At 38.1% G+C, this 72,089-nt stretch overlaps 2 protein-coding genes and 2 long non-coding RNA genes across 8 annotated transcripts; 2 read left to right on the top strand and 2 right to left on the bottom strand.

The window, feature by feature from the left end:
- Nucleotides 1-35,906: 35,906 nt before the first annotated feature.
- On the bottom strand, nt 35,907-37,480 carry LOC133716807 (ubiquitin-ribosomal protein eL40 fusion protein-like). The gene is made up of 2 exons (XM_062143463.1): nt 37,379-37,480; nt 35,907-36,446 (listed from the first exon to the last, which is right to left on the bottom strand). Exons 1-2 carry the CDS (start codon nt 37,478-37,480, stop codon nt 35,907-35,909), a joined length of 642 nt encoding a protein of 213 aa, XP_061999447.1.
- Nucleotides 37,481-52,229: 14,749 nt separating this feature from the next.
- On the top strand, nt 52,230-55,381 carry LOC133717050 (ras-related protein RABF1). Its single transcript, XM_062143683.1, has 8 exons — nt 52,230-52,507; nt 52,728-52,804; nt 53,367-53,450; nt 53,602-53,696; nt 53,837-53,942; nt 54,619-54,708; nt 54,812-54,898; nt 55,050-55,381. Exons 1-8 carry the CDS (start codon nt 52,483-52,485, stop codon nt 55,110-55,112), a joined length of 627 nt encoding a protein of 208 aa, XP_061999667.1. The 5' UTR covers nt 52,230-52,482; the 3' UTR covers nt 55,113-55,381.
- A 2,712-nt stretch (nt 55,382-58,093) lies between these two features.
- Nucleotides 58,094-62,202, bottom strand: LOC133717051 (uncharacterized). 2 transcript variants are annotated; one of them, XR_009849377.1, is made up of 5 exons: nt 62,111-62,202; nt 60,891-60,976; nt 58,730-58,762; nt 58,578-58,622; nt 58,094-58,350 (listed from the first exon to the last, which is right to left on the bottom strand). It is a non-coding gene; the product is annotated as an uncharacterized LOC133717051 (long non-coding RNA). The 2 variants fall into 2 exon arrangements; XR_009849378.1 differs by having other exon boundaries at nt 60,891-60,973; nt 62,111-62,200.
- Nucleotides 62,203-67,429: 5,227 nt separating this feature from the next.
- LOC133713520 (uncharacterized) lies at nt 67,430-69,931 on the top strand. Of its 4 annotated transcripts, XR_009848056.1 has the most exons (7): nt 67,431-67,694; nt 67,907-68,154; nt 68,355-68,517; nt 68,635-68,790; nt 68,941-69,083; nt 69,375-69,445; nt 69,669-69,931. It is a non-coding gene; the product is annotated as an uncharacterized LOC133713520 (long non-coding RNA). The 4 variants fall into 4 exon arrangements; XR_009848057.1 differs by having other exon boundaries at nt 67,430-67,694; nt 67,776-68,154; nt 68,635-69,083; XR_009848054.1 differs by having other exon boundaries at nt 68,635-69,083.
- The last annotated feature ends 2,158 nt before the right edge of the window (nt 69,932-72,089 follow it).

The raw sequence follows: 72,089 nt of genomic DNA, 5'->3' as shown, positions 1-72,089 counted from the left end.
AAATTTCAACCAAATTGATGGTCGTTAAGGCATTGATAACTGCCTTAAAGCTAGTACGGTTTAGGTTGAACATATTCAATTCGTCCACTGGTTTAAGTGAGTTATATACCTTAAAGATCATCAATTTAGCTGAAATTTTGCATAGATGATCTATACATTAGTACCTAAAGACTGAACGGTCGAGATGTGGATATGTGACAAAAAAGTGTCCCTAAACCCTAACCTCACTCTGAAATTTCAAAGCGATGCCTCGCTCTGGATAAAATCTATATATATATATATATATATATATATATATACACAGATCGCCTCGCTCTGGATAAAATCTGATACACAGATCTTATCCAGAGCGATGCCTCGCTCTGAAATTTCAGGGCGAGGTTAGGGTTTAGGGTCACTTTTCGGTCGCATTTCCACATCTCGACCGTTCAGGTTTTAGGTACTAATGTATAGATCATCTCTGCAAAATTTCAACCAAATTGATGGTCGTTAAGGCATTGATAACTACCTTAAAGCTAGTACGGTTTAGGTTGGACAGATTCAGTTCGTCTACTGGTTTAAGTGAGTTAGATACCCTAAAGATTATCAATTTGACTGAAATTTTGCATACATGATCTATACATTAGTACCTAAAAACTGAACGGTCGAGATGTGGATATGAGACCAAAAAGTGTCCCTAAACCCTAACCTCGCTCTGAAATTTCAAAGCGATGCCTCGCTCTGGATAAAATCTGTATATATATATATATATATAGGATTTTTCTCAGGTAAGGATGTCCTTAGTTTTTCTTATGGAACGGATTTACTGTTTTCACCCACTTTCCGATCACATTTTCACATCTTAACCGTTCAGTTTTTAGGTCCTAATGTATGGATCACCTCTGCAAAATTTCAGCCAATTTGGTGATCGTTAAGGCGTCCAAAACTGCAATTTACACGAACGAACCGAATCTGTCGAACCGGAACCGTTCGTTTACATTGTTGTAATTTGCAGTTTTGGATGCCTTAATGATCACCAATTTGGCTGAAATTTTTCAGAGGTGATCTATACATTAGGACCTCAAAACTGAACGGTTAAGATGTGAAAATTTGATCGGAAAGTGGGTGAAAACCGGAAATTCGTACCTAAGAAAAACTAAGGACATCCTTAGTGTAGCCGGACTATATATATATATATACATATATATATATATATATATATATATATATATATATATCCGTCACTAAATTACACTCACATGGCTCATGAATTTTTTTTTTTTTAATTTGTAACCTCAACATTAATACTCGAAACTCATCAACAATAATACATTTCACCAGAAAACCACAATTTTTGCGAATCAATAAGAGATAGGGATGTCCAGCAATCAAACTCAACGGTTAACGAGTGAAAATAGGCAGAAAGCTCCCATCAATAGCAATTAGACTTCTAACCTACTTTAATAGCAAGAAGCTCAACAGTTAAAAGTTAAAACAATGATATAATCACTAGCTTCTTTCTTCTTCTTTTTTATATCTGGGCTGAAGTAGCGAATCATCTCGGTTACATTAGCGAGTTAGTATTACAATCAAGGTCCACAAAGGTATCCCCGCAAAACCAGACTAATTAATAGCCCGCCCCATGCGCAGTGAGAGTTGAAACTCGAACGCTATACATGAGGGTTCCATATTAGACTATTTGACTAACCTTACCACACTAGGTGGTTTCGATCACTAGAGTCTTGTTTCACCAAAGCACCCAAAATCTACCCTCATGATTACAAACAATAAAACCAAACAACTGTAAAAGTCATCCAGTACCAATTCTGTATAGCACGAGGTGAGGGAGTCATATGAGAGTGAACACTTCGATTGGCAATTAAATCGTCCGTATATGGCAAAACTTGTTGTATAATTAAAGCACACGGCTTAGGGCATCTCCAACAATGTAGGTACCTTCATAGCTAAAAATAACTAAAAATAAAATATAAGTAGTTTATTCATTAAGTTCTGCTCCAGCAGACTATGTAAATCTAAAGTTAAATTTAAGTTTTAATTAAATTATCTCTCATCTCTAGCTAAATATAACTAGGTTTTTTAGTTAAAGTTAAATTTAGGTTTTGTTTAACTAATATGTTGGAGATCAAATTTAACCTAAAATTACTTATATTTAAAAAAAATTAAAATAAGTATCATGTTGGAGATGCTCTAATTAGGACCGCAGCCTGATAAATCAGAAGCACAGTGCTATAATAATGGAAGATTAGTTTTAATAAAGTGAAGGTCGTATTAACTGGGCAGACTTAGCAGCTAGCTAACTTTGGCTATATTATTCTCTTCTGGGCTGACATAATTAAATTTCTTAACTGAAGGTCATGCTAGGCCAAGGGCCTAGCAGCTAGCTTTGTGGAAATGAAGTGCACTTAACAAAAATGACATACTCGCGTACAACACTACAACCTAATTCTCTGAATGGCTTATCTACCAAGTAAATTTTATCCTTGAAGAGGGTTTCAAATTTAAATAAAAGTTCAAATAATTTTGTTTCGATCATATGCACTTTATCTGACTTCTAAATAGTCTAATCCGAATCCGAATAGGTGGAAAGTGGCTCGTAGTAGCCTCCAAGTATGAATTATAAATCATATTAAGCTTACCACTTTTTTTTTCGTGGGAAGTGAATTAAGCTTATGACTTAAACTAATGGAATTTTACTAGTCTTTGTATAATGAGCATGATTGGTCGGGTAAAGCTATGGTATGTTAACATTTCTCATACATCAACTATTTTTGAGGACTCAAATTACCACTTTTAAGGCAATTGTATGCATGTCATACGTTAACATTTTGTAGAATTTTCCATGATTGGTCACTGCCTCACTGGTCAATTAATTAGTCCTTTTACCAAAAGCTCGTCCTGTAACATTTAGATATATATAATTTTTTTAATTTAGATATATATAATTATATATAGGTCCTTAATTTAACTTCAATTATGAAACTCTGAGAATAAGTTAAGCACTAAGATTAGGATAATGACATATAACATTTGTGTGTGGGAATTACTTATATTGATAAGCGACCCATCAATCATCAGATGCAACATCTTATCTCCGCTGCCGCCACCACTAGTGCTTGTCAATATCATTGTTTATCATCATGGTACATATACCTTCTAATTCATTACTGTCTTGCTAGGGTTACCCAATTCTAATTAATTATTGTCGATATCATCATCTAGTACTCATTACGTGCATATATTGTATAGTTAAGTCCTAAGCATAGCCCATCAAATATGATTACTTTAGGAATATGGTTAGGAGATTAGGAAGTGCTAGCTTTTTCTCTTAAAAAATGTTCACTTGTCCGAAATAAGGCCGAAGTACAGAAATTTACTTCTACGCCAGCTGTTAGCGTCAAAAGTCCAAGCAAATAAAATTGCCAAATACAGCTAACCCAAAAACGGTCTTAGCTCATTTGAAACTAAATAAACAAGCTTATAAAGTTAGATCAAAGAACCAAACTAATAGATAAAAAAATAAAAATAAAAATTCACCTATTAGACTCGACCAAAAATTAAGTTTTTATCAAGACTTATTCAAACTCTATACCTCTCTTGAGAGAGTTTTCTCGTTGGCCTCCTCATTCGGTCTGTGGCTGCGATGTACATTAGATCAGAAAGGAGGGGCTTGCCCTTCTCTATGATCCAAATCTTGGTGATGACGACGGGCTCCTCCTCCGACGCTCCATGCTTTCAGGTGTTTGCCTACCTTTTCCCCTTGCGGAGATGGTCGATATTGGCGGTAGGGCTGCACACGGATTAGGTTGGATCGATTTTGACTCCAAACCGTCTCTATGCCAAAGTGAGCGGTTTAGGCCCTTTGGAAAACCGGTCATAAAAAAAAAAAAAAACTCAATCCGACCCAATCCAATCCAATTAAAGATGGTTTGGTTTGGTCGGTTAGGCGGTTTTCACCTATATAATATTAACATGCTATTTATGAAAAAATTCATAGTAAAAATTCAATCTCAAGAATTGAAATTATGTTAAATTATCTAAATTTAAAATTCAATAATGAAAATCCAAAACATATAGTCCAAAACTAAAACCTAAATTAGATTCAAAGTGATTCACTTATTTAACGACTTAGCCATCAATACTAGCTTAATATGATAATATTAAAGGTCAAATAATGAGAGATTGAGAGATCAGAGATGTGATATGAAATTATCAAAAAAATTGTAGCTATTATATACTAAGGTTTTAGTCATTTGAGTCTTGAATTCAATATGATAGTATATCATTAAAGAATAAAGTTATAACTGGAGATTTAGAACTTACTTAGAACAAACCGGACAAATGAATATATATTTATTATATGTATATGTATAAAAAAAAAAATTTTCTCTTATGTTTCAAACATACCGGTCGGTTCGGGTTATGCGGTTTAAGTACAAGAGAAACCAAACCAACCCAGTTCATAAATGGTTTGGTTCGGTATTAAACCAATTTTCAATTTTTAAAGTTAAAAAACTTTAACCAAACCATATTTATCGGTCGGTTTTAGCCGGTTTGTACCATGTTTCGCACACCCCTAATTGGCGGCGGTGTAAGTGATCTGGGATGTGACCGGATCTGGTTTGGTGGAGACATAAAGGATCCTGCTTTTGGTGGCAGCGCTGGGGTCGCGACTTTGAGATGGGCGGCGATGGTAGCTAGGGCTTGGGAAGAGCAATGTTTCGTCTTCCCTGCATATACGATGGTGGCTTGTCTTACTGGATGGCCGCTGGCAGAGTCCGTTTAACTTAGTGGTTTGGCGGGTAAGCTTCTTTGTTCGAAATCAAGCTGGATGGCGAACGTCAGCGTCCAACATGGCAGGGAAGGCAACGTTGACACGTCTGTGTTGGACAGTAGGGATGTCCGCGGAGGCTGAGAGGTGTTTCCGTCGACTGCTAGGGTTTCAAGAAGGTTGAAATGTTGGGCTCCACTTCGGGCTTTGGGCTTAGGCTGGACCGGGCTGATATAGGTTTTGTTTATTTTATTTTGTATTTTAATTTTAATCTCTCTTCTTTATATTTTGAAAGAAGTTATGACTACTTTTTTAATCCTTTAAGTGGAGAGAGATCGCAAAGACCAGATACTCAATTGGTCTCTTTATATCATTGCCTCTGAGTATCTAGGTTTTAGACATGGTGCGTGAACTTTCTAAAATGTGGGTGCACTCTGGATTGCGAGTTCTATTTGTCTAGAATATGATCTTTGTAAGTCCTAAAGGACTGCTCTTTACTGTCAACCCATAGGGGTGTGTCGTTTGGTACTGCTTGCTGAATTATAAAATTGAGCTGACCTCTTTCGATTAAAAAAAAAAAAAAAAAAGTAGACTCGACCAAAAGCAAAGTAATTCAAAGAAATAAAGAGATTCATTCAGTAGGTTTCTGACATTACCGCTCTGCTAGAGTTACTTGTTGGCCTCCCGTCTATGACAAAATTATCAAACTATATGATTGTCACCATACCTGGCCTTGGCCCGATCTTTCTAGTTGTAGGCATCGCGCTCAGTGATGATGGCGATGTGGTTCTCTAAGGGTCAGGTTTGACCAGATTTACTAGGGGCGTGTCCCCTCTAGTCGCTGCTTGTGTAGAGAGTAGTGAGTTGGCTCCATGTGCGCGTTCTAGTGTTGGATGGTGGAACTCGGGCCTGAATCGGCCCTTGCCGGATCGGAGTTTTGCTGAACTGGCTTGGTGGATTCACTAGTCTGACAGAGATCGTTAGCTTTTGACTGATTTTTTTATTGGACCCGAAATCTGGTGTTGAGGTCGGGCTCGAGGCAAAGCTCTATTGCAGTTACGGACGTGGATCAAGTTTTGGCTATTGCTAGTAGTGATAGTTGAGTTTGATAGTCTGGAGAACAAGGATGGCGGTGGTCGGGGCAGGTTTTCCTCTACTATCGGTGGGTGTGGTGGTCTTTTTTGGGCTGCGATTGTTGGTGATGATGGCTACTGTGGTGACATTGATGTTGCTGCTCGTGGTGGTGCTATGCTGGGCAGCTGAGACTTGTAATGGAGGAGGACAAAAATGGAGACTAGTTGGTTTGGGCTGCCTTGACTTCTAATTGGGTCAAGATTAGCTGGAATGGTCACCCTTCTCTTTGGGCCCCTTACTTTGGGCTCAAAGGGCTAGGGTCTTACATGGGTTGGGCTGCCCCTTTGTTGTTGGTTTGGTTGGTTTAGGTTTATAAGGCCTAAAGTACTATTTAAATTTTAAAGGTCGTACTAATGAACCATTTAATCTGCTTTGGAGAACTAGGTTTTTTTTTTGTCTTAATACAAGTGCGTATATCTAAAAGGTGGGTGTACTGGACTACTGGGAGTATGTTGGGTGCTTATTCTATTCTAAAATAGGTTTTTTTTAGTGTGCTATGTAAAACGGCTCTTTTGACGACCCTTAAGAGTAACATATTTGTACTGCTTGCTCAAATTTCAATACAGGTTGACAATTTCGATAAAAACTAAAAAGTAATCCAAAGAAGTTAAGACCCTTGATCTTTGAATTAGGCTTGAGCACATATATATGATATATGATGTAGGTGAGATATTTTTGAGATATTTTCCTTATATTCTCTACTAAGTTATTGTTCTTGCTTTCTATACGTTGGGTTTTCATTTACAGAAAAAGACACCTCCTCATAAATATAAGAGTATCTCCAACAGTTTTCTTAATAAATCCGTATTGTATAGATTAAAAAGTTAAAATTCCTATAATTTCTCTTCTATAATTTCACCAGCTTCTCTATCATATTCTATAATAATTGTCATGTATTGTCAAAGGAAAAAAAAACCCTAAACCGCGAGACTTGCTGCACCCAAATTCTAAGCCTTTTGGCCTCTTCCCATTTTTTCACGGCAACCTCATCAGCATGTCGATCATCGACGCTGTCACTGCCTCATTTTGCGAATTTCCTGGCCCTCGTTGGCGGCGAGGTGATCGACATCTCAACGATAGTCAGCGGCTCTCATCGCCGTGCGTCGCAGTCGTACCTCCTGGCTCATCCCTTGGCAGCGAAACCTGCTGCTCTGAACGATATGAAACCTTCTTTAAGCGTGTTTGGGTGCTTGATAGGGATTTCAGGATCCAGGAGAGGGTACCAAATACATTTGTGCTAAGTTTTGATCTACTTCGGGACAGGAACAAGGTGTTGAAAGGGGGACCTTGGAGATTCAATCATGCTCCCGTGGTTCTACGTGAATATGATGGCATTACACCAGTGCAAACAGTAGATCTCGTATCGAAGACATTCCACCGTTGTATGAGGTACGTCATACCATCAGAAACATCGCCTCTGTAGCCAGTAAATTTATTAAATTGGATGATAAGCTTTTTGAAAATTTTGGGAAGGTAAGGGTTAGGGTTTACATGGGATTGACAAACCTTTCTTCCTTAAAAAGACTCTAAAACTAGATACTAATGTTGAGGCTGAAATTTCATTTTTCTTTGAGAATCTTGTTGGCAAATGCAAGGCTTGTGACCTCATTTTTCATGAGAAGGGACGTTGCCCTGCGGCTCATGGCAGGGCGGCACCAAGGCTGGAACAAGCGGCCTGGAAAAGAGACCTGAAATCCCGAGTTCTTCTTTGGGTTTTGCTAACATCAGGTTTGTCAATGCAGAGTTCAAATTCCAATGCCTTCAAACACCCATCTTGCCTCATGTCAGTAGGTCTCTCTTTAGCTCTAAAGAATTTGCTATTGGCCACAAACCGGTTCTGCTGCATGACCAGGATGCCCGGTCCTCCTCCAATGTAGATGATTCTCTTGCACTTGTTCTAGTTGATGATATGGTGCTCACCAAAGGGACAAACCTGCTTCCCTGTATTCATCACCAAAGAAATTGAAGGTATTGTTGCCAGACTTATTTAGCACACCAACATGCATGGATATGCCTACAAAGAAGTTGAAGATGTCAGAATTCACTACCAAGTTCACTGCTAAATCACTTGGGATGGTTGAAGCTCCTGGGAGTATTTTAGTGCCTAAAGAGTATGTGCATGAGGTGATGACTGAACCAAATAAGAAAAGAGGAAGGCCTCTTGGGTCCAAGAATAAGAATCCTTCCAAAAGCAAAGAAAGTAGCGGAAGACAGGAACTCTGCCTGGCCTATCTTACCAAGCTTCCAATCCCTAGTTTGAAGGGCAAGGAGAAAATTGAAGTCTTTTATTTTTGAACTTTGCCTATTTACTATGCTTTGTTTTTATAGTTTATAGGCTCGCCTTAGTAAGTGAGCATGGGATGTCTTAATGAGTGGTGCGATCTTGTATACCACTTTTCTTATCTGCCCTCTGTATTCAAGGCAGTGGAAAGATATATAATCTAGCTTGTGCTAATGGAAATCATTTTGATTTGATTAAAAAAAATCTATAATAATTTATTATCTATGATTATATGTGTGTGTGTGGTGATAAACTTGTTTCCGCGGGTCACACTGTTGGTGGTAGTTGGTACCGCTGGTGGTAATATGAGCGTGGCTCATTATAGCTAATTATGCTTGCAAATGCTTATGTAAGTACAAGGAGTTATTGTTCGGGATGAACATGGAGATTGCGTAGCTGCGTTGGCTAGACCTCTCCCTTATGTACAGTCTGCGTTGCATGCTGAGGTGGAGTCACTCCGCGCCGGCTTACTGGTAGCTATACATCAAGGTTGGGATGAGATTGAGGTAGAGTCAGATTGTGCTATGCTTGTAAATGCCCTTGATGGGGAGGAGGAGGACTTGTCAGAGATAGGCCGGATTGTAGAGGATTGTAAAAGATACGCTAGTTCTTTTAAGTCCTTTCAATTTCGGCATGTCTTTCGTGAAGCAAACGGGGTGGCCAATAGGTCAGCACACCTTGCTAGTTGGAATAGTATTGATGAATTTTGGGTAGAAGAGACGCCTGTTATTCGGGACGTTCTCTATGAGGATATGTGTAATGGTTCTAGGGGTTTAGGCAATATGTCCCCCTTATTGTACTCTTTCCCTATTAATAATATGAACGAGGCACCTAGCTAGATTGGTGCCTCTGCTATTTAAAAAAAAAAAAAAAAAACTTTGGTCGAAGGGGAAAAAGAGCACAACACACCATTCACATTTCGAGACCATACATGTAGACATCTCCCCCTGATGTCTGCACCTCCCCCTGATGACTACGGTCATGGGAGTTCGGATAACTTCCGCAAACGATGCTACCAACATGTTTCTCGAAAGTGGAAATTAGACAATGACTTAGTAAGCAAGTCTGCCACACTGTCCTCAGGTTGAATCTAGTTCACTTTGATCTTGAGGAGAGTCTGTTGTTGCTGATTATCCTTGGTGTTGTCGCTTTTGATGTAGCCTTGCTTCCTTCGTTCAAAACAAGCAGCATCATCCTAAATGTTCGTAGGCTCATCTGTGGTAGACTTAAAACCACAATTGTTCGAACATGCGTAATTATGGATCCAATCCATAAACATTCACGAACTACTTCGTGAAGAGCAATAATTTCTGCTTGGTTCAAAGATATAGCGACTAGGGTCTGTTCTGTAGACCTCCAAGGTATCATGGTCTTTACCCAAGGTGAACACTTAACTAGTTTGGGAATGACATTTGTGTGGGTCAGAGAGATACCCAATATCAGCAAAACCTTCCAAAACACATGTCGTTCTGGGATGGGGATAGAGGACACAGGCCAGTGTTGGCGGCGTTCCTGGTGTGTGATGGGTCTGAATCCATCATCTCTCTGTAGGGATAAAACAAGCCCATATCAATCCTACATCTCAAGTACCGAAAGATATCTTTTACACCAATCCAATGGCGTCGCGTTGGCGCAGAGCTATACCTTAGCTAACAAGTTCACAACATATGAGATGTCCAGTCTTGTGCATTGAGCTAAGTACAATAATGCGCCTATTGTACTTAAGTAAGACACTTCTGCCTCTAGCACATCTTTGTCATCATCCTTTGGATGAAGAGGATCCTTTTCAGGATCAAGACTACAGACGATCATGGGGGTGCTTAAAGGTTTGACCTTGTCAAAATTCCTAAGCATCTATCAACACGATGCTCAAGTTCCAAACCGAGACATAATCGTGTTCTCCCAAAATCCTTAATCTCAAACTCGGATTTCAAGTGTTTAGCGGTTTCCCTTAAATCTTTAAGGGCCATATACAACATGAAGCGCGATAGAATCCGAAACTTGTTACGGAAACGCGCGGGCATATCCCTTCCCAATCAAGTAGTCACTTTAGTGAGCGTTTCAATCTTATTGCAAACGCGCTCCGTGGTCCAGAGCAACTTGACTTAGGTAAATGAAGTTCACCATGAAGCTTCATGTATATTCCATATCTAGATCCCCATAGAGATACGTAGTGACCACATTCGTAAGCTGCATGATTAGTTATTTGGAAACTACCAAACTGACAGGGTAGTGGAGTGCAATGACATCCATTACGAGAGAATATATGTCAACGTAGTCAATTCCAGGGCATTTTATGAGAAGCCTTGCGCTATAAGGCGAGATTGCCATCTCTTTTTCTCATCATGCTTTCTAACGAAGACCCATTAGTCAATATGTTTTATGTTAGAAGGTGTTGGCATCACTGGCTCGAAAACATTCCTCTTCGTTAGAGAATTCAACTTAACTTGGATCGCATCTTTCCATTTAGGTCAATTATCTCTACGTTGACATTCATTCATCAACGGAGCGTGGTTCGACATCATCGGACTCAACAAACTCATGCGCAACTACATCATCAATTATGATGGAGTTTCTATCCCATGTCTCATGTACACTAGTGTAATTTTCATAGAGCTCTATATTCTCAGGAATAGGTTCTGACGTTGAGGCGTCCCCTAACGATAACCATAATCTGAAAGATTATCATGAGACGGATTTTAAGTCTTGATGATCAAAGTGTTTGGCTCGAATTTTGCTGCAGCTGGTCAACAATCTCTTTTCTGCGCGGGCGTGCCAGCACCGTTTGGGTGCGGTCGTCGGGGGTGTCCCTTGACCTGACTTCTATCAAGCGATTGTAGACGAGGAGAGCACCAACCTCGTCGTGGGATTCTTTATGCCTCGTGGCGAGGACTTTTGTTGAGCTTCTTGAAAATCACAATCGATACTCGATGTTGTAGATCGAGCAGAGCGAGAACCACTGGGAAGTAGAGAGAACTTGCTAAAGCGTGACTTTAGCTTGGCTGGGTTGCTAGGGCGTTACCCTTGCTTGGCTGGTTCTATAACCGTTGTGGTCGCGGCACTACCGTCGGCTCCCGAGGAGACTAGGACCGAAGCACATTGACAGAGGGTTTGGTGGCACTGAAAGTCGGCTTCTGAGAAGACTAAGACTAGGAGTGTGATCACCTATAAGAGAAAAAGAAGGAAAGGAGTTGCTCTTAGAGAGGTTTGCTCTAGAGAGAACTTAGATCATCTTAGAGATGTTTTGATGTATGAATGAGTGAATTGTTCTATGTTGTAGCCTCTATTGATAGGCTACCAAGCAACACTATTTGGCCTTAAACAACTCATAATGGGTTAGGTTTTAGCACTTAAACATTAATGGAATGTTAGGTTTGAATACTTAAACACTTAATGGAATTTGTTAGGTTTAAGTCATTTTCTGCTCCCTTATCCCTCAATTTTTATCTCCACTAAGAACTCAGATTCAACCTTTGATTTCTTCATATGAAATGATCCACCATGAATTTAGATTATTGTGGTAAAATTTCAGAATTTATTTCCATGTGGTTGGGCCGGAAATGCTGCTGGACCTCTTACAGGTCCAGTTTCCAAGTTTTGCTTTTGCAGAAAATTGGACTGTTTGTTTGAAGGTATTCCACTCCGAACGAGCTTTGGCACTCTTCATAAGAAATGATAAATGGGATGTCTAGAATGGATATGCAGAGTTTCAGCTTATTTCGAGTTCATTTGGTCAGTCTGCCAACCCTCCTTCCTTGTTTAGCTCGGTTTCTCCTAACCGAAGTAGGAAAATGTGCTATAGTTGAATTTTCATTTCCATGTTTGGTAGGCTTTATTTAGCCTCTTAGTAATATATTTTTGAACTTATCGAAAATATATATGTGAGCCACTGATATTGGCTCAATTTCTCCAAGACACGCTTTGTCAAACCAAAATGCTCATTTTGGGTCCAAACATTGCCCCCCAGACCTCGAAGTCAAAGGTCTCCGTCTTGACTGAAGAGGTCTTGAATCAGCACTGCTCTTATAATGTTGTTGCTCCAAAAGCCACTTTTATTGGCTTGTATATGTGCCCACTCCAAAACCAATGGCCTCTTAAGTATATTAGCAAGTTCAAGCCACTGTTAGGCAAGAACACAATTTTTTGCATCCTCCGCGCGACGCACAAATTTGAAACTCTTTTTGTATTTTTTTTTTTTTTTTGATAAGTAACTGAATTCAATAAGACAATGTGAATCAAGGTTTAGACATGCGGCCCAAGTATAGTCGCCTAGACACAAATTTTCTTTCAAATCCTTTGGGCAACCTTACTGAAATGGCCAGGTGGGGGAGGGCGAACAAGAGAGGCAGAATCCATTTTGGCATGAGCTACTCCCACATAGTGGTTTAGGCCCATTTGCACGCACTTCTGGATTCAAGAACCTGTCATGAACGTTGTCCCCTTTCTAGACACCATTTCACATAGGCTATACTTACTAAGATGAGAAAGGTCATAAGTGTGAAGACAGTTCAACAAGTGTTAATAAAAGCCTCCCTTAACCTTAAGGAACCTGAACTAGGCACCAATAAGGAGTTTAGGCCAATATTAACAAAAGAGACTTCACATATTCCGTTATGATTCACAAATGACGAAAATAAAAGTGAAAACTGAAAATTGACAGGAAATTTAAAACAAAGAAAGAAGTTAGCAGCACTATGTTTAGCTAAACTCCAGAAGACCATGGGGGAGGCCATCTATGCTTCATTCCACGCTCCGATGTATCAAAATTTGTAGGGTAAAAATCCCTCCTGTGAGAGCTTATAGGAAAAGAACAAAGATACTTCTCGTTGAAGAATTTGAAGGAATTTTTTGGCTCGTGAGAGGGGTAATCTTGCCCCCCAAGTATCTTTGTTGGTTGACGAGGCATGATCTTCATTTGCAATTCGAGAGATGACGGTGTCCCAAGATCGGCTTTGTCGCCAACTACCATGTCATAGAACATGGTGTCTTCAGGATTAGCCACAGATTGGCCATTATAGACGACCACTTGCTGGCCACATAACATGGTGTGACGTGTAGCAGAGTCACAATTAAAATGATCATGAACTTGCTTCTTTTGATCAAAGGGATGATCATGGGCCATATCTTGCCCCCCATGCATCTGATCAGTAGCCACGTATTTGGCTTGATCAGTGGAGAAATCAGTTATCTGTTCAGAGACAATTTCATTGTCAGAAAAACATTCTTGTGGACCGTCTTCTCCATGCACAACCTCTGTGTAAGGCTGTGACTCACCAGTGAGACCCTTAGGTTGATTGCCACCTATAGGCAAGTTAGTCTCAGAAACGACCTCTTCGCGAGCAGCTTCTTGATGTTCCAATTTGTCTTGATGCGAACTGACTTGAGTAGCCAAGCTGGAACCTTCTTTGCGTAAGGTCGCGAACTCCGATGAGGTCTGTTTGTGCTGGGTCGCAACGACATTCATCGACTGCTGGTGGTTTTCTTGGGCTGGTTGGGTCACGTCGGCCAGCTGCTCCCAAGTCTGCCACGACTCTTGTTGGGCTGATTGGAAAAGTTCATCCATCCTCTTCTGCTGCGCCGCCAGGACCTTTTTCAAATTCGCATAATACGAAGCAGTGTTCTGTTGAAAGATAGCAAGTCGCTCCTCTATGCTCGCATTCTCCGGGACAGGTATGCGCACGAAGACAGGCATGATTTCAGGAATTTCTTTTGGTAAAGATTTTCCTCTGGCATCCCAATGATGGTGAATACAAAAAGAATCTAGTTTTGTCCCACTGGGAGTGCCAAAATGTTTGTTTTGAAGCCCGGTGGTTGAATGTGCTTCAAGAGAAAAGCTTCTGATGCAGTCCCACTGGGCGTGCCAAAATGTTTGTTTTGAAGCCCGGTGGTTGAATGTGCTTCAAGAGAAAAGACTCTTCTGCTGTTGTCCCACCGGGTGTGCCAAAATGTTTGTTTTGAAGCCCGGTGGTTGAATGTGCTTCAAGAGAAAAGACTCTTCTGATGTTGTCCCACTGGGCGTGCCAAAATGTTTGGCTCCAATTTTGCTGCAACTGGTCAACAGTCTCTTTTCTGCGCGGGCGTGCCAGCACCGTTTGGGTGCGGTCGTCGGGGGTGTCCCTTGACTTGACTTCTATCAAGCGATTGTAGACGAGGAGAGCACCAACCTCGTCGTGGGATTCTTTATGCCTCGTGGCGAGGACTTTTGTTGAGCTTCTTGAAAATCACAATCGATACTCGATGTTGTAGATCGAGCAGAGCGAGAACCACTGGGAAGTAGAGAGAACTTGCTAAAGCGTGACTTTAGCTTGGCTGGGTTGCTAGGGCGTTACCCTTGCTTGGCTGGTTCTGTAACCGTTGTGGTCGCGGCACTACCGTTGGCTCCCGAGGAGACTAGGACCGAAGCACGTTGACAGAGGGTTTGGTGGCACTGAAAGTCGGCTTCTGAGAAGACTAGGACTAGGAGTGTGATCACCTATAAGAGAAAAAGAAGGAAAGGAGTTGCTCTTAGAGAGGTTTGCTCTAGAGAGAACTTAGATCATCTTAGAGATGTTTTGATGTATGAATGAGTGAATTGTTCTATGTTGTAGCCTCTATTTATAGGCTACCAAGCAACACTATTTGGCCTTAAACAACTCATAATGGGTTAGGTTTTAGCACTTAAACATTAATGGAATGTTAGGTTTGAATACTTAAACACTTAATGGAATTTGTTAGGTTTAAGTCATTTTCTGCTCCCTTATCCCTCAATTTTTATCTCCACTAAGAACTCAGATTCAACCTTCGATTTCTTCATATGAAATGATCCACCATGAATGTAGATTATTGTGGTAAAATTTCAGAATTTATTTCCATGTGGTTGGGCCGGAAATGCTGCTGGACCTCTTACAGGTCCAGTTTCCAAGTTTTGCTTCTGCAGAAAATTGGACTGTTTGTTTGAAGGTTTTCCACTCCGAACGAGCTTTAGAACTCTTCATAGGAAATTATCAATGGGATGTCTAGAATGGATCTGCAGAGTTTCAGCTTATTTAGAGTTCATTTGGTCAGTCTTCCAACCCTCCTTCCTTGTTTAGCTCGGTTTCTCCTAACCGAAGTAGGAAAATGTGCTATAGTTGACTTTTCATTTCCATGTTTGGTAGGCCTTATTTAGCCTCTTAATAATATATTTTTGAACTTATCAAAAATATATATGTGAGCCACTGATATTGGCTCAATTTCTCCAAGACACGCTTTGTCAAACCAAAATGCTCATTTTGGGTCCAAACACAAAGGATTGGAATGTGCCAAAGTATCATTCGAACCCACGGGCCTCCCACGCATCCTAGCTGGGGCCATGGCCTATAACGCCAGAGTGCCACTCTCTTTGGCGTTGGCGCCATGCCTACCTCCGTGCAGGGTGGCGCTACGTCTTCTTGTAGGGACGTCCTTCCTTACAGGCATATTTGCAGCATATGTGTGATCTCGTCACTTTAACAGGGATCGAGATGAGACATAGTGGGGACAGACCACGACAATTCCTGTCGTTCATGCTGAACATCTGTGTTCTTATCTCCCCCTAACGACGGGAAGACTGTCTCATCAAAGTGACATCCGCAAATCTAGCAGTAAAGAGATCGCCTAGCAAGGGCAATAAGTGGCGGACGATTGTTGGAGTCTCAAATCCAACGTAATTGCCCATTCGTCTGTAAGGACCTGTCATAGTGCGCTGTGGCGGCCAAATTGGCACATAAATGGCTCACTTTCACTCAAATATGCGTAAGTAAGAAATCCTTGTACCCAGTCACTAGCTGTAACGCAGAGATACATTGAGTGACGGTAGGTCGTAGACGAATTAGCATAGCTGCATGTGAGATTGCATCACCCCTAGTAGATATAAGGAGGTTGGTGCGCATTACCAAATCCTGACGACCATCGTAGTCGTTTCCGCGAGACCATTTGGGTGTGTACATGGGAATATGATGTCCAACATCAGTCCCATTGCAATAACCATCGAAAGTCTTCGATGTAAACTTTTTAGCATAGTCAAATCCAATTGACTGAATAGGATGATTCGGGGAGTGAGCTCATTGTCGTATGATATGTGCTAGGAGTGTAGCATAAGCAGCATTACACGTGGACAATGGCACAACACGTGACCAGCGTGTTTGCGTGTCAACCAACATCATAAGATATTTAAACGTTCGCAAGTTGGTTGAATCAGTCCATAGAATCCCCAAGGGTTCTATGTAAGAACAAAATGAGTATTTTCATATCCTTTGCATAGGACTGTCTCAGTCCTAATTTCCTTAAGGAACGGGCTTTGTAAAACGAGCGAGAGGCTTTAGAAGCAACCAATGAGGATTTTGGTTAGACCTGAGCGTCTGAAACGCTATTTGAAGGAAAGTTGGTGATTGCAGCATCACCTAGGGCGCCATCACCATGATGGGCACCATCCATGGCGACATGGATAGGGACTGTGCCAACCCTAGGCTGGTGGTGGACTGCGGCGGCGCCAGAGGCAGTGGCGGCGGTCACACTTAGTCCAAGAATCAACTTTTGATTCATGCTTCGTTTCGCTCGAGAGAAGGATGTCCATGTGAAGTATTTAGTAGACGGATCATCATATTATGACTAGGATGACCTATCCTGTCGTGACAAAGCCAATATGTTTCTAAATCCAAGAGATCTTCTCTCATAACTTTATTGGATTTAATAGCTCGAATAGTGACATAGAGTCCACTAAAGAGACACATTAACTTCTCTAAGATGTGCCTTTGTTCGCAATCGTTAGAGGTATTGCAAAGGAACTTATTTCAGTTCTCTACATGCATTTTCGCATGGAATCCGTTGGTTATTCATAGGTGCGATTTGCCCTATGAGCGTAGAGAGCTTTTGTGATAGTAATCAAGGTGCCATTTGGCAAGGGGATCTTGGGCTATTCCATGTCCTTGAACTAACACTGATGGCCCAGCCATCGTAGTCACAGAGTAATATGCTCAGAACCAAAATGTAGTCATGAAAAGAACTCGAAATTTTATTCATAAGCCAACAGAGTACATCATTGTCTCTTAACCATTAAGAGAATCTAATCCAAATGCTAGCTAATGCAAAACAAAGGTAGTCGTTTGACTTCTTTCGGTAACTCCAAAATAAATATGACCAGGTGAGTAGAGAGATGTCGGTGGAGCAAAGCTCGCTTAAGTACCACTTATCTCAAAACCTTCCTAGACATCATACTCATTTTGGATGAGCCTATGTGAAGAAAAACTAAACCAATGACATTTACTACAAAGTATATGGCAATTGCGGATTGCCTATTACATCTCTTGGAAAAATAAAGACTTAAACAGAATTGGCGATCTATTGATCCCAACCAGATTTGTAGTCTTCAACCCTTCACTCTAGATCATCTTCTTGATCTTCTTGTTCCACATAGTGAGCTTCTCTTGTTTCACAATATGTTTTGTAGGCGGTGACAATTTCTTCACGAGCTCTACAATTGTGTGCCCAATGACCGGATACTCCACATCGAGAACATACATCTCTTTGCTCAGACTCCATTGATTGAGGCGCTTTGAAAGCGTCATTTAGATGACTCTTAGTGTTGGTGGCGCCACCAACATGGCCAGAGGCGTTGTCTCCTTCTCTCTTTCCACGTTGACCTCTTCGGTTCTGTGTTCACCTATTTTGGCGGTTACCTTCCCAAGTAGAGCGATTATATGGACTAGAACGTCCAGAAGTATCCCTAAGATTAGGGTTTCGCTCTTGGCGCCCTCTCTTAGGGGCGCAACTATAATTGGATTCCGGAATATGCTATGTTTCCATGGATCTTGAATTATAGTTCTTCACAAGGATGTTGTCATGCTTTTCAGCGACATTCATAGCTCCAATGAGCTCATGAAACCTTGTGATCCGTCCTGCAGTAACATTGATTCGATAGTTCTTAGCAACCATCAATGCAGATACGGGGAAGGTAGAGAGAGTCCTCTCAATCAACATCGCATCTGTGATCTTTTTACCACAGAATTCCATTAAGGATTTAATGCGAAGTGTTTCCGAGTTGTAGTCAAGAATTGACTTGAAATCACAGAAGCGGAAGCTATGCCATCTCACTTCTAGGTCAGGAAGCAAGGAGTCATGGACGTTGCCAAATCTTTCTTCAGGTGAGACCCACAGCGTTCTGGGGTCTTCTTCATTCATACACGCATACTAGAGCGAATCATCCATATGACGAGTCATTAGGATGATGGCTTTCGCCTTATTTGCCTCTAAGACTGCTTTATTTGCTTCCAAAGCTTGAGCTTGCTCAACAGTTAGCACGTCCTGGCTAGGCACGAGAATCGTATCCAGGATTCCATCGGCCTTGAGATGCTGACGGACATCACGAACCCACATGTAATATCCAGAGCCAGTTGTTCCCAATGGAGCAAAGTCCAGTTTGTTCAGGTTACTCATCCTGAAAGAGAACAAGAAATTAGGGTTAGTTTCGGAGCGTAAAAAGGTTACCACGAAAACATATAAAATTTCTGAACGTAGTTGCTCCCAAGAAATTATGAATTTCTTAGCGTAATCGCTTCCAAGAAATTCAATTCCAAGAGGTATTGGATTAGATGGAAACAATGATGTAAGTGGTCGATCATAAATTCTCTACAAACTCTAAGTTTGGAGATCTAAATAAGCTCCAAGCTTGGAGTGAGCACGGACCCCTACAGTTCGGCTTAATTAGGTCTCCCCTATGATGAAGAAAATGGGGTAGAAGAAGGGATGTTGCAAGTTCCCGAGAAAAAGAATTAAAACTTCAAAAACGGGAACTTTTAGTAAAAAATCCCTCAAAATAAGTCGCCAGAAAAGTTGACCGAAAATGGTCAACGGCGTTGACCAGCGTTGACCGGTGCTGACGTGGCAGTGGGCCCCTGTGCTGATGTGGCTGTAGGGTCCGGCTGCTGACGTGGCGGACTGTGATGATGGGCTTGCTTCTTGAATCACGGTTTGGCTATTTGTTTCAGGGTTAGGACGTCGTGCTGATAACGTATTTAAGGAAAACTGAATTAGGAGAGAATTGAGTCGTGTCTTCATTGATAATAGGAGCCTCTTTATATAGAGGATTACAAGACATAGAATCAGAATTGTACAAGGAAAGATAATCGTACAATTAATCGGATATCTATGAATATCTCCGAGAATATCTCTAATTCTAAACTCTATTACAACTAGGTCAAGTAACCTGGAGTTTGGGCCAGACACACACATATTCTGGATTTACTTAAACATTATGAAAGTAAATATAATTTAAATCGAGAAGATAATAAATCATATCAAAAATATAATAAAACCGAGAAGAGACTAAAAATTTTCTAAAAGATGATTTCTCATATAGGGATTTTATTTTCTCTCTCTTCACAAAATAGAGTATATTATGGGAAAGTTGTTGGAGCAAAAAAAATATCATTTCCCCCTTAGAGAAAAAACAAGATATAATGAAGTTGTTGGTGATGCTTTAGTATGCATACAGTACTCACCAAGATGATTGTCACTTCATCTACCCGTACGTATTTTCATATCATCCAATGAAAACTTGGCTTTCATAGGACTTGGGAGACACTTCTACCTCTTCCCTAGCTACACAGCTATATATATATATATATATATATAAAAATACTCGTTACTCCTCATACTTTTACATGAAAAACAGTTTAGTCCAAAATTTTAAAATTAAACAGTTTAGTCCTTATTCTTTCTAATTCTCACACAACATGTCCTAAAATGACTATTATACCCCTCACTTTTTATTTTTTCTGCCTCTCTCTCTCTCTCTCTCTCTCTCTCTCTCTCTCTCTCTCTCTCTCTCTCTCTCTCTCTCTCTCTCTCTCTATACACACACACACACACACACATATATATGTGTATATATGTGTGTGTGTGTGTGTGTGTGTGTGTGTGTGTGTGTGTGTGTGTGTGTGTGTATATATGTATATGTGTGTGTGTGTGTGTGTGTGTGTGTGTGTGTGTGTGTATATATATATGTATATGTGTGTGTGTGTGTGTGTGTGTGTGTGTGTGTGTGTGTATATATATATATATACAGTCCGGCTACACTAAGGATGTCCTTAGTTTTTTTTAGGTACGAATTTCAGGTTTTCACCCACTTTCCGATCAAATTTTCACATCTTAACCGTTTAGTTTTTAGGTCCTAATGTATAGATCACCTCTGCAAAATTTCAGCCAAATTGGTGATCATTAAGGCATCCAAAACTGCAAATTACAACAATGTAAACGAACGGTTCCGGTTCGACAGATTCGGTTCGTTCGTGTAAATTGCAGTTTTGGACGCCTTAACGATCACAAAATTGGCTGAAATTTTGCAGAGGTGATCCATACATTAGGACCTAAAAACTGAACGGTTAAGATGTGAAAATGTAGTGGGTGAAAACAATAAATCCGTTCCATAAGAAAAACTAAGGACATCCTTACCTGAGAAAAATCCTATATATATATATATATATATATATGTGTGTGTGTGTGTGTGTGTAGAGAGAGAGAACAAAAAACAATAAAAAGTGAGGGGTATAATAGTCATTTTAGGACCTATTGTGTGAGAATTAGAAAGAATAAGGACTAAATTGTTTAATTTAAAAAATTTGGACTAAACTGTTTTTCATGCAAAAAGATGAGGAGTAACGAGTATTTAATCCATATATATATATAACCCTTACACTAAGCCATTTTAAGGGATTTCTTATGGGACTCACTTTTCGATCACATTTCAGCATTTTGACCGTTGAGTTTTTAAGTCCCAATATGTAGATCACTTATGCAAATTTTCAGCTAAATTGATGGTCGTTAAGGTATTGAACTAGATTAAATCAATCGACAAACCGAATCTATCCAACTTGAACCGTTCATGTTTATAATTGTAAATCACAGTTATTAATGCCTTAACGATTATCAATTTGGCTAGTATTGCTAAAAATGACTAGAAGTGTGGAGAGTCAGCTAAAAATGTTCTTAAATCGGTGACAACTAAATTATTTTCTATTTTGTGGGATGTTTACTTATTAAAATTGGAGAACTCATTAGAGAAACAAGAGACAATAAATTGGCTGAGGAAAAAATCAATGATCGATCATCTGTCATCTACTAACCAAATTAAATTAGAATAGATATATTGAACAAAATATGTTATATGCCTTGTGTTCCGGAAACAAAAATAAAGAGAACAATCATAATGTGGCCAACAAACTCCACTAGAAATGTATAGATGTAATCATGTAAGTGGTTATCGAGTTTCAACAATTCAAAAATTGGTGAGGGCCGAGGGGGAGATACGACGTTCCCACTAGTGGCCAACAACCTAGTACCATTCTAGATTTCTAGGTCTTTAATGTTCCGACCCCAATAATGAATAGAACCCCAACAAACCTCACGATTATTTTTTGAGGATTCATGAGGGAGATGCCTTTTGCTTTTGGTTAAAGCTTTGGTTTCAAAACCACATTATTCTGAATCTCTATTATAGTTCGGTTCACTGTAAGTCTATAATGCAATGAATCATGATTAGTTGCTCTAAACTTCAATGCAAAAGTGTTTTGGGGTCGATCAATAAATGCCATATTAGGTTAATCTACAGAGATAATTGCGAGTAAATAACTTTATATAATGAATTGTTTTGAATTTATTAATTTTTTAAAGCGAGTAAATAACTTTATATAATGAATGATTCAATTATATACAATTTATAGTTCATATGAATGGCTATCATTTATGCGCATGACTCTTAAATGTTAGTAATTACAAAAAAAAAAACATAATTCGTAATTTGCTACCTTACATTTTATTTCAACCAATTCGCTACTATTCCGTCAAATTTTCTACTCGAGATTTTTAAAATTAACCAATTTGCTTCCCTAAATATTCAAAATTAGCTATGTTCTACGGTTCTACCCTAAATTTTCAAAGTTAATGTTTGGACTGAGGAAATGATAAATCACAAAGAATTAATTTGACGGAGGGAAAATTTCAAGAACAGTACATGAAGTATTGGCCATTCTAACTTTTCATGAATCAAGTTTTATTAAAATCAAAACGGTACATCAAGTTCAAATTTCTACCCAATTTTGGTACATGCCGTTACTGGTTCCGTTTCGATGTCTGCCATTGTCAAATAATTGAAGGGTAAAATAGGATTTTTACAGTTTCCTCTCTCTCTCTCTCTCTCTCTCTCTCTCTCTCTCTCTCTCTCTCTCTCTCTCTCTCTCTCTCTCTCTCTCTCTCTCTCTCTCTCTCTCTCTCTCTCTCTCTCTCTCTCTCTCTCTCTCTCTCTCTCTCTCTCTCTCTCTCACCCTCTCAGACATTCTCTGACTCTAGCTCCTCTCCTCTCTCTCTCTCTCCCTCCCCCCCTCCTCTCTATCCAAAGACTCCGATGCTCAGTCTCTCACTCTCTCCTAGTCTTTTCGACAGTCGACGACACCGGTAGGCGGGCCAGCAGCACCTCCTAGTCTCCTCCAATCCGGATCCGATCTGGCCCTGTCCTCGAATCCATTCCGGTACCACCAAGAATATAAAGCCTCACAACCCTTCCCCTCAATCTCAAGCTCCTCTTATTTAAGGTCCAAACCACTTTTAACAAATACACACAGTTCTCCAACTCTCTGTCTCTGATAGTCGAGCTATATACTTGAAGAAGGTATGCAAAAGCTTCTGGATTTGATTGTTTGGGATTGCAGTTTCCGATTCTGATTCAGTTTCCGATTCTGGTCACCTCAGGTGATCGGACTGGTGGCGATTAAACCGTCTTGGCTGCGTGGAGCGAACCGTGGCCTCAGTTTTCCCGTGCGATGACGGACGACGACGGAACAAAGTCCTTAAGTTTTGATCTTCAACTAGTTTCTGGGAAAATTCCGGCGACGTTTTGAGATGCATGTGGTGAGAAAATCCTTCTACTCTTCATGCCTTGTCTTCTGGTGTGATTAATTTCAAGTTTTGATTGGGTTTTGAATAATTAGTGTTTTTGGGTAGCGTCAGTTGTCGTTGTGTTTGTGGTTTCCGGCGACTTTTCTGGAGCTCCTTGATTCGTTTTTGGCAGTTGTTTTAGTCCTAGACCTCGAATTAATACTTGGCTGGACATGATTCGTGAATGGTTTGAGTTAGAGAGCTCGCTGATGTTCACTGTTGGAAATTCCAATGGATGATAAGATCATGAGCTGATTCTTCATGAGGAATTGAAATCAGTCTTGTGAATTGTGGAGTAAAAGCCGCTGTTGTCTTTGGAATAACTCCACCACAGCAACCCAGAAGCCCCCCGTTGTCTCCACCACATGTGGGAGATGATCCTCTAATATTTGCTTTTATTTTTTTTTATTTTTTTTATCAGTTCTTGAAGAGACGGATTTGCCCTTACAAATTTGACCAAAATCACATTGACTAACGGAACTCGTAACGGCATGTACCCAAATTGGGTAGAATTTTGAACTTGATGTACCGTTTTGATTTTAATAAAACTTGATTCATGAAAAGTTAGAACGGCCAATACTTCATGTACTCTTCTTGAAATTTTCCCTTTGACGGAAGCTATGGTAGTAAATTGGCTAATTTGAAAAACCTAGGGTTCGACTGAAATAAAACTTAAGGTCACAAATTGACTAATTATGAAAAGGGTTATTATCACAAATGGTACCTGAACTTATCTTCTATTTTATCGATGGTACCTGAACTTCAATTTCGATCACAACCAGTACCCGAACTTTTTTATTTCATTTTAAATGGTACCTAAGGCCACCTTCGGTAACTATTCCGGCCAAAAAAGCCAAATCTAAAAAAAAAAAAAAAAAAAAAAAAGTACAAGGCAAGTCTATTACCAAAAAAGCATCACTATATATGATTGCAACCCTTGAAATCATCAAAAATCATCACTATGATTGCCTCCCATGCCGTTTTTAGTCTGAATAGTGACCGGAGGTGGCTCTAGGTACCATTTAAAATGAAATCGAAAAGTTCGGGTACTGGTTGTGATCAAAATTGAAGTTCAGGTATCATCGATAAGATTGAGGTATAGTTCAGGTACCATTTGTGATAATAACCCTTATGAAAATCTAAAGTAGCAAATTGACTTATTCTAAAAAAAAATTTTAAAAAATAGCAAATTGACTATTAAGCCTTATAAAAACTATGCCTAAAATACGCCTATTTTTTTTTTATCTCAATAGTATTACAATTTTCAATAATGAGAACTTAATCTACTAGCGATCTTGCAATCATCGATGCACATGGCTCATGTGGATGGTTATGATTTATTCCGCAATCGTCGGGTCTTTTTTGTTGAAAATCTACCACATTACTAGTGATCCGTTAGTTGTTTTTAAAGTAATATTAGTAACGGTGTTGCTTAATACCGATGATCAATAACAAAATCCTTGAATGCACGTAAATTATAATGTTTTATTCATGTAATTATTGAGTCTCTTTCAGTGTTTGTCTCGCTGGTTATTGATTATTCGTTATTTTGTGGAATGACATTAAAATAGGTGTTGATTAGCCGATTAAAGTTGGTGACAGTCAGTAACCAAATTTGAGAAGTCACGACACATTTATTTATTTTAATAAGGTTATATTAATTGATTATTGTTACCTCATCTCGTAGTAATCCCACCAGTTAAGTACCTTTTAATAGTTTAATTTGCTTAAACAGTTTGGAAATTTGGGACTTAAATATCCTAATCCTATGCTTTGTTGGAGTGGCATATTCCTAATTGTACTATGGTTTTGCTTCCAAAACAGTGGGCTTAGCGGGTTTACATTTTATAATCACATAAATCTCTCTTGAGATTACACTTGATTAGTTTTTAGTACTATGCTAGCCTTCACGTGTGTCTTCCAAACAAATATTGCCTTGGGACGTTGCTGGATTCTAAAATTGCCAACCTATAATATCCAACAAACCAAGTTCATGGGTTTATTGCAAGGTTGGAAGCAAAAAAATCCTGGAAGCAAAACTTGTTTTAGCGTTGCTTTAGCACATCTTCACGTGGTACACTTCTGTCTTATAAGCTGTAGGTCAACAAATAAATGAGAAACGTATGTTGCTGAATGTTATAAACAAAATAAAGAAAAAGGGACGTAGGTTATAGGTAAAATTGGAAATATCTTGAGACTGAAGTCTGATATTATTTTATATTAGACTCCAAACACACTCTATGGGTGCGGATAATTATGCGGGAAGTTATTCCACAGAATGTGGAGAAAATTGATGCACATATTTTATTTTTTATTTATTAATTTTTTTGTTAAATTTCTTTTATTTGTGAATTGACCATTTTGTCTTTCTCAAATATTTCAGTTCAAATGTTTTTTAATATTTAAGGGATATTTTGGTAAAATTTTTCTGTTATGGTTGACAAACTCTATTCTCTTAATAATAACTAGACTCCAAAGTCCAAACACACCCTATGCGTGTGGATAATTACGTGTGAAGTTATTCCACATAATGTGGAGAATTGCTGCACATTTTTTTTTAATTTTTTTTTTGTTAAATTTCTTTTGTTTTTCTTTTATTTGTGAATTGACCATTTTGTCTTTCTCAAATATTCCAGTTCAAATGTTTTTTAATATTTGAGGGATATTTTGGTAAAATTTTTCTGTTTTGGCTGACAAACTCTCTTCTCTTAATAATAGTATATAGATGATTTCTCCATACTTCATTACGCCTACTTACATGTGACCAAACTACTATGTTAGAATACCAGTTGCTATATCAAAAATTCGTCCACTTCATATGCCAAAACTAACTTCATGTTTTCACAAGTCTGGTCACTATTCAATTACTAGAACCAACGCATTTTCTAAAAGTTTGATTGAACAAAGTTGGGGATCTAAGATTTTCTCGTCTTCAAGAGATTACTTGAGTTTGTTTGTTTTTTCCTTTTTTCACTTCACCCATATTCTCATTCTCATCTTTATATATCAATGACATTTGAATCCATTAACTCTATGATATTGGTTTTATTACCAATAACTAATATATCACAATTCATGTCGCTATTAGAATTATTGAAAAATGCTTATCTTTTAAATGCAACTTATTTAACAATTTCACTAAGAATTCTCTTAATCGAACTTCTCTCTTGCTTTGGACTCCAAGAATTTTCTTGGAATACAGATTGTCAGATTCCTATGAAAAGGGCAGAGACATGATGGTAGATTCATGGATAGAGTGACGAGAAAGTCTTGCGTAGGACATGCGTAAAGGACACGTGGTAGGGCTGCCCAATCAGGTTATTAACAGAGGGTATTTTGGATATTTCACTTTAAAAAGCAAGGGCAGTTTCGAAATACATAGAAAATTTGATAGATTTTGATTGATCAGCCGCACGGCCACGTGGTGCGGCTGCCGTACGTAAGAATTTTTCGTGAGTGACGGTTCAAAAGCCAACTGGATTAAGATTTGGTATTCCATTTGACCGTCTTTCGAGTATATTAATTATTTATTTTCTCATTTGGATTACTAAACCGACTAATTAAAGTCCACTCATTTAACGAGGCTTCACACTCTTCAACAGAAAATTTAGTGTTCACACACCAGGCTGGCAGTGACTTTCAGATAAAAACAAACAAATCTAAGAGCAAGTTCACCCGTAGTCAAGAAATGTCAAGGTCGAGAAGTCAAGAATTCGACCAGTCAAGATACTGTTCACTGCCACTGGACATGGGTTTACACCCGTTGTTTTTCTTGACCGGTCAAGACTGTTCATCTCTCACTGTTCATTTAGTGTTTTAACTGCTCATTTTTAACTGTTCACTTATGATTCACTGTTCATTTAAAAAAAAAAAAAAACCATTTTTTAAATTAGAATATATTTGATGTAAATAGATGATAATAATGGAGATTTATGCAATTTACCATTTTGAATATAGGGTGTGTGCTTTAATAAGAGGAATTTTCAAACACAACTTTTATTTCATAAAATTTATGCTTACATAAATGAAAAACTAGAAATAAGTACAATACAATTAACAACATGCATAATCACCTAATTATTCAAATCATAATCATAATCCTCATCCTCTCTAGGAATCACAAAATTGGGGTACTATGAAAGATAATTTTTTGGGTATGAGATGTAAAATAAATGGTAGGTATTTATAGAGAAATGTTTAGAATTTTTTAAAATTTTTTTAGTTACCGTTTATTAACATTACAAACATATATATATACATGTTAATTGTAAGCCGTAGGATTGCCCATTTAATTGAAATGAAGGGCTGAGATTTCATGACCGTTGGGATCAGAATTCAAAGCCCTCCAACGGGTCTCTTCCACGTGCTCTTTATTCCGGCCCAATGCATGTCGCTACGCGACAAGCGCGTTGCTTCCAACCTTCACGAGTTGCGGCGCCACGCGTCAAGCAGCTGTCCCTCAGTTGCTTCTTTGGCGCTTCTCCTTCTCCCCAGTGTTGCTGACGTGGCCCACGTTCCCTTGCTGGGCCGAGCTGGCCTGTTTGTTGCCTGGGTCATGGAAATAGTCATGGGTATGACTATTTTCTTGGCTGTAGTCAAGAAAGGGTGAGTTTTGCCCGGTCAAGGCACCACCGGTGGAAGTTGGAATAAGCTATACAAGGTCACCACATCAGCTTTTTCTTGACTATGACCAGTCAAGAGCAAACCAGTGCACTTGCTCTAAGGAACGCTGTTCGCACTCATATACAACCGTGCAACAGAGAAGCACTTGCAATCTTCACAATGTTGGTGGCTTGTTTCTTTCTTTAATTGATTGGGACAGAGGGACTAGGGGAGCCACTTGTAGTCACTCTAGCATTCACATATGAATTTTGTTTCACTAGAACTAAATAATCTTCAACATCAATTTGGATCGAGTTTCTTACTTCAGAAGTTTGCGGTTACCATTCTACAAAGTAATTCCACGAACTGTAGCATATCATTAGAAGACTACCGGCTAGTCTTTAACTGGCAATTATGGATTTGCTTTTTAATTAAATTTAAGATAAATTTACAATTTTATAGTAATGTATTTCCCGGATAAAGTTAAAAAGCTATTGTTCTCACAAACGAGTAATTTTTAAATAAACAAGTCCAATAAGCTCAAACAACGATATAGTGCGATCTACCGCATTTTAATTAGAATCCAACTTAGTATCTGTTATTTTTCAATATTTTTTGCAAAACACTTTTTCCAACAAATATAGATACATCACAATTACTAAGGCTGTGAATTGGCCCCATTGATCTCTCTATTAAAATTTAAATTGGAACAGACTCATTTAAAGTGCATTTAGTTTTTTTTTTGTTTGCTTGCAATCCTTCAGACCTTTACCCCTTCTTACCTATGTCACATAACCCAGGAATCAAATATTTTTGAATGGTTTAAGAGTAGCTTTTGTTTCGTAATGTTGAAGTGTTCCCGCTCACTTTTTGGACGGTCATAATTCAATAATCTTAACAACGTACTTACACTATTCTAATACTCGTGCCGTGAACGAGGAAGAAAACCAAGTACCAAGTAACTATTTTGTTCTTCTTAGATTGAGATGTAGACCGGAATGATATTGCATGTACTTGCCCAATTAGTTTATGCAATAGTAGATTAGTAGTGCAGAGTAGCAGAACCATATATAACATATATAATGTTATATATAGTCGGTATTCGGATTCTCCAAAGTTAACTTGTTGTGTTGATGAATTCAACAAAACCAGCCGGATTGAAATTCCGTTAAGTCAGTGTTGGGGTTCTGGTTGTGATTGCCCGAGCCAGATTTAAACATTCTCACATATGCATGTTTAAGGGCACATCTTCTGTTCTGTTGCTGTTGCTCCCATCAGAAACTTTATACACATCACCCCAAATACATAAGACTGCTGACGAGATTAACAGACGATCGAATCGTAATAATTTTTTTTTTATAACTAATTTATAAGCGAATTTGATATTCTCACCTTCTCCACCAACTGTGTATTCCATGGTCAACACTTTGTCAAGCTTACTTTAGATTAGATCTCTTCTTTCTGTCCTATTTCCGGCCTTCAGCTTTAAAGTTCAGCTTTGATGTTTTATAACTTATTGAAAAAAAAAAAAAAAAATTGTGGATTGCATATTGTAATAGCTCAGCCCACCTAATCAATGGGACGGACTGTATTATCACGTCCTAGAAGGCCCAATATCAAAGCCATAACTGATGCGTGCTAGATTTGTGTTTAACAATATATATGATCAGACCCATGATCAGAACACCAAATATGGTCAATATAAAGCCTAATGAGTGCTTGTGGAGTGTGGCAATGTCCAGTAGTTATTAGTGATAAACCTTGATATTCAAATTCAAAATCAGCATCATCTTTTGCTGCAAATTAATAACTATACGTAGTCTTACTTGTTAGCTTGTAGAGATAATTTTAGAGTTTACATAGAATTGTGGTTACATAATTACATTGAACAACAACTCTGCAAACACTTGTATAAATAGAAGCCTTCAGTGCTTCAAAGAATCGGATACATTCTCTTTAATTATGGTATCACAGCCTCTTTAGTCTCACGATCAGGTAGGATATGGCATATATAGTTGGATCTGTCAAGCTTCATGACCATTAAGCTTAAGACAACAGGAGCAGTAGTGGTGGAGGAGGCCATTAATTTGGATTGGAAATGCGGGAGAAAAGAAAAAAATTGCTTAATTTGATGATGATGAATTGGATGATTCATTAAAGCACTGAAGGCTTCTATTCATACCAGTGTTTACAGAGTTGGTCAAAGCAACTACAATTCTATCTAAACAATTATCTACAGTTATCTATACAAACTAACAAGTAAGACTACGTATAGTTACAAGTTACAACTAGATAACATGATCAAGTTATAGTTTTAAATTCAACTAGTATGATCAGGTAGGATTAATTGGAGCAGAAGATGATGATTTTGAATTTAATTTCATAGTCTTTAAGTAGGTAGACTCTGGACGACAAACTTGTTAATTAATAGGGACCGAAGCCATCTTTGATCAGAAGAACGAAACATTTTCAACGCAAAAACCTAGTCTGCAATATGCATCCATGTGGAAGCAGCACAAGCTAAACTTTGAAAGCCAAGAGCCTTCGGTCATGTTTTTTGAAGATGATGTGTTGATGAATAGTATGTTGGGTGTGTGCAACTAAATATTGACCGTAACGGTGTATTGATCAATGAAGATAAATATATGAAAAAAAAGTTCTATAGTATTCGGTAATATGGAGCCGAAAACCGTTAAATTGAACAATATTTAAGGTGTGTCTTATGTAATGAGTTAACTTAACTGTTCAAACTTTAAAACTATAAATTAAACACTGTCGTGAAAAACCAATTTTGACCAAGAAGCTAGCAACAAAGTAGAGAAAGCGCGCAGGACACTTGTAGCTTTCATTAAATCATAGCGTCCTTTGTTACAGATTTGCAACTGGTTGTTGAGATCCCCCACACAGGCAAAATATTTGTAGATCGAAAGTTGGATTTCAGTATGTGGCAGAAGATGAGCTTAGCCAGGTATATCAGATAATGTCTCAAGGATAAAATTGATACAGTCGGCAATCAGGTAAGCTACTACTTCCACATGTCCCCATAGCAAGGCTCCACTTGGTACCTTTGATGGTGATTGGGTTGACTTGGACTTCAAGTCATCAATCATATAGAATGCCTAACAATTTTTTCTTTTCGGATAATTCATCCACACGAACTTATGATTATCATCAAATGACTAGAGAAGTTCAAAAGTTTTGCATTCTAACTTGATGAAATGGCATCGTATATATAATTTATACAGATCATTTTGTTGTTAATCTTGTGTAATGTACATCTAAAACTACAATATTTTAAATTTTCATTTTAAACTCTCAATCCAAAATGCTTCATTTTTAAGTTTGATCAGAACATGTCCGCATTGTTTGGGGTGTACTCTACGAGAAATTTTGTACTGATGCTCGAGGTTAAGGTTTTATGTCCCCCTCAAACCATCTTGATTATTCTAATATAATAAGTCAGGTGTGGGGATGAGCCTCCAAATTTGACTGGTTTCCGAACTTTTTTTTTTTTTTAATGTCCACATTGACATAAACATTAAATGACTAGAATAGTAAATATCGATGGAGTTGAACATCTTTTAATGTTGTTAGATTTGTTCATACATAAGTTTATATGAAGGGCACTTGACCAAAAGCACCAAAATGAGCCAAAATTATCTCACTTACCCCAGTAACAAATTTCTATTCCCATTAACCCAATTTAAAAGTAATTGACTATCAAGCCCTCAACCTAATTAAATAACTACTACCATGCCACTCTCTCTCTCTCATCCCTCTAATATGCACTCTCTCTCTCTCTCATTCTCCGATCTGTGTTATCTCTCTCTCTCTCTCTCTAAAACTCTCTCTTTTTCTCTCTCCTCTCCAATCTGCACTCTCTCTCTCTCTCTTTTTCTCTCTCCTCTCTCGTCGGAGTGAGTTAATTATAACCGTATACATGACTGATCGAGGAACACGAGAAGCCTGCTGCCTCTGCTGTGGAGGCACGTTGTGAGGTGGCGATGGTGGAGTCGGAGGCACCGCCTGCAGAGAAATATGTGACCAAGAAGAAGGCTGTGCCGGAGCCGAAGGCCAAGCCAGCCGAGGAGGTGGTCAAAGAGGTGGAGAAGCCTGCCAAGGCTGAGGAAGAGGTTGATCCTAAAATTGTCGCTCAACTGTCGAATTCAAGCCTCGAAGAAGCAAGGTTGCAACCGTCAAAGTCGAAGATGGGAGGAGAAGAGGACGTGGGTGCCCAGATCATTTTCTGGGTGCCCAAATCATATATATATATATATTTTTTTGTAAACTGTGGACAAAAGTCTAAGAAGGAAAGAAAAAAGAAAGTTCTATTGGGGGCAATAGAGGTCTATTAAAGGTCTATTGGGGGGCAATAGACCTCTATTGGGGGAAATAAATGTTTTCAATTGATGTAATCTTCTCGTTTTTTTCCTCAATCAAAGTTTTATTTGTCTAATTTTAGAGAGATTAGTTCCAATTTCGGCAACCGAAATGTCTATTGGGGGGCAATATAGGGCAATACAAGTTTATTAGTGGGGGCAATAAACCTCTCCGGCCTCATATGAGATCTCCGACAACCTCTTTGGGGACTTCCGGTGAGATTCCAGAAACCTCTATTGCCCAATAGAGGTCTATTTGGGGGCAATAAACCTTTTCGTTGACCTATGAGATTTCCGACGACCTGTTTGGGGACCTCCGGCGAGGTTTTTAGAGAAGTCTGGATTCCGGCGGCCAATGACCAGAATCCGGCTACAGTTGGCAGGAATCCGGCGATCGGTCACCGAAATCCGGCAGTCGGTGATCGGACTTCGGTGAAGTCTCCCATGGCTTCTCTCTCTCTCTCTCTCTCTCTCTCTCTATGTAACAAAGGGGTGAGGGTAACATAGTCTCGAAAAAAAAAATTAATTGGGTATTAGGGAAGACCTCTTTAGAGTGTTTTGAGTAAGAGAGAATTAAAAAAACTTAATGGGGTAAGTGAAAAAAAAATTCCTAGAATAAGGGTAAATGGACAAAAACCCATATGAAATTAATCTTATTCTTTTGAATTTTGATATGAAATGAAACTTGCAACAAGATACTAATTAACATTTCATATTATTATTTACTTTTGCCACTAAAATTTGCGAGAACTTGCTATTTCAAAATCATAACAATATATTAGTTTTATCGTTATCATTGTGATCTCATGATGACAAAAATGATGAGGAAAATCAAAGAGGCTGACTTTGACAAGAAGAAACTTTGGGGAAATAGTAATGGAATGCACGGGCATCCTTACCATGCCAGCATTATTATTGTCAAAAAGTGAACAAATTAAACGTTAGCTTAGCTACCAACAAGTACAATGACCAGCATGCAAGCTTTGCTAGCTAGCCTGAGTAGTTGGTCGTCATCCATATCCAGCTATATTTTCCACATTATGGTTCTCGATTCTCATGACCCTATTTAAGGCCTCCCTCTTACTCTTCAACCTTCACCTTCTTCTTCTTCCATAAGCTCAAACTTACCCGGAGTCTGATCAAAATGCTCTTCTGGAGTAGTACTACTTCTTACCTGATGGCCCTGCTCTACATCTTGTTGATTCTCTTGGCTCCTCCTCTCATCCAAGTGAGCTCTGAAGCTAGAGTTATCGCTTCCATGAGGTCAGTGGATCAATCATATAATTCAAACCCTTCGACTTACGTATCCCTTCGACCTAATAAGGGCCGTGTTTCTAAAGTGTTTGGAAACCCCAATATCGTGGAGGGTTGCTTGCCAAAAGGATTTCGTCGCTCTTCTGCACCTAGCCACTATGTGAATGATCACCCTCTTGACTCAACACTGTGTTCTTCTTCAAGCAAGGGCATGAACAGTCCATGAAAAACAATTGAAAGGGTTGTATCATTATGTAATCGGGAATATGTAATGCATCAAAAGCTTAATTTGTGGTTATTATAGACGAAACCATGGAGATGTAAATTTCCATGGTTCTACATATAGAATTATAGATAGTGACATTATAATTGTTCAATAATATGGAATAAGGCAATTGACATAAGACTTAGATATGTGTGTGTGTGTATTATCTTTTTATTTTTGACCCGTTCAATCCCATGATTTTTCTTGTATGATTTGCATCACCTTCATAAGTGGTAAAGTTATGCTATTAGGCCACTAATTAGCATCACGTACATGGTATACATATGGGATCCCAATTCCACCAGCCTAAATACTTTAAACAAGGTTTGAAAAAGTTTCCTACTGTACTTTGATTTCTTCGCTGAATTAGATTAGGATTTTGTAGCTCACCAAAAATTATGGCATAGTAATTGTTATTTATTGTTACTTATTTCACCTTAATGTAAACTGGTTATATAAACATCCCATGGCCAATCTTGATCAACTTTATTAGATGAGTGTCGATGTTCAATATGTAAATGGTCTGTTATATTAATCTAGAGTAATATTAAACATCCCATGGCCAATCTTGATCGACTTTACTAGATGAGTGTCGATGTTCAATATGTAAATGGTCTGTTATGGCATAGTAATTGTTATTTATTGTTACTTATTTCACCTTTATGTAAACTGGTTACATAAACATTCCATGGCCAATCTTAATCGACTTTATTAGATGACTAAGATGAGTGTCGATGTTCAATATGTAAATGGTCTGTTATATTCATCTAGAGTTTTCCTTTGAATTAGGCGGGGCTAGCTAAGAGCCATGTGAATTCCTATAGCTTCTTGGAGGTGATCCTATGGAAAAGACATTCCTAGCTAGTTAGAAGGCATCTAGGAAATAAGTATCTAATACCCACTAGGTCACTAGGACTTGTTGGGTGGGAGTTGGACTAGATTGAAAGAAGACCTAACGCAGAAGGCAGAGAAAGGCCGGGGAGTAAAGCCTAAAGAGATATGTAGATTGCATTATATAATTATGGGGTGATAATGTGTTCGAGGTTCTACATATGTACATAATCTTCACAGCTCAAAGCCTCAAAACACGTGGACATGATCTAGTATCTACGTACACAAGATCATCAATACGCAAAAGTTTATGCCTTTACAGTCAAAACAAAACCATAATTCTAGTACTTAAATACATTTACTTCAAAATCCGAAACTTCAAGTTCAAATGTTTAATTATTTCTCTGATTTTCTTTTGCTTGAAACCCAAGACCAAAAATCCAAACTGAAGAACTAAACCGTCGTTTCACTCCATCATAGTTCAATACAATATGAGAAATTTTGAAAAGTAACCTAATTTGGGTACTTGAATTGAGTTTTAACCTTGTTTTGTATATTCATTGAAATCTAATCCAAATGAGAATACAAAAGACTATAATATCCTTCAAAATAATAAAAATATCTAAAAGCCCATATAAACCTTGCTTTCTGACTTCTTCCCTTCAATTTGTACGTTCTTTTATTTTTCTTTCTCCAATTGATAGCACACACTGACACACAGCCACCAAGATCTCCGCCCAATTTTAAACTTTCAATGATTAAGGCCAACTTTCTTCCAATGAAAACTTTCATATACAAGAACATGAATAAGTTTGTTGGCAGGTGCTCGAGTCGATATACAAAGCGAGGGGAGCCAATCATAATGCACAAGGAAATTAAGCATAATTCTCACTTTTTCAGTGCATAGCGACTAAACAATAATACAGGTGGCCGCAGGGGCGGAACTAGGATGTAAACACTGGGGAGGGTCCAGAACTCAAGATAGAAATTTTATAAAAAAAATTACTCCAAAAATAAATAAATAATTATATACAATATAATTCATAAGGAATTTATAGTTTAGAAACAAAATCATATACAACTCTTGCTTCAAAATTAAAAAAAACCAACGCTAAGAATGAAAAAAGGTAATTAAATTTTTAATTAATATGTCATTGATTTGTATTATTATGATTATTTTATTACACTTTTATACAGGGATTGATCATCATGTGGTTTTGGGTGGGGGGGGGGGGGGGTCCACTACAAGAAGAGAAGGTTTTTCTCCCAGATTGATTAACAGCATGCCTATATATCTGTATATCTGACACAAAGCTTGGGGGGGTCCGGACCCCGCCGGACCGTAACACAGCTCCGCCCCTGGGTGGCCGGGTTACTGCATTTGTTCTCACAAGTCACAAACCAAATATTCTCTTCACAAAATGAAAACTAACAATCTTGAACAAAATCTCATTCAAAAAAGAATGATTAATTTAATTGAACAGGATCAAATGCAGAAGCCAATGATGTAAAAAGACATGGCATTCCCCCAACGCAATCAATGTCTACTTGATCTTCTTCTTTCGCCTCAACTAGCTGGTTGTTGTGTCCACACTTCTTCCTACAGTTGACAACACCGCAATGAAGGAGTGCATAACACTTGCGGCAGATCATCTTCTCTTGGTTATACTTTCTAGTCAATGCCATGAGAGAAGGCTCGATAATACCACCACGAAGCCTCAGAACCAAATGCAGAGTTGATTCTTTCTGAATGTTGTAATTAGCAGGAGTACGACCATCCTCGAGCTGCTTTCCGATGAAAATGAGCATCTGCTGGTCCGGGGGATACTTTCCTTCTCCTGGATCTTGGCCTTGACACGCATTGTCGATAGTGTCACTAGATTCAACCTCAAGGGTGATGGTCTTCCCGGTTACCGTTTTCACAAAGATCTGAATCTTCTCAAGCTCTGTCTCTCTCTTGCTCTCTGTCTCCGTGTACGGCCAAAAGGGATGCAAACAGTATTCATCCTATGTAAAACGGCATATAAAAACATTCGTCGACTTATCCTTGACGTTTTCAATGCAAAATCAGCCTTCAAGAAATTGAGAATACCATAATTTCAGAGCTCCAAAGTGTTTCAAAAAAAAAATAAGTGTTTCAATCAACATGAGAGTATTTAAGTCATTTTACCTTACCAAAAGGTTAGTTTTCAACTATTTCTTAAATGTGGGTCAAAAGTCATTTTCAAGGCTGAAAATTGGTCATTTATCAAAATTTCTCATACAATATCTATGTATCTAGAACAGTTTGGGTAGAGTGATTGGTCAAGGTTTAATCGATCGATCTCCATTCTCCACTAAGAGCAAGTTCACCCGTAGTCAAGAAATGTCAAGGTCGAAAAGTCAAGGCGTCGACCAGTCAAGTAACTGTTCACTGCCACTGGACATGGGTTTCCACCCGTTTTTTTTCTTGACTAGTCAAGACTGTTCATTTGTCACTGTTCATCGATTTTTTCTTACATAAATGAAAAACTAGGAATAATTACAATACAACGTTATTTAGTTGTTGTACGAGAAATTCGGTTTCTAATCGATTTTTATTTTCGAAACAAACGTTATTTAGGGGGTCGTGAAAATTAACTTTTTATACGTTCTGAATTTGGGAAAACTTCCTTCATAAAAGTTGTAGAGCTCGTCGATACGATCTCGTGCATATATGGAACGCAATATTTAGAGTTCTTATGAATTTATTATGAATTTTTAAAATCTGAAAATTTTCTATAAATAGCAAAAAAAAAAAATTCAGGACGAAAATTTTTCTTTTTTTCATTTCCCCCTCCGGTTCTCTCTCTCTCTCGCGCGCCCCCAGACCTGCCGGGTTTCGTCCGACCCGACCCGCCTTTTTCTCCCTCCTCCGACGTCCTCCGTCCACGGACCCGGCTCCCCCGAGGTCGCCTCACCTCGTCCGGCCGCTCCGTGGCGTCAGCCCGCCCAGACGCTGCCCCCAGGCCTAGATTGAAGCAACCCCAGGCGGAGCAAATCATCCTCCTGCTAAACCTCATTCGTGCGTCACCTCCACGCGTCCTCTCCTCCGCGTATCTCTCTGCTTGTCTATCGCTGACGTCGGCCACGTCCGGCTTTGGCCGAGCTGGCGTCTCCTTCGACTGGTCATAATTTTAGTCAGGGCTTTGCCTTTTTTCTTGGCCTCGGTCAAGGAAAGCCAAACCTTGGCTGGGCAAAACTACACCGGTGGAGGGATGATTTTCCCCTTGCCCGGTCACCATATCAGTTTTCCTTGCTGGAGCACGGGCAAAAGAGGACCGCTGGACTTGCTCTAAATATGAAAATGCATACCCACTCTGATCGGCTGCAGCTTCTGGTTTTTTTATGCATGTCAGATGACTCAGATCACTGCATGTATTGGGAACTAGCCGCACATGCACATTAACTTGTACTTCAAAGTTTGATTATCCCTAGGACCTAGCTGCCCTGGCTCTTTGACGCCTTCTATATATAGTTCTATGACTTCTATCAATATTATGTACGTGCATCATATAAAGGTAATTCTTGAGCATCTGTAACTTAGGATTGACCGAGAGAGGGAGAATTATATCATAATTAAACTAGAATTGATTTGAGTGATGTGGTTAAGGAATATTTGGGTTTTGAAAGTTCCAAGTTGAAGCAGAGAGTGAGCATCTAATCTCTAAAAGACAGAATTTCAACTGATATATATTTGAACACACAACTCAATATATTCACATTGGCCTATAAGATCTGCCATATCTATCCAGTATGGAATAATTATAGTGATAGCTTTAATTTCTACGATGTTCAATTGGCCAGGAAGGAAGGACCCTTCCTTGCATTTTCATAAGAATAATGGTGGATATTATTGCAGGCCTCTTGGAAGTTTCCCTTTGAGTGGGCTGATTCGTAATTCGTTACACCGTATTTGTCAAATGCGAATTTGATTTTTGCATATTTTTTGAGAATGTAACTAGGTAGCTGACATTTTGGTAAATTATAGTTTCGTTTGTGATAGTTAGTTCTGTTTTTAGTTTCGGGAGGACAAATCCCCTGTTCTTGAAATTTCCTTTCCTTTTTCAATGAATTCTAGGGGTTAAAAGAAGGCTCTTTTGGCACCTTTTTTTTTTTTTTTTTTGGCACCTGATTTCAAGCTAAAAAAAGAGAATATTGTGTATCAAAACTATTTATTGACTTAATGGAGTTCTAACTCTGTTCTTCATCTTTTAATTATCTTTTTTGACTTTGTCAAGGGGAACCCAAAGGCTTCCTAGGCCCAAGATAAACCCCTTCGGCGCATGTGAAATGCTTCAACTGTGCATTGCAGCACAATGCCTGGCCACTATCTTTTAATTATCTTTTTAGTACTTGTATTTGAGCACGTACCGATCTTACATAGATGTTGGAGATATAAAAGGGTATTCAATATAGACAGAATCATGTTGGACGAAATTTGCAATGATTTTATTTTCTTTAATATGAAAGATCTCTGTGTTTCTCACGGGTGAGATTCAACTATGTCTCTACGCCATTCATATCTTGTCACTTGTCCAAATTAATCAATCTAAAACAAATCAAGAACAAACTTAATTTGATCTCGTGCATATATATTTTTCTTTTTTTTCTTTTTTTTCTTTTTTTTGAAATTAAAGATATTTATTTATACACACACACGAGATTGCTTACATACCGATCTATTGATGATTGTTAAGATATTCATAACTGTGATTTATAATTATAAGCATGAACGGTTCATATTGGACAGATTTGATTCGTCCATTGATCTAATTCAATACCTTAATAGTCATCAATTTGGTAGAAAATTTACAAAAGTGATCTACTCATATAGAGCTAAGAACTGAATGATCGAAACCTCAATATGTGATCGAAAAGTTGGTCTAATAAGCAGTTCCTTAAAATGACTAAAAAAAGAGAACTCCCACTAGAAGAGCTATATAGATACACACACACAGAGCTTCTCTGCTGGGGACTTCTGCTATTAAAATATGCGGATTTCCTTGATAGACCCCACTTTTCGATCTCATATTCACATATTAACCGTTCAGTTTTTAAGTATTTATGAGTAGATCATCTCTGCAAATTTTCAGCCAAATTGATTATCGTTAAGGCATTCAAAACTGCAATTTACAATTATGAACACAAACGGCTCAGGTTGGACAGATTCAGTTTGTTCATTGATTTAATCGAGTTCGATACCTTAACGATCATCAATTTGGCTGAAAAATTTGTAGAGATGATATATACATTAGGACCTAAAAACTGAACGATTAAGATGTGAATATGTAATAAAAAAGTGGTCAAAATATGAAAATCTGTTCCATAAGCTAAGGTAAGGATATCTTTAGTAGAGAAGGCCTGTATATATATATATATATATATCACAAATGGTCACTCAACTTTTACCTATTCGACATTAGCTTTAACTATGTTATTCACTTTAGTCACTTCTTTAATTTTTTTCATTAAAAAAAAATTATTTGCCACAATATTAATGATATTTTCGTCCAACTAATTGTGAAAAATTGAGCCATATGTATTAGAATGAATGGGAGAAGTGATTAAAGTGAGATAAAATGCCCCTTGGGTAACTAAAGTGATTGACAGTGTAATAGTTGAGTGACCAAAGTGATATATTTGAAACTTGAGTGACCAAAGTGTCGAATAAGTCATAGTTGAGTGACTATTTGTGGAACACACACACACACACACACACACACACACACACACACACACACATACATATACATATATAGATCCTATCTAGAGCGAGGCATTACTCTGAAATTAAAGTGCGAGGTTGGAGTTTAGGGTCACTTTTCAGTCTCATATCCACATCTTGACCGTTAAATATCTAGGTACTAATATATAGATCATCTCTGCAAAATTTCAGCCAAATTGATGGTCGTTAAGACATTGATAACTGCCTTAAAGCTAGTACGGTTTAGGTTGGATGATTCAGTTCGTCCATTGGTTTAAGCGAGTTAGATACCTTAAAGATCATCAATTTGGCTGAAATTTTGCAGAGATGATCTATACATTAGTACTTAAAAACTGAACGGTCGAGATGTGGATATGAGACCGAAAAATGACCTTAAACTCCAACCTCGCACTTTAATTTCAGAGCGAGGCCTTGCTCTGAATAAATATTATATATATATATATATATATATATATATATATATATATATATATATAATCGTTAGCTTGTGAAGACAAAATTAGTCCTCATTGAAAAGCATTATTAAATCTATCTAATTCAAGTGCATGCACGTAAGCTTTGGCTTGAATTATGTAGACAAACACATTAATATTTTGATCAAATCTTCTGGTATGCAACAAAAATCTATTCCGAGTCAAAACCCAATCCGTGTATTGATCTGAAATCCACGTTTTTATTTTCTCATGCGCATTTTATTCCCAAGTGATGCATATAATTAGAACCGTGTTCCATTTTATAGCAGGAAGAACCATGTTCCATTGTATTCCCTTTACATACTTTGAAAGGTAACCTTTATGATGTGTTCCTTTCGATTTTCCAAATAGGTAGAGGCAGATGGTCCAACTAGCTAGTTAAGCAACATGTGAGCACGAAATTAGGACTTAGGCCACGTACAATCTATGGCATCAAGTTTCTCTATTCACGAAAGGATACAGGTGAGAGTGCAATTGTGCAAATGCTTCGAAAGCATGACGCTCCAAATTGATCACGAGGGTCTCAAGCTTGTTTGGATTAAAAAAGTAGGTAAAAGGAAAAAAATCAATCCGATAACGATGTTTCACAAACTCAGGCACAACATGCTATATACTCTTCATTTTAATTACCGACGTTGCTAAACAAATATGAAATGACCTTTACAATATTGAAATTATAACTTACCAATAGATCACAACTCACCGACTCTTGATGTCAACTATGTGTTTCTTTTAATTTCTTTTGTATTTTAATGGATTAGTAGCTTAGGAAACCAAGATGATGCGGTGTTACAAACATTATACTATAATAACTTTTTTGACATTCTTATCGTAAATTAATATACCTTAATAGTATGATTGGAAGTCGATATCTATTTGAAGATGTTCAATTACAATCTTGAATAAAAGATAATTGGTGATAAACTCTTTTAAGTTATATATATTATTGATCACTAGAACAACAAACTCTAGTAATTCTCAAATCAATTTCTTTTTTCTAATTTTAGACTACCTATGGGCGACTTATGATCGTGCTCATAATTGGATGATACCCCATCTTGGTCAATCTCTAAGGGTTGGTGTTTATTTTCTAATGGATTAAAGTTTGTTTAGTCCCTGTACTATCAAGCTGTCGTCGTTTCGGTCCCTGACATTTTCAATTAATCTGAAAAGTCCCTAATCTCACAATTTGCGTCCGATCGGTACAGTCCATCCAATTCCTCCGTTTGTAAGCTTATGTGGCAATAAAGTGTTGGCCAACTCAGCGACACGTAAGCCATTGCAATAGCGAAATGTCCATATTATCCCTCCTCTCTCCTTCTGTTTATCTCTTCCCCATCTCCTTTTGTTCGTCTCCTTCCTCTCTCAAATGATCAACCCCAGATACTCCGCCTCGCCTCCCGCCTTAACACCCAGATCGAGACCCATATCGATCTTCTCCATTGTTCTGCAATTCTCGAACTGTGTGAGCAATCAAATTCAATGAAATGAGCGGAGAACCCAGCGAAGCAGCCAAGAGATGGTTCGAGCCTCTTCACTTCCTCTATTCTTGCTCTGTCTCTAGCTCTGTTATGGAATTGTGCTCCTTGTTTGTTGATGGTGCAAAGTCTAGATGGTGACCTTCTGGATGGTATATGCTCAGATGGTACAATTCTGATTCGAAGGACAAGAGAGCAAGACATGGGGGGGGGGGGGGTGAGTCATGGGCTCATGGCCTGGTGAAATTAGTGAAAAGATGAAGATCGATGGAGAAAATTGCCGGTGAAGGGCTGATTGACCGGCGGAGCAGATTGAGTAATCTGGGTGTCCAGATCAAATCTGGGTCGAGGCCTGGATCGAGGAATGATGGGAGGAGAAGATGTCGTGGTGGTCTTTAAGCGTCAGATCTGCTGCTTGGTGACTGGTCTGGTACGGGTCCGTCAAGATTGGCTCCAACTCTGCTTCCGGTGGTTCCGGTGACTTTTCTGGCCCGGTCATGCGGAAGAATCAATTCTGAGGGGTGCTCTTCAAGTACGGTCCCAAACCAATTCAGGTTAGGTTGAATCAAAGATTGCACATTTGTGGTTTAATTTCAGTCGAAAATGGAGTTCGAGACCGTGATCTCTGCTTGTGAATCGGTGATTGTGATATGCAAATATGCAATGTTTATGTGTAGATGAAAGTGAATGGTTTTTAGTTAATTGAATGCTTTTTAGTTAATGGATTGTTATGAATGAAATTGTTTGCATTGTGTATAATAAGAGCAGCGATTTGGGGGAAGAACCTAATGTTGATGAATTAGGAGCTTGGATTATGGTTTTGAGCTTAACTACAATGCTGGGGGATTAGAAATGAGGAGTTGAGAGGCAGTGGCTTGGAGAAGTGGGTCTGGGGATGGTTGTGGTGGAGGGTAGGTGGTGGGATTGGGTGTTGTGACAGGTGGAGTAGGAGGTGGTGCAGCAGCAAGTGGTGGTGGTGAGAAGGTGGTTTTGGTGGTGGTGACCTTGAAACTGCTCTCGGCGAGTCCTTCAATATCAAAGAAGTTGGAGGATCATTGAATGACAAATCCGAGGAGGTTTTTGGATGGTAAGCTTAGTGGTGGTGGTGGTGGATAGACTGGTGGCCGGTGGTTATGGTGGTAGTGGCGATGGATTTTGGTGTGAAGAAAAGAAAAGAAAAAAAAAAGAATAAAAGAATGAATGAGGGAAAATCCCGCCGGGGGAGGGGGGGTATATTGGACAATTTATAGCTTATGTGGCATGCAAACTGCTGAGTTGGCATGGCTTCGAGTGCCACGTCAGCAAGTTAACGGCCCGAATTGACGGAATGCTAACGGCGAGGACCGATCGGATTGAAATTGTGACGTTAGGGACTTTTTAGATTAAATGAGAATATCAGGGACTGAAACGATTTTGGAGTCATAGTACAGGGACTAAACATAATTTAATCCTTTTCTAATCCAAACAATAAAAAGATGAAACAAAATCCAAATAATAATAATAAGGATTAAATACTTGTTACTCTCTGTATTTTGCTCTAGAAAATAGTTTAATCCCTCACCTTTTAAATTAAACAATTTAGTCCTTATTCTTTTGAATTCGCATAGAGGTCCAAAATGACTATTATACCCCTCACTTTTTTTTTTGATCTTCAATCTCAGGTTGCTGGTCGAGCTGTGAGTTCATACCACTCGCCGTTACAGCCACCTCCGTCACCATAGATTTGTTGGCGAAAAGTGAGCTCAGAGCAAAGCGAAATAGGAGCATCCCAGAATTGGGTTGGTGGGCATCATCGAGTTCGAGATGCAGGATGTACTCAGAGTTCTCCGAGTCGAGGTCGTTACAGCCGGCATCATCGTTTGGGCCGAGAAGGAAACTGGCATCCTCCATTTTGCGGGTCAAGTGGGGCGTTAGATGTGGATCCAGTTTGGGGGGTTGGGGTTTCTGGTTGGGATTCGGTGGAGCAAAAGAGGCAGAGAAGGGTGAGAGATTGCGGCTTGAGTGGCTGGTTGGGAGTGGAGTTCGGTGGAGGTGGGTTGGTTGGAAATGAGATTGGAGTTGGGCTGGTCAGAACTAAAATTGGGGTTGGGGAACTGGAGCGGGGAGGGAGAGAGCTGAGAGAGAAGCAGAAAAAAGGATTACAAAATAAAAAGATAAAAAAGAGAAAAGAGAAAAATAATAAAAAAAAACAGCAAGTGAGGGGTATAATAGTCATTTTAGACCTGGTGTTTAGAGAGAATAAAGACTATCCAGTTTAATTTAAGGGTGGTGCTATTCACACACCCATTTTCTCTATTCACACACCCCTTCTATTTTTTCATTACTTTAATACAATTTTTTTTTATAAATTACCATAACTACCCTCTCTTGTAATTATGTTTTTTTTTTCTATTTGGCAAGTCAATCATGAATTAAACATCATTATACAATAAACTAATTTTTTCTCATGAATGTCATTGCTGATTTAGAAAAAAAAATGTTGGGCAAGACGAAGTGCAATCTGTCAAAAATTCTGCAATTAGTGCGGCAACAATTAGGGCTCAAATGAAAAATCATGATGTAACTGATTTTGGAGATTTAGGTATGTCATGATTGCTATACAAAACTGAAGAAAACTATAAGCATATCACCCAAACTAAAGGAGATCCAAAACCTTTCACATCTGATTAAGCAACGTTGATTTAAGATACCATTCCCAGTGACACAGCATTCTGCAAAGTGATGATATGACTAAAGTCAAAATGAAATCAAAGCGTCAACAATTTCAAAATTATCAATCAATTCAAGTCAAAACCATGATTAGCAAGCAAGTCATACCAAAATCAAACTAAGACGAATAGAACGCACACATTTAAAGCTCCCAATCCACCGAATCGCTAAGTAATTGATATTTTTAGCGGAGAGCGATGGATTGAAATACACCAAATAATTTTAGTAGAATCTTACCAGGAATGATGTATAGGGGCTCGAATGATCATTAAACTCATATTTTTCTTTCATGTCTCTATTACAAATCAGATGTAAATTTTTTTCCAAAGATGGGTCTAAAGTTGCTTGTTCTATCATAATTAAACTTCAAAGCATCACGTTAGAGAGATAGAATGACTATGCTAGAGAAGTTTTTGATAGAAAATAAAAGAGAAAATTGCAAAGAGCCTTGAAGTAATTTGTGTCTGGAAAATAAGGGTTTAGGATTTGGGGATAATTGACTTGCAAGGGAGGGTAGTTAGGGTACTTTGTAAAAAAAAATTTAAATTAAAGTAATAGATAATAGAAGGGGTGTGTGAATAGAAAAAATAGGTGTGCGAATAGCAGCACCTTAATTTAAAAAGTAAGGGACTAAACTGGTTTTCAAAGAAAAAATTTGAGGAGTAACTATCCTAATAATAATACAACAATATGAGTATATGACAACCTCGTTATTCTCTAAATCTCTAACTACTATCTTGACATCATCAACCAAACTAATAACACTAACAGATTCAATAATTTCCGATTGAAAAATGGGTGTACCCGTGTGCAAGTGGAGGACAGCTTCAGCTTATAACCAAATTACCTTATAATCCACCATACACGGAGACTACTATAGCACGGATAAACTCGTCTTTTCAGCCAAGGAGACCTATCTATAAATGTCATATTCTTCCTCAAGCCCTTGGCCAAATCAATCTTATATAAGCCAGCCTCATTAAGCCACTCTCTCCTTACTGAATCAGTCTTCACCACTAAATCAGTCTTCACCACTAAACAAAGAAGCGTCTCTATCTCATTCTCTCACTTGTAAGAGTAAGACAAAGTTTCAAGCACCGTGTTGATAAGAAGAAGAAGAAGAAATTACTGTATAGGTATGAAGGAAGACCAAAGCAACAGCAGCAGCAACAGAAACTTCTGCAGTAAGCACGTGCAAGAACAAAACAGCAGCAGCAGCAGCAGCAACAGCAACAGCAACTTCTGCAGTAAGCACGTGCGAGACCCGTGCAGATCGTTTGGGCGGAGATGCAGTATGCTGGTGAAGGAGCAAAGGGCAAGGTTCTATATACTCCGGCGCTGCATCACCATGTTACTGTGCTGGCGTGAGTGTGGTGATCCATGATCGAGTACTAGTTCATTACGGAATGAATACCAGAGTGTGTGTGTGTATATATATATATATGTGTGTGTGTATATGTAGCGTAGCGTACAACTATCCGAAGGAAGTTTTGAACTACAATCTTTGAAGCAATTTTATATCTTACAATTTTGTTGAATCTCTCACTCTCTCTCTAGATTTGGATGAAAACCTTGAAGTCAATTAGTTGTATTATTGATGATGATAGAATGATGGTTGACGATCAATATAGGTAATTCTTCATCACGTAATTAATTGATTCCGGAGTTCTTTAATTTTGGTCCAGATTGTCAGATTGCTGGGACTTCCGGTTTCTTTGAGTTTTATTATGGAGATTTCTGGTTATATTACAATGAGAATAGATCGAGAGTATCTAATTATTCTTTCACTCTTTCCACACTTGGCTAATAAAGACTTTCTACTTTTCACTTTCGGTTCCAGAAATCAGATCCCTAATTAAACTTGCTGCCATGTATGTTATGTCTGAGATATTGTGTTTGTTATGGTTGATATATGCTTTTCAATTATTGACCAACTTAATTTTCCTTTTCTATCTCAAGGAGACTTGCAATGATCACCTAGACATACTATATTCCTACCACAAAATCAAGTGATTACTAATCTAAAAATCTTTTCATGATTCATTGGCCTAATATAGTATTAGTGGTTCCTAATTCTCTTTATCTATAACTGAGCTGTGAACACAATCTACTCTGTAGAATTCGAAAATGATATGACGGCTCTGATGCTTCTGAAAATCGTTGAAGGATGTTGAGTTCATTATGGACTAATTGGTTTTCTTAAACCTTAACATGACGTTTTTCTTCTAGTTCGTTTTGACAATGGAGTAAAACCCTTTTTACTACAGTAATAATTGACTTTCTCAGTTCGAAAGCTTCAGATTTTCTAGAGAAGAAATAACAAATAAAATAAAAACGCATGCAAACCGACAGCAATATATGGTATTATCGACTTGATTCGCTTTCCCTCGTGCGGCCCTCAGTTTTTCACTTTCTCAATCCCTGTGTTTGTGCCCTACTCTACTTTTACTGCTAATAGCAATGTCCACCTTGGTTTTCCCAATTACTAAACTAAACAGCCCATTTTCAAAAAGAACAGATTCTTCTTTTTTTTGTTAGTTGCCACTTGGCTGGTGTAGTCTTTGATCATTCTTACTTAACTAGCTACAATCCGTTTTAGACATTTTATCGAGCAATTTATTCCTCAGCACACATCTGATACAATAACTCGCACTTGAGGTTGTGTGTGTGTTTTTATTTATTTATTTTTTAAGCAGTCACAATAATTAATCTTCGATCACTTGCCCTCATAAGCTAAGCTGAGACACAATTAGAGAGTTCGTAACGCAAGTTCATATCCTACATTTTCATGTTAGTGTTCGTGTGATTGTGATCTGCACATGTCTATAGGATCAATTAGTACTGGATTATCATACATCATCTTCGGCCGACTAAGAACAAGTTCACCCGTTGGGTCACCAGATCACCTACTATTCACTGCTTTTTAGTGTTTATTTCCACTATCTGGGTCACGGGCACAGTTTCTAATAAGACCTAGGTCACCAGATCAGCTTGCAGGTGACCAAGGGCACGAAATACACTGTGTCCATGACCCAGAGAGTGAAAATACGCATAAAAAACAGTAAATAGTAGATGAGCGACTCACGGTAGACTTGCTCTAAGGAAAAAGATGATGACCAGAAACTAGAAGAATAATTTAAAGCAGGGGGATGGATTTCCATGGATGTAGGACCGATTAAATGCATAACACGTGCACGATTGAAAGTAAGGGCCTGAATGCAGCAGCAGGGTGTCACATCAATCAGTGGAAGGCATCAACCAGCAGTGGAATCTCTTCGATCATAATGGTTATCGAAATCAATAAGCTCGATCTTCTTCTTAATTTGGGAATGGAGTGTCAAAGTGGCTTCAAACGTGCAGCTTTTGCCTTTTCCTTGTTAATGCAATGTACGTGTCATTTATTTCTTCACCAAATTGTTCACCATGTAATTTTTGCAGAAGCTTTGAATATTAAGCTTAGCTCACAAGACAACAAATTACTAACTGACATTGTTTTCTATTCTGGCATGGGAACAATCCCTACCTCTCTCTAGGTGCATTGATTTTGGGTGTCCGTATGTTTGATTTCTTGATTAATCTGTTTCGTTTTTCTTTGGAAGTGAATAATATATTGAAATGAATAATATATTAAACGTTCAAATTTAGTAACATTCGAGTATTACATACACCAAAACTTAGATTCTTGTTGCAATAATGTTTTTATGTATTCGGCCACGTGGGGATCGGAGTAAATCTCTAACGAAGAACACCTATAATAGATTGAAAATCTTAGGGGAAAAAAACACACACTACATTTGCAGCACTTACCTAGCCAATTGAGTATTGACTCTAATGACACGTTTACTTATTTTGAATGAAAAATAATCATGAATCTGAGACAAATGGAATGAGAGAAGAAATGAATCGGTATTGATTCAGGGGAATTTGATTCCTAAACTCATCTCCCTCCTTCGTAATCAAATTCCTAAGTATTCAGGAATCGATTCCTTATAAGGATGTGAGATCTACACCCATGTGATTCATTCATGTGTTAGTAAATGCGGGAATACTTTTATCCGGAATCATTCTGATTCCTTATGTGTTAGTAAACGCATGAATATTTTTACTCTGTAATCATTCCCTTCCATACCAAGTAAATAAACGTGCCTTAAAAACTATTGAAGACTCAAAATTTTGGTACAAGACATCTTGGAGGTCTAAGGAAACCTGCCAAAGCTAATGAAAATTATGCAGTTACCTAGGGTTTCTTGATAGACAACGCCTACTCATGCGCTTTCCCCTTTCTTTTAGGATAAGAAGGAACCGGAAATTAAAACAGATGAAGCCTCAAGCTCCTAAATAGTGGACTCCAACTGCTTAGGTTTATTACGGTTACCTCTTGGCCGTCCTCTAGCTACCACATTGAGGCTCCGATTATGAGGTCATTTCCAGCTCAATCCATCCTCTTTAGTCTCAACCAACCCTAAGGTTTTAGGTGTTAGCTCATATAGTCGGTTTATATATGGCCAATGTGTCTCGAACATGCTTACTGCTTAGGTCAGCCAGTGGGCAAAAAGCCCCAACATTATTCAGTGAACCACAAGCAATGCACCGACCACCAATCTCTCGTACAAATTATACCTCACTTTTATTTTCAGAATATTGTTGTCGTTGTTGTTTTTTTTTAAGTGACTTTTCAGACATCGACCACTAATGTTAAAAACTGTACTTTTTTCTTTGGCAAGGGAAACAGCCCTATACTTTGAGGGATGGTGCAAGTTATTATCAGCCCTCAATTAGTGAAGTTTTGAAATTTGAGAGTTAGGTGTCGGTCACTGCCAACAACTAAAATTGGGTTGGAATTAAACCAAAGCCTATGAATGCATGTGGAGCCTGCATCATGCATGCTACAGTTATATTGATCAGAAGGTAAATGACCCATTTGCTTTCAGTCTTCGATAAGGTTGTTCCCCTTAAAATGTGTTAGTCTAATACTCTGATCAGCAAACTTCAAATATCCCCAAAGACGACATAAATGTTACTTCACCAGTTCTCCTACCTAGCTACCAGAATTTCCAATGACTTGCATGTTACTTCTTGTACACATTTCACACTGTATTAGTGATGGTGGTTTCGATTTGGTGTGAGGAGTATGTACGTAGATTTGAGATGCGACTAAGAAATAAGAGAACTGAAAGTTTAGAGTAGTACGTTTTGGCTGGTTTGCACTTTGCAGTGGTTGCAGGTTGGACACGTACTTTTAAGAGCTATCCATTTCTGTAAATTTTGTGCATCATGAAAGTTTTAATCGTGTCAAGCCTATTTTTAATTTCAAAACCAGCGATGTATATATATGCATTTGTGAAATGTCACAAATGCTTGATTATAATGATATATTTATAACTTTTAAGTACTGTTCTATCACATCATTTTTAAAATTATAATAGAGCTGTATTATTTAAAAATAGTGACAAAAAGCGTGAATATCGCTCTCTATACTTATAAAACGTAATAAGGAATAAAGATATATAATGTCTTAGACATGATAGATGTTGTCTATATAAATGATTTGACAAGCATCCTACCACTTGTATTCCAGCTATTGTGAAATTGCTGAGGGAATGTCCCTAGCTAGAAGGCGTCCTAAACGAGTTGGGCAAAATGCCAAATTATTCTTAAAGTATAAAACCATAATTACTACATATTACACATAATAAGTATGTTTAAGAATTAGTAGCAGCTAATTAGCATCCTTCTAAAATCTTTTGTCAAGAATTGGAAGCAAAAGAGGAACTAACTATTGATCAACAAACATAATGAAAACGAAATCTGAACTAGATCTAGAAGTTAATGCTGTAGTAGTAGTACTCCATTAATATTATTGAAAAGTGGTTGGGTACACCAACACTACAGTTTAAGGATTGGAATGTTAAGCTAGCTAGCAGCCTAGCTAGCTAGGAATTTAGATATAAGCAATATGTCTTTACTTGCTTGAAAAATCAATGATGCTACCCAAAAAAGGATCTCAATTATTTCAGTTCAGGTGGAATTGTCTCCTAGGAAGTTGCTTAGTATAATCTGAAGCTCCAAATATCACCCGATTAGACCTGCTAGCTAGTCCAAAGCCAATGGGATTCACATTATACATGATTTTCATTCCATATGCTTTCCACTATAGCCTACATTTTATGGCAAGGTAGGACTTTTTGACACCAATTTGTAGTGAGAATGAACCTATTCAAATCATAAATCATCTAACCAAATCTGCATACAAAAATATCAACCTCACCAATGGATTTTTAACCTTTTACACCAAAAGCAATTTGGTGTCTGAATTGTGGTGATATTGTGACTTTGTCTATGAATTAAAATTGTGCAATTTAGATTTCTCGGTATGTATTTGAATTCGTCGTCATGTTGAAATTAACAGGTGCATCGACGTGATGGCGAGAGACCAAATTTTTGATATTCCTAATTCTTTGCATAAGCATCTTATTCGGACATATGTTATACCACTTAGAAACTTACAACGAGAAGAACAAGAAAAAATAAATTGGTTACAGCCAAACTTGAGTATTGGCTCTCAACGTCTTGAAAACGAATTATGTATATATATATATATATATGTCAATACTCAATAAGAATTACCCACCCAATTATCTAATATATATATATATATATATATATATATATATATATATATATTTGATATTATTTATAAAGAAATATCTATGTAAACTTCATCTTTTTGTCAATATTTAAATTCTATCAATATATTTTTGATATTATTCAATTCACCTTGTTGGAGTGAATGAGTAAGTTGTTAAGTTACACTAAACAGTTGATTGTGGAAATTTTTTGTCGAATGCAGACTTTTATTGTTCTTTTTTAAGCGAGACTTGTATTTGTTTTTGTTTGATTGAAATAAAGAATTTATTTTATGTTGATGTTTGATTTTAACTTCATACGGTACAATCAATAATTATTTATATAAAATTTTATATAATAAATTAGTAATATTGTTAACGGGGATTAAGGCGGGTACGAAGACCTAATCCCTAATGGGAACGGAGACAGAGAATCTCTAGTTTCTTATTACGGGGATTGGGGCGGGTAAGGGGATGGGAAATGAAGTTGGGTATGAGAATGGTAATTTAATTTCCTTACCCTACCCTTTCCGTTGCCATCCCTACTCATCTCCTAGCCTCAATAGCAGAAGCTAAACATTGTCTTCCAACTTATCCAAATCCAAAAGAACCTAGACACCAACATAGCACCATTCAAGTCTAAAACCCAATCCAAGATCCATTACCAGCCCAAACCCACAATGAGAGTTGGGTCAGTTTCATAACCCAAACTCTAAAACATAACTTTACTCCAACGAAAACTTGTTCCAAAGACGGTGGGTATATACAAAATACTATAACATAGTAACATACGAAGGTCTTCCAAGGGAAGAAGTTGCGCCATTAACGACCCAGAAGACTTTACCTCCAAATCTCCAACAGCCTTCAATCTCTGCAATTTCACTCACCTTCCCTCTTCTCCATATAAGCTCTAGACCCTTACACACACACACACCTATACTTACAGTTTGTGTATATCTATATATACACACATACGCGCACACTATTGTAACAGAGGGTCTCAGCTCGCAAATGGGTTGCTCCTCCTCCCTTCCAGGTAAATTTGGATCCTTTGGAGCTTTTACCTTTTTGGGGTTTTCTGAAAAATCTGATTACTCTGAACTTTTCTTCTGGGTCTGTTTGATTCGATCGGTTTCTTTGATTTTTGAGCTGAATTGAGAGAGGTGGGGGTTGATTGGTTCGATTAGGTTTTGGGTGTCCACTATTTGATTCGAAAGTTTGGTTCTTTTGAGGAATTTGTATTTGGTTGATTGCAGATAGAGGTTCTGGGCGGTTGGTTGGGCCGAATGTGGAAAACGGTGGAGCTGCAGACGCCAAAAATCTACGCGTGAAGGTGATTTCTAGACCCAATTTATGCCATTGTTTCGAGTCAAAAGTTATGAACTTTTTAGTTTTGTTACTCTCTGCTAATAGTAAGTGCAAACTTGAAGATTGTGGGTTAACATTTATGCAATGTAATAGTGTGTTTTGACACGCTACTAGTTTTCCGTATGAACTGATACATTAGAGAAATGAATCCTGAAAAACATAGGATTAGAGACTATTGTTGTAGATTTGTTTGGGGATGTATGGTTAAAACTCTATCTGATTGCATCAGGCAAGCGTGGCAGTAGGCAGTGGTAATTTATTGTAGATGTTTAGTGGAGCAAATGAATACATAGGAGAACATTATAATGAGATGCATTTAGTAGCCTCGTATGCTTTTCTGCTGTATAACCTTGATACTTCTGCATTGAAGTTTCTACTAAGAAACAGAAATGGACTCTTGCAACAGCATAGGAGAAGCCCATTTTCTTTTCCTTGCATTCTTCTTTATTCCTACTTTGCTCAAGCAAACAGGGGAGATGCGGTTTCTATCAAAATGTCACTAACCTCTCATTCTTGTCACTCTTCAGCTAGTTTTGTTGGGTGATTCTGGTGTTGGTAAGAGCTGCATAGTTCTTCGTTTTGTTCGTGGTCAGTTTGATCCCACATCCAAGGTAAGGGACATGTTTGCTGCTATATATTAAACTTGAGGTCCAAGTGCTATTGTGAAAACTTTTGGTCTATGTTGCTCCTTGTTTTTGGGAAAGCCTCTATCTTTAAGATCCATAAAAGTCATGTATGATGCTGGTTTTTATTTAATTTCAGGTGACTGTTGGAGCCTCATTCTTGTCACAGACGATAGCTTTACAAGATTCTACAACAGTCAAATTTGAGATATGGGACACTGCTGGCCAAGAAAGGTATTATTGGCAAAATATTTCATCAGGTGTTTTTGTTTCTAAGACATCCACCTTCCCCTTCCGTACTCATCCTTGGATATTGCTCTGCTAATGCACTCCTTTCTCTGGAGAATATTTATTGTTGATTGTATCCTATTCAGGTACGCTGCATTGGCCCCCCTTTATTATCGAGGTGCAGCAGTGGCAGTCATTGTATATGATATAACAAGTCCAGAGTCTTTCAACAAAGCACAGTATTGGGTCAAGGTATCTTTTGTATAGGTCATGAAACGTTGTGTCATTGTTTTTTCCTTTTTCTGTATAGGTACCTATGATTCCTTTTTCCTTATTAGAATATATCCGCATGTTCTGGGTTCAACATTTTAGCATGTTACAGCTAATCAAACTATCTAATAATTTATTAGGCTACAAAATGGTTTCGATGACAGTTTTTTCGCCTCATTGATCAAGCATCAGCTATAGTTTATGATCAAAGTTAAATGAAAATATTTCATCTTAATGCCTGGACTTTTACATGGGCTACTGTAGCATTTTTGAGATATGAAATTTACACTTCTTAATCAATGTTGAAACTCTTCTTATGAAACTTAATGTAGGACAAGCTTTGAGTTGGCTGACTAAGCAGCTCTAAGGCAGATTGTTGTTGATGTCTCAGAATCTTCATTTTCTGGAGGAAGAGCATTTAAGCTATATATCACTAGGATATAATAAATGGATAGCTACATATCAGTGGGCACATCATTGGCAATTTAAGCACCATCAAATGTCCTATTTTTCCCTTGATAATATGCCTCGGCAGATGGATCCCTTACACAGTTGAATTTTGTGTGCACAATAGTTGTATTATGTGGTGCTGTTAATAGCTGCTTTTTCTTGGTGCAAGTTTGCTTTTTACCAATTGATAAACATTGGCTCTCCACAGGAGCTGCAAAAACATGGGACCCCTGATATTGTCTTGGCCTTGGTTGGTAACAAAGCTGATCTTCATGAGAAACGTGAAGTTTCTGTTCAAGTGAGCTCAATACCCACTTAATCCCATGCATCTTCTTTCCATAGAGTACAAAATAGTTTCATCATATAACTAAAATAACATGCATCTATTGTATATTCTTTAGGATGGCATGGACTATGCAGAAAAGAATGGGATGTTCTTTATCGAGACATCTGCAAAGACAGCAGATAATATTAATCTGCTGTTTGAGGTAAACCTGATTACATTTACCTTTTGATCGTATATTATTTCTATTGTTTTCTATTAAATTGTAATTATTGGGAACCTTATATACTTTAGATCATGCAGTCCATATAGCTAATCTCATATATGAGGAAAATCTGACACTTTAAATTTGGCAGGAAATAGCCAAGCGTCTACCCCGTCCGGCTTTATCATCATCCTCATCAATACTGAACCCATGAAGCTGATTACTTTACAAAAAACAGTTGGTGCTATGGAAACGTTTGGTTAGCGTTCTGTAATTTCAAAATGTGTGTATATTGTGAAATAGTCTGTAGCTTTTGATTTCCAATGGTTTCAGTTGGAACGTTAAGATCATTATTTGCACGAATGAATGACCTGGGCACCATAGTATAGCTTTATGTTTTAGGGGTGTAAGTTAACCTGGTGGCCCTATGGACATAACTACTTTCATCTATTTTTTATACACGTTTCTTCCCACTTCGCATTACGGAGTAGCTTTATTCTACAACAACCGAAATAGAACCTACTACTGTACTAGTAATGCCTAGAGTTCCAATACATATAGTTTAGCTAGATTCTATTTCCTGCAGAATGGAACCGTCTTGGTTTCAACATCCCGAGTCCAGAGTATGTATCATTTACCAACCAGAAAACAGGACCCGGATGTTGAAACCAAGACGGTAGGGAGGTGATAAAAATAAGAGGAGAAGCGGAACTGGCCAGATATAGCGAAGGTACCATCCAAAAGAGCAACCTTCATGAATTATCTAGACACTGATAACAAGCTCTATAACAAAAAGAAATCTCCCACTAAAAATCATTCTTGAGGCATCACTTCAAAAAAAAAGCTTCTTGGAAATCTCCTCAACTGCTCTCCATCTAGCCCTATCCGCAATTGTTTCGCGCATATGATCCCCCAATTCCTCGATGTCCAGATAGTATGAAGTGTACATGAGGTGCAAGATAACGTCTAGGGCGAGTCCCTCAACAAATTCGGTGTTTTTGACCTTTGCCAGGTGATTAGAACACCACTCTTACCAAAATTATTGCTATTCCACTAGTTCACTGGTTTTCATATAACTCAGGCTGGAGCCTCATTCTTGTCACAGATGATAGTTTTGCAATAATGCAACATATTTATTTGAGATATTTCATCATCTGCTCTTGTTTCTAAGGAATCCGTCTAAACTTTACTCCCTCTTTTTTGAAATACACTCCTTTAAATCGAGGTTGCATGTTACATTGTTGCCTATTGGCAAAGAATTCCCAATACACATACATAGGGCAATACTATTGGCACCATAGTCGTTTTACATCTTCATCACATTTTAGTGTTTGAAAACTAATAAAGTACGGACTTTGGACTAGGGAAGCACAGGGACTATGGACTGGTTGAAAGTTCTGAACCAAAGAAAGCAATTACACAAAGGAATAATGCACATTTTTTGTTTTTACGTTGGGAAAACCTTATTTTGAACATGCAACAGATTATTTCTTTATAATATCACCCTTAAAATCAAACAATCTTGATATTAGTGTTCTTATAATAGATAATTACAGAAGATACACCAGTATATATAGGCTGATGAAGTTCCACAAGTATTTTCACATTGAGAAGCTAAAATCTTTCACACTGTATCTAGGTTCTCTTGGAGTTTTAAGTTTTAACTCGAGGCTCCTCTGGTTCGTCATGCTATGTCTCCTCCGGGTCTGCAAGCTTTTTCTGGTTCCGAAAACACTTTCACTCTTTCAGATCTTATTCTTTTTAAAGCAGTGATTGCATGAAGCTGTGCAGTTGAGCACCATAAGTGTGTAGTCATAAAGGCGACCTATTCCCGTTGACAGCAATTAGAATGGTGTTGGGTGGGTACACATGCATATAGGAAGGTCATGAAATGCGGGTAGAGCTACAAGGAAATCTGAAATGGGCTCGATCATATTTAGTAATTCCATGATAAAGAAGTTCATGTTGATATATGACTTGATTTCTTATAGCTTCGAGCTGATTCAACAGATCATAACCCTGTTAATTGAATAGAAAATCATAGAGCCATTAAGTGTAGGTTTTGCTTGTTCGATCTATTTCAGTTGGTAATCTAAAAAGATCTGTTTCTGTAACAATTCTACCACTTTTTGCTCATTATTTCCTCTCTTCATGACAAACCAGTGATGAAATGTCTTATATGCTTTGAAAAGATGCATAGATTCTCCACTGCTGATGGCTTTGTGGAGATAACTGAATGCTAATTAGGAGAGATGATTAAATATGTGGCAAACGAACCCAAAGTTCTCAGAAATAATGTTGTGTGATCAAGTCGCGTGAAACAACTTTGCATACTGAAGATTCAGAGGATTCCATAATCATGGTGAGATCGATAAAAGAATGTGGATTCCCTGCATGTGGCTGATGAGATGATTAGAGACAGAAAGAAATCTCTTGTGCTTATGTCTACAAAACAACCAAAAAGAGCGCTAATCAGTGACCGGGGATCAGCTTCTCTCGACTCACAATATGTCTTCATTGTCAGAAAACTTTGATGAGTTCAAGGCTGACAAAGAAACTAAACTATAAGAGTACGTAGTTGGATTGAATGGACCGACAATATTCTAAATAATCCCCCATATGAGTAAGTGATCGATGCAGAAAGATCTTAGCCTGTATAAACTGATGTATCTTGTGTTACTATCTGTTCCGAGTACCGTGGATGGTCACAACTATGACAGATATATCGCGGCAATTGAGATTTCCACCACCAGAAATTTTCCCTTTGCCTCTGCTTGTTTTGGAAGTATACCTTCACGCCTTAAAAACTGGATGTGAACGTTCCTAGTTGATTAATGGTATGATGTTGCAGCTGTTGACCAGCACGCAATGCCTTGGAGCTGAGAGAGAGAGAGAGAGATGGAGGATCAAAGTGATCAACACCAGAGATTGTGACTGGTGTAAGAGGATCGTAGAGGGATTGACCACCTTCCAATACATGTATGGTCTAAGTTTCACCCGGAAGCAAAGGGATTTCACAGTTGAGGCAGGTCAACAACAGACTTGATCACTGGAAAGTCATACGCCAAGTGGGTTTATACCTGAACATACAACAGCTAATTAGATTGTGACTGGGCCCCGGCATTATGAGAATTGGGAAATCAAATCGTTCGGTGCATAAACAATAGATTCATTAGATTGGACGTAATTCTCAAGTCAACCAAATGTAGCACTCTACTAGAGTTTATAATAACAATATTATCTTCAAATATTTTGTCACAATAATTCTAAATCCTCAGAATATTGACGTTAAATTAACCAACAATACATTTGGGTAATAAACTGGTTTCCGAAGAAATATAAGAAAGATGCACAATTCCTTTTCTTCAAAACACAAGCAATATCCATGAACGTCTACACGGCCTCTCCTGGGGGATCGATAAGGCAGTTCCGAAGAGAACTAAAATCTGCATCTGGAGAGGTTCAAGACATCAGAAAATAAACTGCAATTTCGCCACATCTTTTTAAGGGTGATTATTTTGGTCCCCACAAAGCACTAATCAGGCAGACTTTAATTTACTGTAACTCCAATTACGTGGTGCACAGTTTGAAGCTCGTGTAAGCCCATCCGAAGTGAAACAAGTAACACACATCCCCAAGGAAATTCCAGGTACCCAAAAATAAAATATCAGAAGCATACCTGGAGGTCGGAGTCTTTTCCACTTTATAGTGCGGCAACGCTTAGCTACCACAAAAAAGAAAAAGAAAAAAAACAATTGACATTCATTTACTTGAGAAAGAGCCCCCAGATAATATTTTAAAACAAAAAATTAAAAGTGGGAGGGGTATTACCTTCACGATCAAGAAAATTACGAAGCCAAGCACCTGTTTGTAGTTAGAAGTGTCAGACCCAAAAAAAAAAAATGAGAAAAGAAAACAAAAAATAGACAACCTGTGAAAAGTGCTATGACCACATGACACTGAACAGTACCATAGGAAAAGCGAAGATGAATGTATGATGAAACATGAGAAGCTTCAATACAAAATGAATTCCCACAGAAAAATAGTATTACTTTATGGGTTTAACAGCTATGGATCATGCACAGATCAAAGTCAACAATTAGTTGCATCATACTATTCTATGTACGCTATCACCAACACTGATGAAGGCCAAATTAACTCAACGTCGGGTATGCATCATGCAGAAACGCATATTAACATCAGTTTTTTACTTCAAAACACAAGCCAAGGTAACAGCTATGGATCATGCACAGATCAAAGTCAACGATTAGTTGCATCATACTACTCTATGTAAGCTAGCACCAACACTGATGAAAGCCAAATTAACTCAATGTCGGGTATGCATCATGCAGAAACGCATGCTAACATCAGTTTTTTACTTCAAACACAAGCCAAGGAAATTTCCAGTTAATCTCCTTACAGAACCAAAAACAAAAGTTAAAAGCATAACAAATTGATCAGAAAACTCCAAGGAGAAATTGCAAATGCAAAGATTGTATGAATAAGTAAAGAGAAGGGAGAAGGGTGAGAGATCCCCCGGGACAGAAGGGTAGGCAGGGAAGGAGTTGTCTAAATCTTTAGTTTACATAAATGACTAATTTCTCGTAAAGGTTTAACTAATTGTTTCTGTTGAGTCTAGAATCAACGTCGTAAAATAGAAGGGATCCACATTAGCCGCATCAGCATGCAATGGAGATGATGGAGGAATTCTATAATAATACCATGGACTGAGAAATTGCTAAGCACAGGAGGAAGTGATTAGATGCGAAATGAAAAATACAAAAATTGTTGGTATTAAACTGCAATTAGCAATAATATTTTAGCAGTTCAACAAGCTTTCCTATTTATTTTAACTCCATTGACACCCAAGTTAATCAAGCTAATGGTAAGGGGAGGCAAGGGTAGTTACGTGGAAATACCCACAAAAACAAGGGATAGTATTGTGTAGTCTACCCAATCAAAAAAACTTCTTTTCCTTCTTAAAACACAACACCACAGGAAATTCTAGGTAACTGAAAACGAAAGTGAGAAGCAGCCACAAGCTCTGTGAATCCCAGGGTCGCATAACATACAGCCACAAGTGCTCTTTTGGTCCTTGCGCAACCCGTTGACGGGTATTATTAAAATGAAATATGTTGATCTAAAACCAAAACCATCAGAACTGGTGTAACAATGAGCTGTATGAGTGAGTCATACCAGGATCGCAAGACATACAACCTCAAGTCCTCTTTTGGTCCTTGTGCAATACGAAATATGTTAGATCTAAAACCAAAAACATCAGAACTGCATGGTAGCAGATGTATCCATATTGTCAAACCTCATGTAAATTATAATAAATATGACTTATGATCCCATAAACACAGTGCATGCATCATGCAGACTGGTCAAGGGCTGCAAAAGTTATATGCAAAAGCTATTGTGAAAAACTGAAAACCAAAATGAGTATGCTGGTTAAGGGCGGCTGGTGAAGTTCCCTTCAGAAACCAATTGTTCACACAGTATCATGACCAAATACTAAACCAAAAACAAATGAACAATCATTTTCTTCAACACAAAGAATCCAAGGAAACCCACGGATAATATTCCTTGCAAACAAAAAAATATAAAGCTTTACTTTCAGACAAGTCCTCAATGGCACCATCAGAGTTCTCATTGAGATCAAGACGATCTAAAGAAGGCACAGCAACTGTTTCAGACAAAAAATGGGAAGAAAAAAAATGCATAAGTGACAATGTAAAAACCAATAAAATCAGCACTATGACCATATGACACTGAATAGTACCATAAGAAGAACAAAATGAATGTTTGATTAAACACGAGGTGCTGAAACACAATAGGATCTGTGATACCATAGAAAGTAGTATACTTGAAGTGTATCAGCTATGCATTACACAGAGCAAAAGGATTTGAGTGGAGAATTTGAGTCCTTTTACGTTGTTTGGCCCAGTATTTCCACAAACAGTAAACAAGCAAAATTAAAAGGGAGCCATACCTTCATGGGGAGAAGTGGCATTATTTGGTTCTACCGCCTTGGTACCCGTTTCATAGTAACATTGGTAGGTGACCAGGTGCACACTACTGTCAAAAACTCTATTATTTAATGATGGGTACGCAACATGCAGAAACCAACCAAAAATCATAAACAGATTGATCCAAAAATTTGAATATCCTCTAACCACACCAACAGAACACATTGTTTCTTCAAAACACTATATAACAAAACAAAAATTAAAAGCATACCATATGGAACAAGAAACTCAAAGAGAAGCAGCAGATGCAATGTTGAATGAAATGTAAAAATAGAACTGAGAAAAGAAGAAGAAATCCCCAGCGCCGGAAGGTTGGGGGAGGTGTTATCTACATGTAATCTTTCCATTAATTATTGAACTAAGTTCTTTAATATTCAAAAGACATTACATTACGTCAACTCTAAAACCCACGTCACCACACAGGAGATGGATCCTTTATTGATACCAAGAATTGCATAAAATTGAAAAGCAAGGCAGCAGATGCAATGTTGAATGAAATGTAAGGAAAGAAATGAGAAGAGAGTAAAGAATCCCCCAGCGCCAGAAGGTTGGAGTTACCTACATGTAATCTTTCCATTTATTATTGAATTAAGTCATTCAATATTCAAAAGACATTACATACTGTCAGCTCTAAAACCCACGTCAGCACACAATAGATGGATTCTCTATCGATACCAAGAATTACTTAATTGCAGCAAGGCAGCAGTTTGATTAAATTAGATCTAAAGATTCAAGGATTCTCAGGAGATTATCTGCAATTCGCCCTAATTTTTGTTGAAGTGTTTTGCATATTTTTAATTTACTTTAACTCTGTCCAAATGGTGAAACATTGGACCCAAGACATGGTACCCAAAACATAGGTACCTGTGTAGTTTATTGTCCTCTTTCATAAGACACACAGACCAAGCATATACCATGTTACCGAAAACAAAAATCAGAAGAGTAGACTGAATTGAGCATATACCATGTAAAAGCCATGCAATGCAAAATGATCTATGATCCTATATCAGCTGTTCATCGTGCAGAAACATCAAAATTATCTTAAGCAGCAACTTTTTTTCATCTTCAAAACTCAGATTGTTACTCACAAAACTTAAAACCCCAAAATCAAACGCATACGTAATGGTGCAACAAACGAAAAAGGTTGATATATTCAATGACAAAGAAATTGTACTCTCTCTACCTTGAAGCTTATCTTTTCTTCGGACGAATTGACGCCCATCGCCCGGTTGTGGAAGCCATGCCTGCCAAATCGCGATTTAGGGTTTTCTTTTTATTTTTTATTTTTTTCGCAATGCTTTACACGTCTCTTGAAGCTATTTTAGACTTTTTCTATTTTACTATTCAATTATTAAAAGTTAATTAAAATTTATATAAGGTCTATGAATTTTATTGTTTTTTCACGCCTAATTTGGCTAACAAAGCCTCTTCTTTTAAAATATAACGGCGTGCTATTTCGATCAAGTTTCTCTAGGAGGGGAGGGTTGTTTCTCTCGTCTCTCCCGAGGAACAGCCGCCACTTCCATTTTCTTCTCTCCGTCCGACGGCGCGTCGCCTTGATGTCGTCGTCGGACGGGTCTCCTTGGTTTCCTGCTGTTCTGCTCCCCCTTCGGGTTGGGTAGTGAGAGTGGGGGCAAATAAGCGCCCTGGATCGGGTCCGATCTGGTGCATCTAGCGGCTTTTGAGACGATGGGTGAGGTCATGCACCCTGGGTTCGAGCGGTGGAGGAGGTGGATGTCGGACTCGTCTGGTTTCGCAGTGGTCTTCTCCGGGTCGTGTGGTTGCTGCTCCTTTCGGTTTGGCTGGAACTTGAAGGATGATGGCTTCTTCCTGTTGGCTTCTTCCTTCTTTTCTGGTCTGGATCGACGTGGTGGGTGCAGGTGGCGTTGATGGTCGACGGCGAGTACTCCGGCGGGCATCCAGGCGGGTTTGGCCGGGTTCATGGTTTGCGGCTGATGTGTTGGGCCTCATCTTGGGTCTCTGTTGCTGGGCTAGGGCAGGGTCTGCTTTGTTGGGCTTTGTTTCTTTAGGGTTTTTAATCTAGGTTTTTTAGATTTAAGCTAGCATTTTTTTTCTTTTTTCTTTGAGCCTCTGCTTTAAGAATAATATTGGGGAAGGGTCTTGGCTGCGTTCGGATCCTCCCTAGTAGTGTCAAGGTTACTTGAATCATTGGAGCTTAATCCTATGGTTACATTATGTTTGAGTAGTCTAGGGCTTGCTTTAGGTTGTTCATTCATGGCTCTCTTCTGTCGTTGCCCGGAGTCCGGGTGAGTCATTTGTAATGTTTCCTACTTTACTATTAATGGACTGACACCCCACGCGTTCAAAAAAAAAAAGCCTCTTCTTTTAAATATAACTAGTCTGCAATCACATGCTAAAAAAATTTGTTTAAAAAAAAAAAAAAGGTGGGTAGTTATTGCAGAAGAAATAGATTCACTGGTAGTTATTGCAGAGAGAAAAGTGGAGGTTATAGAATCATTTTTTTTTTAAGGGAAATGATGGAAAAAGTCACATTAGAGAGTGAAATGATAAAAATGTCACATAGTTTCCCACTTGATAAAAAGGTCCATAATAAATTGTTAGTCCTTATGAATAATAAAATGGAGTCGTCTGTGGCTGATGCAGAGTCGGCAATTCGAGACGAGGAATTCAGGTGGCAGAGAGTGGAGAAGCTCTGCGAAGATGTGAAGCAGTTCGGCGAGGAAATGATTGACGATGGCTCTCTCGCCTCTATCTACAATTTCCGAATCGATAAATTTAAGTCTGTTTTGATTTTTACTATACACATTTTCTGATTTTATGTATCAAACGATTTTGAGCTACAAATCTACTGGTTAATTTGGGATAGGTGCATTGGATTTGATGAAGATATGCTTTAGTCTGCGAGAGTTTCATCTGTTTTGCTTGACTGAGTGATTCAAATGATGTAATGATCTACCTATGCCTTTGCGTTGCATTGAATTTTGGGCTTATATATGCCACCATCGGTGGAATACAGTCTCTGTGCTCTCGGTTTTGAGGTACGGTGAGGCGTTTATGCCTTTGGACCCTTCCTGGCCAAAACAGAGGCTACTCTCCGTCATTGCTTCGGCCAATGTCGACCTAATAATCACCTGCAGGACGCCGTTTGGGTACAAATAGGACCCCAATTGGCTCGAGCAGAGTTGCAATCGAAATTCTCTGTGGTTTTCCATAGGTGGAAAGTTTGTGACAGTGAGTGATGGAGGAGAGTGTAGGCGTGAGAGTGAGAAAGAGGATGAGAGACTGTTCTGTTATGTAATGTACACTTCAGGCTCGACGGGGAAGCCAAAAGGTGTTTGTGGCAATGAACAAGGTCTTTGGAATCGGTTTATGTGGATGGAAGAATTGTATCCACTGAATCGAGAGGAGGTTTTGTTGTTCAAGATAGCAATAAGCTTTGTTGATCACTTTCAAGAATTTCTTAGTGCTATTCTTACTAGTTCTGCTTTGGTTATACCTCCTTTCAATCAACTTAAATAGAATGTGTTCTCCATTGCAAGTACATGACCTTCTCTTATTGTTTGTTTGGCTTTTCGTAGTCGAATTATATTCTTGAACTAGGATTAGAAATGTGTTAAAATACTACATTTCATAAACGTAATTAACTAGATATCAATTACTCAAGATTAGAATACTTGAAAATTTTTCATGTGGTATTGACATGTGAAATTTTAATTTTTAGGAGGGATTATAGGAAAACACATCTCTTGGATTTGTAGTAGGCACGGGATGTGGGTTGTGATTAGTTGATTAGGGAAAAAGAGCATATGCTAGGAAGAAAACAGATATACAGAACTGTACCTTTGAGATTCAATGGCTTGCATCCTTTTCCAACATGAAATTCAAGCCATATTAGGCTAGTAGTTAGGGATCCACATGCTGATGATAGATTCATAATAACAGACTTTTAGCTCATATTTTGGTTCTAATATTCTATGCTTGATAACAATCAAATGATTGCACAGTGAAGGCTGTATTTAGTGCAAAGTACTAATTAAAAGAAAGCTCTAGTTTTGCTTATCACTTTATTGGTTAATTAAATTGCTTTCAGTCCAGATGAAGCTTTTAGCTAAATGGTCTATGTTTGTGCTTATGTTTTAGTTTTCTATTGTCCTATGCAGTGGTTGATTATGATGCTTGAATATTTATCTGTATCATGAGTAGTGGCATTCTGTAGGGGTTCTCTATATGAAAACATATATATACTTGGTTAGTTGGCTGGTGTTTTTGATTAGCTAATGTGCTATTTCGTGATAGGAGATAGAACTAATGTAATGTGGAACCTGAATAAGCTGCAACACATCCTCAATTTAAATTATTCCTAGTATGTTTCTTGGTCTGCCTTAATTTTGTACCAAGTTATGGGCCTTCTAGATGCAATCATAGTAGAACTAGGACTATATGATTTTTTTTTTCGATGAACTAGGACTGTATGAGTCGCAACTAGCATTTCTCTTTGTTTCCAATTATTTTTTGAAGCAGCTAGCTTACATTTAGGACAAGATTTGATTTGGCTTGCCAATATATAGCTTCTCAAACAATTCCTGTTCTGATTGAACGAACATGAATGATAGAACTCACTGATGATTATTTCTAGTTTTTCAGTTCTGAAGGTGTAGTCTTGGCTTCTCGAGATGGGAAAATTGTGCGTGATAACACTCTCGATGCACGGTTGGATGTTGTATTCTGTAAAAAAACTTTGTGAGGTATTTCTCTTGCAATTTTGATTAATCTTTACATTTTATCTTTTACCCGTCTTTAGTATTGCACGCTTGCATAGATGGCATGACTTGTGCTGGTTTATCTAATCAGCCTCAGCTTCTATAGTTACTTATCATGTTTTCTGGAACAACACTTAAACTTAGCTTTTGTTATTCTTTCTGCAGATCCGCATAAGGCTTTTCAATTAGGTTGTTGCATAATGGGAAGAATTATATTTCAAGTCATTAGTTCCTAGCATGGTCTTTGACCAAAGGATCTATTGTTCAGTTATTTATTTATGTATTTCTAATTTTCTTGTTCTCTGAATAACTTTCGTGGTAAAATAGTTTAGCCATCATCTTCTATGGTGTTCATATGGTCTGGGGCATGGCAATGTACTCATTCTTATCATTACAATGATATTAAAAAAAGTTTGCAGCTATTGTTGGTTAAGTTTTCTTTCCTAGTTATTAAATCTCATTAGTGCTTTTGTTTGTTCAAACTGGTAGGTGTTCGAGGATATGTGAGCCATATTTGTTCCTGTAAAATTATTGAATCTTACGTATCTTAATTGATATTAACAGTGACTCGGTCAATGACTTGGTCAGTGATTTGAGATTAACAGTGTCTCGGTCAGTGACTTAAGGTTAAAAGTGGCTTCAGATTAACAGTGACATGGCCAGTGACTTGGGGTTATCAATGACCTAGTCAGTGACTTGAGGTTAACAGTGACATGACCAGTGACTCGGGGTTAACAATGACATAGTCAGTGACTTGACCAATGACTTGAGGTTAACAGTGATATGACCAGTGACTCGGGGTTAACAATGGCATAGTCAGTGATCTTGGCCAGTGACTTGAGGTTAACAATGACCTTGTCCAGTGACTTGAGGTTAACAGTGACCCGGCTAGTGACCTCCTAACTAGGTACTTGGGCTGACAAATGACTTCACTGGTTAGTGACATAGTCAGTGACTTGGAAAATGACATGGATATAACAATGACTTTGCCAATAACTTTGCATGTGACAGGGATAAAGGTGACAGTGAAAGAGCCAGTGACTTGAGGTTAACAATGACTTGGTCAGTGACCTCATTAACTAGGGCTTTGGCCCGACCAATGACGTCACTGGCTAGTGACATGGCCAGTGACTTGAGTTACTGGCTTCAATGGTAGAATTGGAATAAAGAATGACTTGTGTCATTGGTCAGGTCACTATTAGCATGATCAATGACTTGGTCAGTGACATGTTCATGACTATGACATGACCAGTAACTTGGCCAGTGACTTATAGTGACATGTTCGTGACTATGACATGGCCACTGACTTGAGGTTAACAGTGACTTGGCCAGTGACCTCATTAACTAGGGACTTGGCTTGACCAATATATGACTTTATTCACTACTGCAAAGATAGCCTTTAATGACAGTTTTTTTATGGCATTTTAGCAAAAACGTCATCAAAAAACTTTTTAATGACGTTTTCAGGTTGAAACGTCATGAATAATTTGATAGTAAAAGCTTTGTGACACTTTTGAAACGCCATAAAATTTTTTAAACAACATGACGTTCCTAAAACGCCATAAAAAAAAATAAAAGATGGCGTTTAACAAACGCCGTAATCATAGACTAATCCATGACGTTTATAAACGTCATACTAAAGAAATAATAAACGGCGTCCGTTAGACGCCATAATTATACGCTAATCCATGGCGTTTGTAAACGTCATACTTGAAAAAATTTAATTTTTTTTTAAATTGCCCCCGCACCCAGCCTATTTTCTTGTTCACACATTCCAATCAACTTTAATTTTCTTTTTCTTCTATTTTCTTCTCTGTTCTCTCTCCGTCTCTCCCTCCCATAACCCTTTTCTTCTCGATCTGGAGCAAGAAGCAGAAACAACTCGAGTTTCATCCTCGGTCTCAATCCATCGTCTCTTGCTTCCTGAAGATGTTACGGCGAGGCCGATCCCCATGTCAAGTCACTGTTCTCTTGCATCAAGCAGAAGAAGAAGAGGCTGACTAGCTCTCTGTCAAAATTTCACAGGTTAAATCTGAAATATCTCTTGGGTTTTATTCCTATTGAGTATTTTCTGTGATTGGGTCTATTTGATTGAAAATTTCTCAGATTTTCTTCACATTGAAAATCCCTATGTGATTGGGTCTATTTGATATCTCATTGAAAATCCTCGACCTCAACTCCTCAATCCTCACTAGCGGCGCCATCTTATCTTCTTAATTCCTGTTTTTCGACTTCAGAGATTGAAGAAGACTCGGTGTTCTTTTCTCCTCCATAGCCAAGGTCCAGATCGATGGCCAAGGTCCAGATCGGTTGATGTAATTATTTCCTCTTCTTTGGGTTATCGGATTTAAACGAAATCCGAGTATGGTGCCATGGTGGTTGAAGTCTGAGCACGATCTCCGCCGCCACAGCAAGGACTAGATCGATTTATTTTTCTGAGATATTGGGTATGATGATGCATGAAGACTCGTACTTGATCTTCTGGGTATGGGTATTTCTGATGCCTTTTGCTATTCTAATCATGTGGTTTTTGTTAATTTCTATTTAATTTTAGGTTTTGATTTTCTGTGTGTTAATATTTTGATTTCGATCTTGGTTTGTCATTCATGTTGATGACTTGATTACAATAACAAAGCATGTTGATGACTTGATGGTAATATCTGTTTTTCTCTTGGTATTTTACAGGATAGTTTCTTTGCCTAGTTTTTGTTGGGATGGGGAAATTACGATTGGGGCTGGATTGGCTTCATACCCAGTTGACACAGTGCGCAAAAGGGTGATGATGATGTTTGATATTTAATTTCATATTATTTCGCTGTCTGGGAATGCCTGAAAAATCGTAGCTTTGGTAATTAGTTTAGTTAGTTAGAGCTGTATGTATTGTTGATGGCATCAATTATATCAGAAAGAAGATGAGACTTGTTCGTGTTAGTTTTTTTATATTTGTTTCGGGGCATTTGTGCAGAGATAGACGAAAATTTCATGCTTTAGGCAAGAGGAGTTCTCTTCAGAAACCCTGAAAGCTGAGTACATTGGACACTTGGTGCCAGAGGAAGTAGTCAAGCTGGAATTTGATGGTTCGAAGGAGGTCAAAAGGGACTGGGGATTAACTCTTAAAGAGGTCATATTTCCTTGTTTTACCAAGTTTCATGTTTGTGCTATTTTCTTAATCGTTGAATGTCCAGTGGCTGCTGTTGAATAAAAGAACTGAATATTAAATAGCTTGTTTAGGTAGAGAGAATTTTGTATGACATATGATTGAGATTATTAGGTATGATGAATTGGGTTGAAGGTTGGGTTTTGGAACTGGACGGAGGTGCTGATCAAAAGATAGAAGGCAATAATGCTAGTGCTGATGATGCAATCATGCTTGACAAGGATGACTATGTATCTGAAACAAATGCTACGAACATTGTAAGTCTATGGTTCACTTATATGGATAATAGATGGAATACTTGCATGATATGTATAGATGGTTACACAATATAACAGTATAATTATATAAAGTCCTTAAGAACATATGTAGTAGAAAGCAACTTCGCTACCACATTTTTACTTCTTGAAATATCATGTCAATCTTGTTTGATAAAGCTCTTTGTCTAAAGATGTTATTTGTTATTCTTTAGATTAGCTCTTTGTATATGTGCTTGTTTCTCTGTTTTCATGTTTTTCAGCATGATTAATATGGATTTTTGGGTTTTTAAGCTGCTGGTAAATATCCTTACTTTCCTGGCCAAGAACCCACTTTGCCTGGGGATATCGATTTGTTGCTTCAGGTATGGCTTTCATGAACCTCGCTATGTGTTTCTTGTTTAATCCAATGTACTTGAAGTTGAAGTTCTATGGTTTTTGTCTTGTCATGTATCTCCACTAGTATTCCAATTATGTCTTACCCTCTAGTATTTTTCTTTTCAATTTTGTTTGTTGCTCATTTAGAATGCGGTCATTCTCATAAGTAAAATTTTTGTAGTACTTCGATTAATTGATGTCATTCTGCAGGTAGAAGTACACATATTTCAAGTGTAGTTGCCCTTTGAGAAATTGGTGAATACAGCATGCTATAAATGTCAAGAGCAGTTGCTATTCTCCATTCCATATACTCTGGTTTAGCTAGTCTAAAGCAACCTGTGTTATCTTTTTTTTTTTCCCCTAAGCTTACTTGTTTGAGAATTTATTAATAAAATTTACAATGACGGAAGTATTGTAGATTGGATATTTTTGATTTTATTAATTCAGAGTTACATAGTAATAGAATTTTATCATAGTGACGTGTAATATTCTAGCCAATACTATAATTGATTTTCTGCATTTAATCAGAAAATCAATTTATCTAATTTTTTTTTTTAAAAGTTGGAAAAAATTTCATGGCGTTTAAAAAACGTCATGGAAATATTTTTAATGGCGTTTTGGAAACGTCATTAAAATATTTCAATGGCGTTTTCGAAACGTCATTGAATATCTTTGATGGCGTTTTCGAAACGTCATTGAATATCTTTGATGGCGTTTTCGAAACGTCATTGAATATCTTTAATGGCGTTTTCAAAACGTCATTGAATTTCTTTAATGGCGTTTTCAAAACGTCATTGAATGTTTTTAATGGCGTTTTCAAAACGTCATTAATTTGCCTAGGAAAAGACGGCGTCGGTTATTACGGCGTCTGGGGATGGCGTCTAAAAACGCCATTAAATGGTTTTTATGACGTTTTTCAAACGTCATTGATGTAATTTTGTGTAGTAGTGATTGGCCGGTGACTTGGTCAGGGATTGATAGTGACCTTATTAACTAGGGACTTGGCCTGGCCAATGACTTTATTGGTGAGAAATTGACAGCGACATGGTCAGTGACTCTGTCAATGACTTGAGATAGGGGTCATCATTTGGCCCTTAGGCCCTAAACCCGCCCGGCCCATAGGGCCGAAGCCCGACCCGGCCCGACCCTTTTTAAAATAGGGTAGGGTATGGGCCATGAGAATGAAGCCCGGCCCGGCCTTTAGGCCCGCCGGAATAAGCCCTAATAATTTTCTATTTTTTCTATTTTTTAATTATGTTTCTCTTTTTTCTATAATATGCAATTTATGTCTTTCTTTGTAATTGATTTCTTAAGCTTTGTTTTCTTTAGTTTTTATTTTTTTTGTTACATAACAATTAATATTAAGAGATTTAGAGAGATAGTTAATTGAATATAACCACGTTAACTAATATTAATAAATGTTATAAGTTAATTGAATATAAGCATATATTGTACGTGCATTCTGGCCATGGATAAGTAATTAAATTATCTACTTCTAAAAAAAAAAATGTTATAAGTTAATTCCTACACACACACACATATATATTAAATATGATCAACTAAAAACAATGTCTTGTATTTACCTATATAAGCATTGAGCCACATTTTGAGAAAAAAAAATAATGTAAGTTTTTTTTTATTAAACAAAATAAGGCCATTTTCGGCCCTATTTGGCCCTTTTCGGAAGGTCGGCCTGACCCGGCCCTTTCGGTCCTAATAGATTGGGCTTTTTGGACGGGTAAGGGTTAACATATTTAAGCCCCGGCCCGACCCTAAATTTTGTTGACTTTGACTAGGCCCGGCCTGGCCCGACCCTAAGCCCTAAAATTTAGGGTAGGGCCGGCCCTAGCCCGGCCCATGATGATCCCTAACTTGAGATTAACAATAACTTGGCCATGTCACAGACTTGGTCAGGGATTGAGAGTGACATGGTCAGTGACGTGTATAACAATGACATGGTAAGTGACATACAACTTGGTTAGTGACATGGTCAATGACTTTGTCGGTGACTTGAGATTAACAATAACTTAGCTAGTGACATAGCTCATGGCATGGCCAGTAACTTTGTCAGGAATTGACAGTGACTTGGTCGGAGATTGATAGTGACATGGTCAGTAACATGTATAACAATGACATGGTAAGTGACATGCAGCTTGACTAGTGACATGGTCGGTGACTTGAGATTAACAGTAACTTGACCAATGATATAGCCAGTGACATGGTCGGTAATTTGGCCAGGAATTAACATCGACATGGTCAGTGACTTTGTCGGAGGTTAACAGTGACTTTGTCTAGTATTTGCAGTGACATGGTTAGTGACTTTGCCAAAGATTGTCAGTGACTTTGCCAAGGATTGACAGCGACATGTAACTTGGCCAGTGACATGGTCAGTGATTTTATCGGTGACTTGGCCAGGAATTGCCAGTGACATGTTCATGACTATGACATGGCCAGTGACATAATTTGGCTATTGACTGGAGGTTAACAGTGACTTAATCAGGAACAGCGACATGATCAGTGACTTGACTAGGTTATGAAACATCATATGCTCATTCAATAAGACAACGTCTGTCCTTATGTGCAGAGACCATAAAATGCGATAGCTGAAGCAAATTCTAATGTCATATATGA

The sequence above is a fragment of the Rosa rugosa genome, chromosome 6, assembly GCF_958449725.1.
Source record: "Rosa rugosa chromosome 6, drRosRugo1.1, whole genome shotgun sequence".
NCBI classification, from domain to species: Eukaryota; Viridiplantae; Streptophyta; class Magnoliopsida; order Rosales; family Rosaceae; genus Rosa; species Rosa rugosa.
This window is presented reverse-complemented; position numbering and strand designations above follow the sequence as displayed.

Excerpts from the sequence above, each read along its gene's own strand:
- LOC133716807 (XM_062143463.1), bottom strand. The coding sequence starts at position 37,480 with ATGAGGTTTAGCAGGAGGATGATTTGCTCCGCCTGGGGTTGCTTCAAT. Across the intron at positions 36,447-37,378 it reads CCACGGAGCGGCCGGACGAG|GATGAATACTGTTTGCATCC; the intron begins GTGAGGCGACCT and ends CGTTTTACATAG.
- LOC133717050 (XM_062143683.1), top strand. The coding sequence starts at position 52,483 with ATGGGTTGCTCCTCCTCCCTTCCAG. Across the intron at positions 53,943-54,618 it reads AAGCACAGTATTGGGTCAAG|GAGCTGCAAAAACATGGGAC; the intron begins GTATCTTTTGTA and ends GGCTCTCCACAG. Across the intron at positions 54,899-55,049 it reads ATATTAATCTGCTGTTTGAG|GAAATAGCCAAGCGTCTACC; the intron begins GTAAACCTGATT and ends TAAATTTGGCAG.